The sequence below is a fragment of the Schistocerca gregaria genome, chromosome 9, assembly GCF_023897955.1.
Source record: "Schistocerca gregaria isolate iqSchGreg1 chromosome 9, iqSchGreg1.2, whole genome shotgun sequence".
NCBI lineage: Eukaryota > Metazoa > Arthropoda > Insecta > Orthoptera > Acrididae > Schistocerca > Schistocerca gregaria.
The window spans coordinates 202276450-202337397 of record NC_064928.1 but is presented as its reverse complement, the minus strand read 5'-3'; the positions used below and the strand labels follow the sequence as shown (position 1 = coordinate 202337397).

General features: G+C 43.4%; 1 protein-coding gene across 1 annotated transcript; it reads left to right on the top strand.

Moving 5' to 3' along the window:
* The first annotated feature begins 299 nt into the window (after positions 1–299).
* LOC126292061 (uncharacterized) lies at positions 300–33439 on the top strand. Its single transcript, XM_049985865.1, has 6 exons — positions 300–371; positions 12932–13051; positions 20296–20521; positions 27171–27256; positions 28129–28285; positions 32779–33439. The coding sequence occupies exons 3-6, from the start codon at positions 20494–20496 to the stop codon at positions 32883–32885; spliced, it is 378 nt and encodes a 125-aa protein (XP_049841822.1). The 5' UTR covers positions 300–371; positions 12932–13051; positions 20296–20493; the 3' UTR covers positions 32886–33439.
* The last annotated feature ends 27509 nt before the right edge of the window (positions 33440–60948 follow it).

Genomic DNA, 60948 nt, shown 5'->3' with positions numbered 1-60948 from the left:
TAGGACTTGTGTCTTGGATTTTGAGTGTGGCCTACAACCGATCTAAAGTTAATCATGGAAGATCGATTAAAGTTTTAAGTGTTTTGCATCCTTATTGTAATATTGTGTGTTGATAAATAAAGTTTTTATGTTAAGTGCAACTGACAGCAATTCATTTTGGCCCCTTTCCACAACCTAATCCGCTCTGTCCTGCTAGCCCAGGCGTTTCAATTTCGTTTACGAACTGACGCAATCGAAGCGAAGCCGCAGTTTCCTTCCTTGAGCCGTTTTTAAACGCTCGAGTCTCCCAAATGGAGCAGTCAGTTGGGAAAGAAGAGAGAAACCCTTGAGGCTACGCTGGAATCTACAAGGAGTCCGTCTGCGCTGTAAAGGTGTGTTCCTCGGAGAACTGTTCGACTCGTCTCCGCGAGTCACTGTTTCTAATGTGACTGTCGGTGGTTCAGTACAGAGTCTTCTGTGATGTACTCGACTAATTAGTTTTCTTCGGCGCACAAAGTGTTATCACGATATGCAGTAACGTTTCCATAGCGGCTAGTGGACATGTGCAGATGTGTTGCTCGATAATGGTCTCTGAGACATGTGTAGGAATTACGCGAATTTCAGTGCCTGTGTTATTCTTAATTACTGTGCAAAGTTGCATTCATAACAAGACAAGCACTGCAATATCGTATTTATCCGCCGACACCTGGCAAGCGACTTTCAAGTAAAATGTTTAGACGGCTGTTGTGACCGGGCGGTTCTAGGCGCTTCAGTCCCTAACCGCGCTGCTGCTACGGTCATGGGTGTGTGTGACGTCCTTAGGTTAGTTAGGTTTTAGTAGTCTAAGTCTAGGGGGACTGATGACCTCAGATGTTAAGTCCCATAGTGCTTAGAGCAATTTTTTTAAATGTCTCACCTGTACGGGAATATACATAACAGATGTACAGACTGTAGATGCATGGTTGACGACATCTGGAAGTGGATCAGATAACCAAATGGTAAGGCGACCGTTCGTAATATATCGGGAAATCCGGGTTCGTGTCCCGGCCCGGCACAAATTTTCACTGTCGACATTCCATTCTACAGCTGATGACTCTTCGTATTCGCAATTGCGAATACAGTTAATGTGTTAGAATTATTTTGTACTTGGCCGCTAGACCAATAACTGCATGTCTATTGCAGTCTGTAAGGAGTCGGAGGCAAGATGCAACCGCACTTAAGTGCTATGCAACGTTTCGGCCTTCTGGGCTATTTTGTAAGTCGAAAAGCATTTGTTTTAAAAAAATCATAATTTCTTGTAATTGCTTTATGAAAACTACAGATTTAAATCTAGTAATAGGCCGTCCACAAGCACAAAAAGGAAATGTTGAGTACGGAGCAAGAGTCAATTCGTGGTCAGTTGTATCTAGTTCAACGGTAACTGCACCTGAATGACAGAATGCAGGAAAAGTAGTAATCACATTCGGGAAATGCTGAGAAAATAGAGATTATTGCGCTCTCGTTTAAAGATCACGCAATTGTTAACAGACAAAAGTTAGCAGAAATTCGTGAGTCCGTAAGAAGATCAGTGCGCGAGGTATTTAACAACTTTCACCGTCATACCTTACCGAAAGATCTCACTGAAATCCGAGATAATTCTGGTCACACGTAATTTAACTAGGTCGTAGGTTTGTACCCCGTCACTCGATGAACACATAAGTGACGCAACAGGAGATGGCGAAAGGAAAGCTAAAGCTATAAATTTCGCGTTTAAGAAATCATTCACGCAACACAATAGTACAAACATACAGTCGTCTGACTGTCGCACACAATCCTTCATGGATGGCAAAGAAGTAGATATCCCAGGCGTAGAGGTGCAGCTGAAATATTTGGAAACAGTCGCTAGGTCTAGGTCCCTAGGTCTAGATGGAATCCAAATTCGGCTGTAAAGAGAGTACTCTTGAGAATTGGACCCCTACCTTTTTTTGAGTCATCAGTCTTTTGACTCCCGCTACGAATTCCTCTCCTGTGCCAATCTCAGAGTAGCACTTGCAACCTACTTCCTCAATTATTTGCTGTATGTATTCCAATCTCTGTCTTCCTCTACAGCTTTTACCCTATACTGCTCCCTATAGTATCATGATAGTCATTCCCTGATGTATTGATAGATGTCCTATCATCCTGGCCCTTCTCCTTATCAGTGTTTACCACATATTCCTTTCCGACTCTGCGCAGGACTTCCTCAGTCCTTACCTTATCATTCTGGGCAGTTTTCAACATTAATCTGTAGCACCATATCTCAAATGCTTAGATTCTTTTCTCTTCCGGTTTTCCCACAGTCCGTGTTTCACTACCATACAATTCTGTGCTCCAAACGTACATTCTCAGAATTTTCTTCCTCAAATTAAAGCCTACGTTCGATACAAGTAGACTTGCTCCATCCGTCACTGGCAATTTTGGTGCCTAGGTAGCAGAGTTCCGTAACTTCATCTACTACGTGACCAATGATGATAAGTTTCTCGCTGTTCTTATTTCTGCTATCTCTGATTACTTTCGTTTTTCTTCTATTTACTCTCAAACCATATTCTGCACTCACTAGACTGTTCAGTCCATTCAGCAGATCATGTAATCCTTCTTCATTTCACTGCTGATAGCAATGTCATCAGCGAGTCGTGTCATTAATATCTTCCCACCTCGAATTTTAATTCCACTGCTGAACCCTTCTTTTATTTCCGTCACTGCGTCTTCCATGTATAGTTTGAACAGTAGGTGCGAAAGGTTACATCCCTATCTGACACCGTTTTTAATCTGAGCACTTCGTTCTTGGTCTTCCTCTCTTTTAGTTCCCTCCTGGCATTTGTACATGTTCTATACTGTCTCTCATTATACCTTACCCATATTTTCGTCATAATTTCGAACATCTTGCGGCATTTGACAAATCCTCTGAATGTTTGTTGATTTTTCTTTGGTCTTGCTGCCCTTATCAACCGCAACGTCAGAATTGCTCTCTGCTACCTTTCCCAAAGCCAAGCTGATCATCTAACACGACCTCAATTTTCTTTTCCATTCTTCTGTATACCATTCTGGTCGGCAGGTTGGATGCATGAGCTGTGAAGCTGATTATGCGATAATTGTCGCATTTGTAGCTCCTACAGTCTTGGAATTGTGTGGACGATATTTTTCAGAAAGTGAGATGTCATGTCGCCAGACTTATACATTCTACACACCAACGTGAGTAGCCGTTTTGTTGTCACTTCCCCAATTATTTTAGAAATTCTGATGGAATGTTATCTATCTTTTGTGCCTTATTTGATCTTAAGTCTTCGAGAACTTTTTAAATTATGATTCGAAAACTGGACCCCTCATTTCTTCTGAACCGACTACTGTTTCTTCTTATGTGATATCAGAGAAATCTCCCCCCCCCCCTTCCCCCCTTAGACATCTTCACTGCTCTTTTCACCTATCCGCTCTCTCCTCTGCATTTAATAGTGGAACTCCCGCTGCACTCTTAATGATACCACCCTTGCTTTTAATTTCACTTTCATGTATACTGAATCAGTCCTTCCAATAATCATTTCTTTTCCGATTTCTTCACATTTTCCGTGCAGTCATTTCGTCTTAGTTTTCCTGCACTTCCTGTTTACTTCATTCCTCAGGGACTTGTATTTCTGTATTCCTGAATTTCCCTGAACATTATTGTACTTCCTTCTTTCATCGATCGACTGAAGCATTGTTCTGAAACCGATGGTTTCTTCTCAGGTACCTTCTTTGTATCAATGTTCTTCTTCGCAACTTTCGTGATTGCCCTTTTTAGAGACGTCCAATCCTCTTCAACTGTACTGCTTAGTGAACTATTCCGTAATGCAGCATCTATAGTCTTAGAGAACTTCAAGCATATCTCTTCACTCCTTAGTAACTCCGTGTCCCACAACATTTCGTATTGTTTCTTCCTGACTAATCTCTTATATTTGTAAGTAGGCTGTTTAGGTTTTTTTATTGGTAACGCCGCCGCCACGTAGCGCTCTGTATAAAAATCACTGGCTGTGCCGTGTGCAGTCTGTGGCTGGTTTGCATTGTTGTCTGCCTTTGTAGTGTTGGGCAGCGGCAGCTGGATGCTAACAGCAGGTAGCGTTGGGCAGTTGGAGGTGAGCCGCCAGCAGTGGTGGACGTGGGGAGAGAGATGGCGGAGTTTTGTAATTTGTAAGACTGGATGTCATGAACTATCATATATATTTTGACTATTAAGGTAAATACACTGTTTGTTCTCTATTAAAATCTTTCATTTGCTAACTATACCTATCAGTAGTTAGTGCCTTCCGTAGTTAGAATCTTTTATTTAGCTGGCAGTAGTGGTGCTCGCTGTATTGCAGTAGTTCGAGTAACGAAGATTTTTTGTGAGGTAAGTGATTTGTGAAAGGTATAGGTTAATGTTAGTCAGGGCCATTCTTTTGTAGGGATTATTGAAAGTCAGATTGTGTTGCGCTAAAAATATTGTGTGTCAGCTTAAGCACATTCATATACAATTTTTCAAAGGGGACGTTTCATATTTAACTCCAGCGTGTTCTTCATCACTACTACAGTGTGGTCTGAGTCCATGTCTGCTCCTGGGTACGCCTTACAATCCAGTATCTGATTCAGAATCTTTGACTGACTATGATGTAACCTTACTGAAATCTTCCCATATCACCCAGTCTCTTTTAAGTATACTTCCTCCTGTTGTGACTCTTGAACAGAGTGTTCGACATTACTAGCTGAAACTGATCACAGAACTCAGACTTTCTCTTCTCTCAGTCCCATGCCCTTATTCTGCCGTAACATTTTCTTCTATTGCTTCCCCTACCACAGCATTCCATATCCCATGACTATTACATTTTCATCTCACTTTACATACTGCATTTTCCGTTCAGTATCCTCATATACTTTCTGTGCCTCTTGATCTTCACTTTGCGACGTCGGCATGTTTACCTGAACTATCTACTAGCTTGCATTTATCGGGAATCTCGTTCACAGCGAAACGCCCCAAACGCCTGGGAAAAAAGACACAAGCCGCTCCTGTATGTAGGAGTAGGAAGACTAAAGGAACTGACAAGCGTAATTCTTTACATCGGTTTCCTGCAGAATTCTTGAACATATAGTGTCTCAATGTTTAGAGGCACAAAACGCGTGGGTATTTTCAGCTCGTTACTAAATGCAAATAAGTAGGAGGCCGTGTTGATAGGACCTGAAGGAGTCCAGGTTGCAATAATATGCTGTACGGCACACTGTTAGAGAGAAGGATATTATTCAAGAAACACACAGTACACACAGGACTGCAGCTGCGGCCATGAACTAATACAACATATTCTCAGCGACTAAGCCTGATGGGCCCTCCTCAGAGAATCAATGCAAACATTACAGAACTGTCTAAGGCCCGATTCTGAAAGTGCGTCTGCCTAGGCTGAAATCTAGCTAATAAGTGAACGAGGCACACTCCAGTTCCGTCGAGCTGCACAGCCCGCTAGAGTGCGCTGTGCTCGGCAGACGACGGGCTGCCAACCTTGCGTTGGCGCGGCGTTGTAGTAGTATCTGTGGCAATGATACTACAGAACACATTTTGATTTCGAATATAATAAATCTTGTAGAGAGAGAAGAGCTTCGGTCCACAAATCAGCTCGGATGTAGAAAGCATCGCTCGTGCGAAACTCAGTTGGCCACTTTCTCACATGGTATCGCACAAATAATGGATGGAGGGAAGAGGTAGATTCCTAGAGTTCCGCTGAGCGATTGACACGGTGCCGCATTGCAGCGTTAACCATGATACGGGTTAACGAAATAGCTTCCCAGTTATGCAACTGGCTGCAAGACTTCTTAAGTAATACAACCCAATACATTGTCCTCGACGGTGAGTGTTCATCAGAGACAAGTGTATCGTCAGGGGTGCCCCAGGGAAGTGCGACAGTATTGCTTTTATTCTGTGAATGTATAAATGACCTAGCGGTCAGGCTGAGTGGCAGTCCGCGACTGTTTGCTGATGATGCTATGGAGTACGGGACGGTGCCGTCGTTGGGTGACTCTAGGAGGATACAAGATGACTTGACAAAATACCTAGTTGGTGTGATAAATGGCAGCTTGCTCCGAAGGTAGAAAAATGTAAGTTAATGCGTATGAGTAGGAAAAACAAACTCGTTCGGGGACATTAGCGGCGTGCTGTTTTGCACCGTAACGTTAATTACGTGTCTTGGCGTGAGCCGCAAAGCAATGTGAAATGGAGTGATCAAGTCAGGCTGGTGGCAATGGGGGCAGATGCTTGACTTTGTTTTAGTTGGGGAAATGTAACTCATTCAAAAAGCAGACGGCGTATATAACGATAGTGCGACCCATTCTTGAATACTGTTCGAGTGTTTGGCATCCCTTCCAGCTCTGTTCAAGTCACACCTATCTTAGGTAGGTTGGCTTACTTTCTTTCTACGTGATGTCATTATGAAACGACCAGGGACCATGGGAAATACGGCCCGCTCAACGAATATCGGCAGTGATGGTTACATCATGGGAAACCAATTACACCCCGCCTCTGTTCCACCAGATACAAGACATTGTGGATGCGGACAGGCCTTTGAATGGGGAGTTGCTGCTTTGTTTGGGCTCCACCATTCGTTTATTTTCCTTTTGGTAGCATGAAGACGTCATTTATCGTCAACTGTAACGATACAGGATAGGAACGGTTGGTGTTTTTCACGAGTGAATTGATGACAAGCCATCCGAGATGCATATGTGACCACCTGCTCATTTCTTTTTTTGTTTTATTTTGGCTTAGAGCACACATACGAGTTTTGAATCTTCCCCATTCCATGCAAATGTCGTGCGATGGTGGAATGATCACACTGGTCGGTGTAGCTGAGCGGTTCTGGGCGCTACAGTCTAAAACCTCGCGACCGCTACGTCGCAGGTTCGAATCCTGCCTCGGGCATGGATGTGTGTGATGTCCTTATGTTAGTTAGGTTTAAGTAATTCTAGGTTCTAGGGGACTGATGACCTTAGAAGTTAAGTCAGATAGTGCTCAGTGCCATCTGGACCATTTTTGGAATGATCACAGTTTATCACATGTACCAGCTGTCGAGCAGACTGACTTGGATTATAGTGGGTTAAGGCGTTCATCAAACCCCTAAGGTCTTTCAGAACGTGAAGAGGCACTAATGACTAAACGGTCCTGGTTAAATGAAGAAAACCATTTTCTTGCCGTGCTCTGTCCAGTGGAATTATCCCCATGCACGGTGCAAATGTTTCTGGCTGCCTTCACTGCTGTCTCCCCTCTATTGAACTCAAACAGAAGAATATGTCGAAAATGTTCCGATTTCTCCACTTGGCACTCTCATTCTTGCTTCCACAGCCCCAGTCACTACCTCCAAATGAGAAAATGACAATATGTAGACTCACATAACAGTGAAGTAGAAATAAAAAAATTACAGTCGATAGATAAATCCATAGCAATAGAAATACCAAACTGCATAACAAAATTGTTACGAACTAATGCACCAACCTAATACAGGAAACAAACTTACTTTTCAGACTGCTGTCATTTTGTATTAGCTGCCCTCCGTTTGTTCGAAATATTAAAGAGATGATGGCGACTATAAAATTTCGTTACTGTACTTAACTATACTGCGCCCGAACAGGCCTTGGAAGGCCAAACGGTACCGACCTGTCGCCGTGTCATCCTCACCCACAGTCGTCACTGGATGCGGATATGGAAGGTCATGAGGTCAGCACGCCGCTCTCCCGGACATATGTCAGTTTCCGAGACCGGAGCCGCTATTTCTCAGTCAAGTAGCTCCTCAGTTTGTAAGTAGGCTGTTTAGGTTTTTTTTATTGGTAACTCCGCCTCCACGTAGCGCTCTGTATAAAAATCACTGGCTGTGTCGTGTGCAGTCTGTGGCTGGTTTGCATTGTTGTCTGCCATTGTAGTGTTGGGCAGCGGCAGCTGGATGCTAACAGCCCGTAGCGTTGCGCAGTTGGAGGTGAGCCGCCAGCAGTGGTGGATGTGGGGAGAGAGATGGCGGAGTTTTGAAATTTGTAAGAATTGGTGTCATGAACTGCTATATATATTATGACTAGTGAGGTAAATACATTGTTTGTTCTCTATTAAAATCTTTCATTTGCTAACTGTGCCTATCATTAGTTAGTGACTTCCGTAGTTTGAATCTTTTATTTAGCTGGCAGTAGTGGCGCTCGCTGTATTGCAGTAGCTTGAGTAACGAAGATTTTTGTGAGGTAAGTGATTTGTGAAACGTATAGGTTAATGTTAGTCAGGGCCATTCTCTTGTAGGGATTTTTGGAAGTCAGATTGGGGTGCGCTAAAAATATTGTGTGTCAGTTTAAGCACAGTCGTGTATAAATTTTTCTAAGGGGACGTTTCATATAGACCAGTCTTGTACAATTGTTCTAAGGGGACGTTTCAAGTTTGCCTCACAAGGGCTGAGTGCACCCCGCTTGCCAACAGCGCTCTGCAGAGCAGATGGTCACTCATCCAACTGCTGGCCCAGCCCAACAGCGCTTAACTTCGGTGATCTGGCGGGAACCGGTTTTATCACTGCGCCAAGGCCGTTGGCTTCGTTAGTGTACGGATGCAATTTAAGAAACTTGTTCGTATAGAAAAACTCCATCAGAACAAGGGTATAACGGTATAATCGACCACCGTGTCCTCCTCAGCCGATAGGCTTCACTGGATGCGGGTATGGAGGCGCACGTGGGCTCAACACACCGCTCTCCCGCCAGTTTTCGTGTCCGGACCCGTTAGCCGCTAGTTCTCAGTCAAGTAATTCCTCAAGTGGTCTCACAAGGGCTGAGTTCACTCCGCTTGTCAAAACCTCTAGGCAGGTCCGGTCGGTCACCCATCCAAGTGCTTGCCGAGCTCGGCAACGCTTAACTTCGCTGTCAAAAAATGGCTCTGAGCACTATGCGACTTAACTTCTGATGTCATCAGTCACCTAGAACTTAGAACTACTTAAACCTAACTAACCTAAGGACATCACACACATCCATGCCCGTGGCAGGATTCGAACCTACGGCAGTAGCGATCGCTCGGTTCCAGACTGTAGCGCCTAGAACCGCACGGCCACTCCGACCGGCTAACTTCGGTGTCATCACACCGGCAAGACCGTTGACCTGCTCGTATAGTGACCTTTAAAAATGTGATAACCGTCATTAGCGTAACATAATGTTTAGAAATGACATGGTGAATATTCTGATTCGTTCTGTATTCTAAGTTATTAATTAAATAATTATTTTGCATTACAGTATGGCAGCAAGACGTTACGGGATGAGGAGCACAGATGCACAGTATTTAGCTTCATTAGGATATCTAAATGCGGATCATGAATCACATTAATTTAAAATTAAGGTACAGTTCCGTGTTCTGATCTCAGAAGAGTCAATCGCGGCCGACCGGCCGCTGTGTCGTATTCTACCTGTGGTGTCATCGTATGTAGTGTGGAAGGGCACATGGTCAGCTCTTCCGATAGTTTTCGGATTTCTTGACCTTGGACGCGCTACGAATCGGTGAGGGCACCCGTAGTAGTCCTCCCACCAAGGAAAAATTCCTGCTAAACTAGGAAACTAACCCAAGTAAATGTATGGGATTCATCTGCACTGACAATTCAGCTACAGAGGTGGGCATTAAATGAATATACACACATACGAAACGTGCATACAACCCATTCTAAGAGGCTTGCTGATAATAACAACAAAAATTCAAATGGATATGTAAATTTTTAGCTTCAGAAAAGAATTTTCTAACTAAATTAATGATGGTTAGAGTCTATTCTTCCGAGGGTGAGTCAAATGAAAACCTTAAATATTTTTTAAAATATTATTTATTGTTCAGAAGTGGTACAAAGTTGTATCACTTTTCAACACAATCTCCCCATCGCTCAATGCAAGTCCTCCAGCGCTTACAAAGTGCATAAATTCCTTTAGAAAAAAATTCTTTTGGTAGACCGCCTAATCACTCATGCACTGTGTGCCGTACGTCTTCATCAGAACGGAACTTCTTTCCTCCCATTGAGTCTTTGAGTGGTCCAGACATTTGGAAATCACATGGGGCAAGGTCTGGTGAGTATGGTGGATGAGGAAGACACTCGAAATGGAAGTGAACCTACATTTAGTCCCCAGTAACGATTCTTGCAAGGAAGCCATCACCTTCTCGTTCAAAGCGCCAAAGAAGTTCTTCACAAGCATCAACACGTCGTTCTCTCATTTCAGGAGTCAGCTGCCGTGGCACCCATCTTTCAGACACTTTGTGAAACAGGAGCACATCATGCACAATGTGGTGTGCTGACCCATGAATAATCTGTAAACATGCTGAAATGTCATTCAGTGTCACTCTGTGGTTTTCCTTCACTATGGCTTCAACTGCTGCAATGTTCTGTGGAGTCACAACTCGTTGTGCCTGACCTGGACGAGGAGCACCTTCCACTGAAGTCACACCATTTGCGAACTTCCTACTCAATTCGTAGACTTGCTGCTGTGACAAACATGCATCACCGTACTGAACCTTCACTCGTCGATGAATTTCAATAGGTTTCACACCTGACAACGCAAAAACCGAATAACAGAACGCTGTTCTTCCCTGGTGCAAATCTCAAGTGGGGCGGCCATCTTTATACTGATATTGCGACGGTATGCATGCATCTGCACTATGCTGCCACCTAAAGGCCATTCTGAACGCTCTTTGTAGCATGCTTGCCAACTTACACGATAACGGCGCGAAATTTAGATCTGTTATTACAAATTTAAGGTTTTTATTTGACTCACCCTCTTCCAATGAAAAAAAAATGTATAGCCAATAAAATTCGTCTCGTTACGTGACTGCATTGTAAGTGTGTAAAATTTTCTGAAGTTTCGGCCATTTGCAACAGTGTCCAAAACGTTGAAAAATTTCACACGCTGGCAGTGCGGTCAAACACCCAAAAGAATTGTATTGGCTCTGACAATGCATGTCAGACGTAATAAAACTAGATTCCGATGATGCAGAAAGAAACGGACTGCGTCCTACTTTCAACTCAGAAGAAGGAATGGCAGACAAAATGTATCCAAGAAATATCACTGAATCTGAGGGAAAGGGGTTTCGGTAACAATTCAACGAGCTTATTTTGTTAGATGTAGATCTACAACTCCGTGTTGTTACACACGTTCGCAGAGCATTCCGTGCAATTCTGAACGGGATCCATTAACTCTGAAATACTATGACCGCTATTTCAAAATTACGATTGTCTAGGGATGCGTTTTTTGTCAAACAATGATTCTAACTTTACATAATCAACCACAATACGCTAGGACGTTATTGGAAGTCCTCACACATCTAATTCGAGATGGATTCTTATACATTTCTGGCATTACACCTTTACGCTTTAATATACACTCCCGGAAATGGAAAAAAGAACACATTGACACCGGTGTGTCAGACCTACCATACTTGCTCCGGACACTGCGAGAGGGCTGTACAAGCAATTATCACACGCACGGCACAGCGGACACACCAGGAACAGCGGTGTTGGCCGTCGAATGGCGCTAGCTGCGCAGCATTTGTGCACCGCCGCCGTCAGTGTCAGCCAGTTTGCCGTGGCATACGGAGCTCCATCGCAGTCTTTAACACTGGTAGCATTCCGCGACAGCGTGGACGTGAACCGTATGTGCAGTTCACGGACTTTGAGCGAGGGCGTATAGTGGGCATGCGGGAGGCCGGGTGGACGTACCGCCGAATTGCTCAACACGTGGGGCGTGAGGTCTCCACAGTACATCGATGTTGTCGCCAGTGGTCGGCGGAAGGTGCACGTGCCCGTCGACCTGGGACCGGACCGCAGCGACGCACGGATGCACGCCAAGACCGTAGGATCCTACACAGTGCCGTAGGGGACCGCACCGCCACTTCCCAGCAAATTAGGGACACTGTTGCTCTTGGGGTATCGGCGAGGACCATTCTCAACCGTCTCTACGAAGCTGGGCTACGGTCCCGCACACCGTTAGGCCGTCTTCCGCTCACGCTCCAACATCGTGCAGCCCGCCTCCAGTGGTGTCGCGACAGGCGTGAATGGAGGGACGAATGGAATGTATCCCGTGCCACCCAACGTGCTCTAGAAGGTGTAAGTCAATTACCCTGGCCAGCAAGATCTCCGGATCTGTCCCCCATTGAGCATGTTTGGGACTGGATGAAGCGTCGTCTCACGCAGTCTGCACGTCCAGCACGAACGCTGGTCCAACTGATGCGCCAGGTTGAAATGGCTTGGCAAGCCGTTCCACAGGACTACATCCAGCCTCTCTACGATCGTCTCCATAGGAGAATAGCAGCCTGCATTGCTGCGAAAGGTTCATATACACTGTACTAGTGCCGACATTGTGCATGTTCTGTTGCCTGTGTCTATGTGCCTGTGGTTCTGTCAGTGTGATCATGTGATGTATCTGACCCCAGGAATGTGTCACTAAAGTTTCCCCTTCCTGGGAAAATGAATTCACGGTGTTCTTATTTCAATTTCCAGGAGTGTAAAATAAAGAAAAACTGTAATATTTTATTTGAAATTGTTCGCACTCATCTAGGCTTACCTAAATGGTTATATTGTATGTCGTCCGTTGTGGGTGGTTCAGTTTATGTATCCACTGATACGAATTAAGGAAACCTGGTTCCTAATTTATACCGCTTGCATATTTTTTAAAAAAACTGAATGGAATATGTTCATTTTTCTCAGATTTTCAGTTATTTAAATCAGATACCAAGAACGACATCTTTTAGTTGGGGATAGTACTGTTTGAATAATTTTGTAATTTACTGTGTAGAGTATAATAAGTAAAATCTCAAGTGGGTACAATTTAAGCAGTTCTCCTCCGCTGAGGATATGCAGTGTAATTAGTGTCGCCAGTCACGTCACACTAAACAATTTGGCTATTAACTTCATAATGTGTTCAAGCGTCTGTATGAAATGTGACCATCATACCGTTGTTACAGAGCAATTCACTGCAAGTTCCGAGTCAGAAAACCAGTGTTGCAGACATGGTAGTTCTAAAGTAGTGTTGTTGCGGATGCTCCCTCAGGGCTGGAGCGATCATCATTGCCATCTTCTTTGTGGTGAGTACACGAGAAAAAATATACATGATACGGCAGTAATTAGAGTACTGCATCCTCAGTGCATCAACAACTTTAGCTGTACTTGCTAGTGATCTATCCTTGCCGTTTCCCCTTATACTCTTTTTTTAAGCCATCAATCTTTCTACTTGTTTCACTCTGTACTATCCTTGTAACCCATAAGATGTTACTACACCCAGCATGCTATGTAACTGTTTTGCATAGTCTAACCTTTATAACCTTTGTCTGTATACCTACTATTTTCTTGCATAATGCTAATCCCAGCACCAAGCCAACTATTCTTGGATACCATAACAAGTGTCACGCTATTCTGTCCCTTTTTCTGCTTAGGTCCTTCCACAAACTTATTTCCCCACTTTTTTTTTCAGTGTGTACTTGTTCATTTTGAACCTTATCTGCCCATCGAATTTTTAATATACTTCCAAAGTACTTTATTTCAACCGCTCAACTAATTTGTCAGTTCCATTTCAATATATGGTATTTAGAGGGCTCTTCGATTGAAGAAAGCCTATCCGTGTTGTTTCGACCATCTGTCGAATCTTCCATGCCAGACCGGAAAAGAGAATTGTGTGCTTTATAGTGCTACAGCGATGAAAAATAATATTATGATGATGTCAAACCTTATTTTCATGATATAAAGAAGAACTGACAATATTAAAAATGCAATTATAATTTTATTATTTTACTTTTTGTGCTCAGTGAATCAAAGACTTTATATTGCACGGAAAAAACTAGCATTGTTTGTACTACGAAACTATATATGATTGTTAAGTGAGAACGGATTCTATGTAAGACATTTTGTCTGGGCGGATTTTGTTCTCGTACTGATCGGCAGAGGAAGAAAAGTTTCTTAATCGATGTATGCGGTAGAAAAAGAAAAGTTTCTTAATAGATGTAAGGAGAGAGAGAGAGATAATCCTTGTGGACAACTGTATAAGAAAAGGTAAATACAAGTTATTCAAAACAAATATCTCTAAAGTGTATCGTCTTGTGATTTTTAAAGACTGAAAATTGCGGTGTTTAATCTAAACCTGTCCTGAATAACAGCGAAGAACATTTATGTCATCATATATTTTCTTCGTTTGACTACGGTTGTGATTCGCATGTTACTTTTTGTTGCGCGATGTGTTAGGAATATTTTCATTATACGCGCAGAAGTGCACACAGTTTTAATCGAACCTGCATCTTCCGGAAACGATAACTCTTAATCAGTACAATTACGCGAATACAGTCTAAATTGCAACCGTGATCACAAAAGTGTTTCCTGGACCTGACCTTTATAAATGTGTAGACTTGAAAGCGAACAGCATTGCACCATCGCTGGCTCGCAACAATTGAAAGAAAACTAAACAGGGACTGTACAACTTTAAATTTTAACGCCGTCAGCGTTACGAAATCTGAACGACGTAAGTTATTTAATTAAATATTAACAGGAAGAGAATTATTAAATTTTAAAGATTAAATCATAGCAAAGAATTAAAGCATTTAAGCATCATTACGTCTGTTTGCATTAGTACTTGAGTATCAGATACCATCATATCTATTTAAAAGTCAGTGCGTAAATAAAATTGCCACCTTTTATAATTATTATTACAGCAATTCAGCTTCTTCCACAATACTGGCAGGCCCTATTTGCTGTTAATAAAATCAGTCTTCAACTTTCTGCTCATCACCTGCTTCTTTGCTTAGTTTATCCTTATGTTGTATTCTCCCCTGTTGTGTCAAGTTCTTTTTACGTCCAGACAGAAAGTTTATGTCGCCTGCGAACTGTGTTTGCCTGAGACAGACAGCTTAAAATTGTAATGCATTCTGTTTTGTGAGGCAAGCGCTGTTTAATTTTTTTTATAGATGTTTGGGTTCTACCTCAACTTCATACTGCGATAAAAGGTCCCTGATAATTGGAAGCGTTGTTGCCAGCTTTCAGACGCAAGCTTCAGAAGGCTGACACCAGTACTGCCATAGCTATCTAAAAATGCTGCAGCACTGAGGCACTATCATACAAAATAAAACTTAAATCAGTTTCGTGATTGATCGTGGTAGACACGCAAGTAACTGCGCCAAACCCAATTTAACTATCATGTACACTGACGGAAAAAATGTGAACACCAAGAAGGAGTCTTGCGACATAAACGAAATTTGGTGCGCGTGTTCCTACATCTGAAAGATGATGCGTATTCAAATACCAAGCGAGTCGCACAAGACTGGCCCTGAGAGAGCCACTATGAGGATGCAAATAAGGTTTGCTTTAAATAAAACCTGTAACTGTCCTGGTCGTTAGTTACCTTTGAGACTGGACGTGGTGAGTTGATTTTATCTTGAATGCCCTTAGGGCGACGAAGTGTGGCGTTCGCTGTGTTATTCAGTGGTTTGGTATTTAACCAATTTGTAAATGGAAACGATAATCTTATTTTATTACACTGAGTAATTACTAAATAATTTTTCTCCCGGCTAAAGATTTAATCAAGTCGCTAAGGAACTCCAAGTTAACGTCGTGTTAAAATGTTGTCTGTAAGTTGTGTAAGTGTCACTAAATCACAGTTCATACAACACATTCTATACAACTATGGATTACGATGGAAACAGTTATCTTCAGCAAAATGATAATTAAAACCACCGAATAACAGCCGCGCACAACACTGACGTATGTTACCTGAAACAATATTTTTAGCAACTCGCGCGTATTTAATTTCTGCTCCATACATCAGCTAGAAAAGTTTCTTATAAGGATCGTGCTATGAGCACTGTATTTAAAGAACCAATCTGATGCGAATTATTTTCATTAAAATCAGTTCGGAACCACCGGTGCACATTTATCTTTACACATTTGCATTACGTTCGGCATTTATGTCTGCAGAGTTGCGTAATTTGAATTTGCCGCTGAGATAATTGTTAAGATGGCGGCAAACAATTGATAGAGACTTTATATTGTTAAACCAAATAAGTAAGTATTTGAAATGATTATTAAATTCTAGAAACTATACTTCCATATTGTGCACTATTTAGACCTCATCAAGCAAACATTTGATTTGTTTCTAAGGAAAACACAGACAAAAACGCGATGCAAATCGCTATCATCAATGGCTGCGCTCGTTGCAGCGGAAAGAAATAATTAACAAAAAATGGTTCAAATGGCTCTGAGCACTATGGGACTTAACATCAGTCCCCTAAAACTTAGAACTACTTAAACCTAACTAACCTAAGGACATCACACACATCCATGCCCGAGGCAAGATTCGAACCTGCGACCGTAGCGGTCACGCGGTTCCAGACTGAAGCGCCTAGAACCGCACGGTCACACCGGCCGGCCAATAATTAACAAAGATAATGCTTACTGAGAGAGGAATGAAAATTACAAATACTTATTCACTCATATTTATAATAATAATGAACTCTATTTTCAAGTAATAATTAACAAATAATTACAATTTCATAACAGACCTCAGGTTGGTATGCGTCCGCAATCTACATAAGCCAACCAACAAAAGGTAGAAACAAAGGAAGAAAAACGCAGATCATAAAAGCAATTAACAATTATCATTGTCTTTGTATGATACAACACATTGATATGTCCAATTATATCATAGAATATTATATAACTAATTAATATTTATAAGTTTTCACTGTTTTTTTTCATACGTCAAATAGATAATGCTTATAACTATTAGAGGCATAATTTCCTATCGTCGCACTGTAGCCAAAAATTTATCACGTGGATGTCACAAAAGACACCATTATCATCACTTCACTGAGTTTAACTGAGGGCGTTTAATAGGTCTACGAGAAGTTGGATGTTCCTTCTACGATACTGCATGAAGTCTGGCAGGAATGTAGCCACTGTACATGATTTCTGCCAGCGGTGGTCACGGGAATGTGCGGTCGCAAGAAGACCGAGCTCCATGTGACCACGTGGCACTACCGAGAGGGAAGACAATCGTCTTCGACGTATGGATCTGGCGCATCGTACTGCATCTGCAGAAGCAATTTCAGCAGCAGTTGGCACCACAGTGACACAACGAGCTGTTACAAATCGGTTACTTCAAGGATAGCTCTGAAAGTGTCCATTCCGCAGACCTCAAACCACCGCCGCTTCTGACCTCATTGGTGTCATTTGCATTTGCAATGCCTTATCTCGCGTACATTAACCTGTGATCTTGCAATATTAACCAATGATATATGTTACCTTTCTTGTTGTTAATAAAAATTCTCTATTTAAACTAGACTGAACTGCATGTGACTGCTTTAGTCTTTAATAAAACTTGCATCTGACTGCGTATTTAACTGAACTGAACTTTATCTGACTGCATGAAAATATGGTTGGAAAATTAATACTCAAAATACACATCTTACTGCATGAATGTTTAGTGGTAAAAATAAATGAAAGGCACCAACCTGCATCTGACTGCGTCTGTGGACTTAGCTCGTGCACTCCTTCCCGTTTAGCCGATAATAAAACATATATTCAACCCAGACGTAGTGCAATGGCATAAAATTATCATTCTAGACAACTTGACTCATTTTGGCCCTGTTAGTTACTTGATAAAAATTCTGTCCTGATTTGAATAATTTGCCAACTGTGCAATGGCATATAAATTATTTTACTCTGATGGTTCAAATGGTTCAAATGGCTCTGAGCACTATGGGACTTAACTGCTGTGGTCATCAGTCCCCTAGAACTTAGGACTACTTAAACCTAACTAACCTAAGGACATCACACCCATCCATGCCCGAGGCAGAATTCGAACCTGCGACCGTAGCGGTCACGCGGTTCCAGACTGTAGCGCCTAGAAACGCACGGCCACTCCGGCCGGCTTACTCTGATAAATGAAATTATTAGCTTTACTCATGGGAACTCTACTTTGATGTACCTTTTGGTTCAATGCAAGCACAGGATGCGGAGAACGACATAAGGTCTGAGATGAAACTCTAATTTTATCAAAAAAATATTTATTGCTCAAACTTTTAAGGCACATGTGAAAAAGTAAAAAAAAAACTTCTGTAGCATGGATTTAAGAGAAAGTTTCACAAAACGCTTATTGCATCAACAATGAGATTTCTATCTAGCTTTTAGACATTATTTGACCAAAGAAAATCTATTTTATTAATTATTCTTTTTAGTTTCCCCAGATATGTGCCGAGTTTCGCTCAAAATATAGCTTATTATGTGCGTATCGCCAATTCTTACTTTGATGCTGTCACGACCCGGCTGCCTCCTGCAAGCATCTAGCTCCGACTCGAAACACGTCTGCTGTCTCTGCGCATCTCCTCACCACTACTCAAACTCTTACCGCGTGCACCTAGCTCTGTTAGCTGTCAAAGATCTTACTAATGAAGATGTACTACTCGTCCAACCTTGCGGTTGGGAACAATCGATATTTTTCACTGGCTCTATCCTGATCGAATCTCAACAGATACCTTTCAGGGTCATCAGTCTTCTGACTGGTTTGATGCGGCCCGCCACGAATTCCTCTCCTATGACAACCACTTCATCTCAGAGTAGCACTTGCAACCTACGTCCTGATTTATTTGCTGGATGTATTCCAATTTCTGTCTTCCTCTACAGTGTTTGCCCTCTACACGTCTCTCTAGAACCGCGAGACCACCGCGATTTTCTCTTTCTTGTGATGACTGGGTGTTGTGTGATGTCCTTAGGTTAGTTACGTTTGAGTAGTTCTAAGTTCCAGGGGACTGATAACCATAGATGTTAAGTCCCATAGTGCTCAGAGCCATTTGAACCATTTGAGCCAGGCTGTTACTTTGAGTAAAATATCCTCTACTGTTTGTAAAAAGTGAAACACTCACAAGCAATGGTCTGCAACATTCCCCAATAAGAGGAAGTGTAGAATAGCGGAATCATAGTGAGTGATTTAAATGGTTCAGTGGTGGCGTGTACGAAGGTCCAACAGCGTCCTCTTTTGTGTCGACCGGACAGGTCAGTGTTAGGCAATGCTCAGTCGGTACGGAGCCGTCATACGAAGTGGAAACGTGTAACGAAGTGCCAGTATACCTCGCCGACATCACAGGGTGGAATATCGACATGTGAGTGCGTTCGGATGGTGCAGAATGATTGGTCTCCAGGAGGCCAGTTTGTCGTTCTGTGCCACTGCGGCTCGTACAAGGCACGCTGGTTTCTACGCCACACACCACTTGGTGGCTAGCGGAGTACAATATATGTATATGTAGCACAGTGAGGCGTATGTGGAACCACTGGAGAGAAGCGATCCATACACAATGCCGACAGGTTACTGAAGTACACAAGGTGACAACAGTTTGGTTGGTTGTAACAGTCAGAACAGCTTCGACAAAGTGTTGGCGGGACGATGGAGCCCTACAAAGGGTGTGGACATGTCTGCGTAGACGGTTCAAAGCTATCTGCTGCAGGCTGGACTTAGTGGAACGGATACCGCTGCATCGGCAGCCACTGACCAGAACCCATCAACGCCGTAGACTGTAATGGCCACGCGAACGCCTACACTGGCCTGCTAAGTGGTAAAAACTTAATGTTTTCCAGACAAGTCACCGCTCCAGCTCATCCTACAGTGATGGCCGCATAAGCATTTGGCGCCGCCAGGGTGAGCCCAATTAGACAGACTGTATTGTTGAGCGTCATAGTGGACAAACGTCAAGTGTGATGGTTTGGGGAGCCGTTGAGGGCAATCTGAGCAGCTACCGCCACGTGAGGGAGATGTACAGGCCGAGGTGATGCCCTTCTTGCAGGTCGTTCCAAAGGCTATACTTCAGCAGGACAACACCAGGCCACATGTGCCGATCAACGTGCAAACCTTCTTCGATGGATGACCACAGCTTCCCTGGCTTGCCCATTCGCCTGACATATCATCCATCAGGCATGTCTGGAATGTGGTCGGCCAGTGGCTGTTCGTTCAGGTCTTCCTGCAGCCGCAGTTGATGCTTTCGGTCTTACTTACACACCGCGTGGCAGAGTACTTCCCAGCAACTCACTCAGGTATCCCTTGATTCGACGCCACGACGTCTACCGGCTGTGATTACAGCTCTCCGTACTGAATTTCCACAGTCACAGTGCATGTACTGGTCTGCGGTTGATAATCATTTCTGTAGTGTCCCGGCCTTAGTACGTAGAATAAATTTCATTGTGACCACATCTCTCGATCTTTGCGTTCCACTTCTTCCAAACAGTAGTGTATCATCACAGTCTATCAAACATAACCTGCAACCAATTTAATGCAAATGTGTCGCGTGTTTCATTGCAGGTTTGGAGCCTCGTGGACATAGGAACGTCAGCGAACAGTCTGAACACCTATCACTACATCGATGATGATCTAAGTGCAGCCATCGACAAATTTAATAGGCACGTATACACAGACTTCGAGAAGCCACTCATAAATAGAGGTGATACTCTCAACAATCAATTGGCACTAAAGGGCGATGACGGCAGCTTTATCAGCACAATGGATAAAGCATTATCCCAGACTCGAGGTGAGCGACCCGGGATTTCCATTTTGCGTAATTTAATGTCTGTGGACATTCTTGTTTCCTGCATGAACACAAGTAGCATTGTATATTCCGTAAAAACAATTTCAGTTTCAATCATTTCTCACATTACTTTTTTCATTACTGCATCGCACCTAATCCCAAGTCTGATGAACTGCACGATAACATTTTCCACATCAAAACTGCTAAAAAACGATTTATAATATATTTCTACACGAAAGGTATGGCTACAGACCCTGTTCCATTCCACATTGTAAAGGAATGTTGTGTTCCATACAGTCAAATTAAATGAATGAGAATAAATTTTTCTCTGAGTAACAATAAAAAAACCGTTAGGACATTCAGTGTGCTACATTTTATCCATACACGTAAGTATAGTGGTGTAATGTTTCCACATAACGTGAAACCATTCTTTGGACTTCTGAAGTTATCTGTGATGAAATACAAAAAAATGGATCAAATGGCTCTGAGCACTATGGGACTTAACATCTGAGGTCATCAGTCCCCTAGAGCTTAGAAGTACTTAAATCTAACTAACCTAAGAACATCACACACATCCAAGCGCGAGGCAGGATTCGAAGCTCGGTTCCGGACTGAAGCGCCGAGAACCGCTCGGCCACAGCCGCTGGCGATGAAATACAGGGACAACAACTTGCACAGAAGCCAGACTTCAGTTAGAGTTGAAAGTCATGAACGAAGGCATGTGTTGAGAAGGGAGTGACACAGGTGTGCAGTCTACCCCCAAATTTATACAGTACGTACATAGCGCAAGCATCGGTAGAAATCAGGGATAAGTTTGAAAAAATCATTTAAAATTCACGGACAAAAAAAAACTTTAGCTTTGCTGATGAAATCTGAATTCTGTCAAAGGCTTCGAAGTCTCGTAGGATTAATTGAATGGAATGAAATGCAGAACGTTTTTTGGACAGCACAAATACTGGTGATGGCAGAAGTATAAAGGACGTGAAATGCAGAAACGATAGTCAGATAATGAGTTCTTGCAATATGTAATTGTAAGGAGCTTTGAAATAATTTCTATACGAAGGCCGCACAGTCGAGAATCAGTATAACAGCTGTGGGCTCGTCTCTCTTCCTTTTCTTCTCTCTCTTTTCTTCTGTTTTCTCTCCTCTCGCACCCCTCTCCTTTCTTCTTCGTTTCTCCTCTTCCTTCTTTCTTCGTCGTACCGCGGCTATATCTCAGGGTTTTCAACACAAAAAAGCAGGTAGAAAGGGGGCACGTGTGTGTGGTTGATCACGATGACGTAGTGCTATGTGTGAGTGTCACCCTTATCTCCGCTTTGAGAAGATTGATGACTGAAGCAGAAACATTCCTGTAACAGAAAAAGGTAAGCGCTCTCTTTTTGAAAAAAAAGGTAAATAGTAGTGTAGACTATAATGTCTATCGTTCTACCAAACTGAAGGAACACGACACAGTTTGTAACGTTTCATATTCGAATGAAGTTTATTGATCCCAAGGAGTTGAAATAAAACTAATCCGTTCCAAATGTCATTGACAAGAGTAGTTAGTTTCCTGGTGTGTGTGTAGTGGTCACTAATGACTGAAATGATCGTTCCGGTAATTCTATCACAATCTGTTTATGGGTTGCTAAGCAACGTATCAACTAGCTGACTATCTTGTGATTAATATCAGTCGTATTCAAACAGTAAATCAACTCACACTCGCTGTAAGCATCAAGAACATTTACTATCCATTCCGATAATTATTTGATAATTATTATTAACTGAATGTCAATAAATCACGGTCAGTGTCACTTAATCCTTCACGCGACTATAACGCGCGATGGCCTACCGCGTACCTCAAACTAAGCGCCGATATTTCTAAGTCTGCGCGCGTTTGGTTTGTAACAAAGTTTGGCTGGGGTTCCCTAGAATGTTTTCTAAACCAACTGAGGGTTGTAAATTAGCAATTCTATGTCCATCCATAAAAATTACAGAGGACCCGCACTCGATTACGACTTGTCCGCGCACTCGAGCAACTCAGAGGAATCATCCTTCTCAAAGAGAAAAAAATATCACGCATAACGCAGTATTGAGATCTGCTATCTCAAAACACATATATATCCATCTCATAACGACTCATTACCTATTTATCCTAAAACATATTGTACTTAATTAAATTCTTTACTCCATAAATAACTAATAAAATTTAGAAATGATTTACATGTATACTGTGCCAATCACTCAGCAAAGATTTCACAACAAAAAAATCCGGCCTACTCTCACGTGATATCCGACTGTAATGTACATCCTCACAAGATTATTCGTTAAAGATTTCGAGGGCTACACGGACAATTATCCGTGTAATGCTGCACAATCACGTAAAATATCCGTTCGGTAAAAGTCAGTGTCCTTCTGCGTCAAGAAGTCCGTGACTGTCTGCTACACATTCCCGTCGAACAGGAATCTCCGACTCTTCATGGCTTCTCATAAGCGACCGAGAGCGTGATAATCGCGTGGGGTGCTGGGGCATCCCTCACTTGTCTCTAATGGATATGGCTCGCCATTCAGGTCGACAGGTGTCTTGTGTCGATCAGCGACCAGCACGGGACATGGCGCGCCATTCCGCAATGGCGGTTTCAGACTAATCTACTGCCCCATACACATTCTTCATTGTTTGTGGGGTGTCTACCGGTTCATTCTTCAGCAGCCAAGAAAAGATTTACACTACGTTCATCTTGTTTGGACGCATTTGGTTATAATGCCACCGTAGTTCACTCTTCCGCTTTTACTGCAGGCACTTCCGAAAGACACGAATGCCACACTGATCCCTTGCCCCCCCCCCTTTTTTCCCTTTATTGATTTTCAATTCCCCCCGAAGGGGGCGGGCTGGCAGCAGCTTATTACGCTGCTCTACAGCCTACAGACTTTTTTAAAACGTAAGAAGAAAAGAAACAATAAAAGCAGGCGATAAAACTTAAATTGTAAAACGGCGGAAAATTGTGGAAAGTTAAAACATAAAGCAAAGGGGTTTGCAATGCTAATGAAATACACAGGAATCAGACAGGTAAGATCGTAGACACACAATTAAAAAACATGGCGACAGTCTGGTTTCTGTTCGCAAGAGATAAAAAAATCACACTCAGCGACAGTATGATGTCCGTTCGCAACACTTCCCAAAAGACACACAACACTGAACACTCACTGTAAAACACTGCACGAAAATGTCGGCACAAAGATGACACTCCCTAGCCAAGGGCAGATGGTGGGGGGGGGTGGGGGGAGGGGGGGCTATCCCTTGCCTTCATGTCGGTGCTTATATATATCCTCATCGGAGTCGCAGTAACGTCCTCAAAAGGAAACTTCAGTTGTCCCTTATATACGAGGATCGTTCAATATGTAATGCAACACATTTTTTTGCCCTGAAAGCACGTCGGTTTTATTCATGATTCCAATACGCCAAATTATTCCCCATTTCTTTGGCTACAGTACCCTATTTTTCAACATGGTCTTCAATGCCATGGCCTTACGTCCCGTCTTACCGAGGGGGGGGGGGGGGGGGGGGCTGTGTGCCCACATGGTACCACTCTACTGGTCGACGTCGGCGACAGCGTCTTGCTGCACCAATAAACTCTCTATAATCCACTCACTGCTTCCCGTGGAATGCATCCTCCATTCGGCCAAAAACATGGTGATCGGAAGATGCACCGGCCGCTGTGGCCGAGCGGTCCTAGGCGCTTCAGTTCGGACCCACGCGGCTGCTGCGGTCGCAGGTTCGAATCCTGCCTCGGGCATGGATGTGTGTGATGTCCTTAGGTTAGATAGGTTTAAGTAGTGCTAAGTCTAGGGGACTCATGACCTCACATGTTAAGTACCATAGTGCTTGGAGCCATTTGAACCAGTTTTTTTTTTTTTTTCGGGAGGTGCCACATCCGGGCCGTAGAGTGGATGAGGAAGAACAGTCCAATGAACTTTTGTGAGCTCCTCTCGGGCGCGCAGACTTGTGTGGGGCTGTGCCTTATCTCGGGAGTAGGATCTACATTTTTGTGGCGACGAACGCCCTGTAGTGGTTTCTACGGTTTCCTGAGGGTAGCACACAGTACATTTCAGAGATAATGTTGCACAGTGAGGGAAGGCATGAAACAAAATAACCCCTTTTAACGACTCCTGGCAAAACACATATTATTTATGATAAAAAAAATTGTACTGGATGATTATGATTTTATTTGTGCATGGATAATGATTATGTGAACTTTATGTAATAAAGAGAAACAATTATGTATCATGTTTTATACTTGTATAAAATTATGTATCAATTTTTTTAAGATAATACCTGTGTCGGGGAGTACTGGAACCGCCACAGACGATACTTACTAAATATCAAACAAAGATGTAAATGTAACATCACTATAGATAACGAAATAATTTTCAGTAACCTTCTAAATAACTGCAAAGTAAGAAAGTTATGTTGAACTTTATAGCGAGTTACAGTAACGAAACAATGTTACTTTTATAGAAAGCCAGATCCAGAATAATAAGAACATAATGTATTTTGTTTTATTGAAAATTAATGATCCAAAGAAACTCATAGCACAGCATCCCTAAAAAGTATTTCAGGGCTATTTTCGTAGCGACATATTTTATCTCATCCATTTATCAGTATATTAGTTGTTAGACGACCAATAACAAAGAGTGTGAAACCATTCAGAGTGCCAGAACACCGACGACATTACATTACCAGCTGAGAGTACGGCTTTGAACATTTTCTTTGGAGGAAAGGTGGTGTGGCACCATTCCATGGATTGCAGTTTCGTTTCAGGTTCGAAGTGATGAACCCATGTTTCATTGCCTGTGACGATATTCGACAAACAATTGTCACGATCAGCGTGGTAAAGCGCAAAGCTCTTGCTCACAGATGGTCGTCCGTTGCTCTTTATGATCTTCTGTTAGACGTCAAGGGACAGATCGGGTACGCACCTTTGAATGCTCCAACTGGTGGACGAGTGTCTCGGCACTACCAACAGAGACGTCCTGTTGTGCAGCGTGGTTTTAGATTGTGATCCATCTGTCATCACGAATGAGAGTGTCCGCACGTTCCAACATTCCAGGAGTCACAGCTGTGTACAGCTGAGTGGAAAGCGGGAGATCGGATAGATTTGCACCATCTCATTGCCACGATGACAGCCACTCTCCCAACGACTCACCGTGCTTTTGTTCATTGTCATGTCTCCGCTGACATTCTGCAAGCGCCTCTGAATATCTGCGAAGCTCTGGTTTTCTGCCGAATGAAACCTAATGACAGCTCTCCGATTAGAAAGCACTTCCGTTACAGATGCCTCTTCGAATACTCTGTATAGCAGCGCCACCTATCGAAATTTCATGAAACTGTAGGGGCTGAAGCAGAAATATTCCATGACGTCGCACAACAAATTCTGCATCTTTTCAAGCGGAATTGGCTGAGAAAAAATGTGTTGCCTTACTTATTCCGCAGTGGATACACCGGTTCCAGTGCGACCACCGAAATTAAGCGCTGTCGGGCGTGGTCGGGACTTGGATGGGTGACCATCCAGGTCGCCATGCGCTGTTGCCATTTTTCGGGGTGCACTCAGCCTCGTTATGCCAATTGAGGAGCTACTCGACCGAATAGTAGCGGCTTTGGTCAAGAATACCATCTTACAACCGGGAGAGCGGTGTGCTGATCCCACATCCCTCCTATCCGCATCCTCCACTGAGGATGAGACGGCGGTCGGATGGTCCCGGTAGGCCACTCGCGGCCTGAAGACGGAGTGTTTACTTATTCAACGCTCCCCATAGTAACATCGAATTAAAAAATGTGTTAGGGAGACTCTCTTGGGAGTATTTGTCTGGACTGTATGGAACTGAAATGTGATGATGCAGATTAGATGAGATTTAAGTAATGATGAAGTATTGAGTCTAATCAGAGTGAAAGCGAGCTTTGTGGCGCCACCTGACTAGCAGAATGCACAGGTTGATAAGACACATCCTGAGACATCAGGAGTTAGTTAACGTGGAAATGGAAGCCAGTGGTGGGGTAAAAATAGTAGAGGGAGACCAAGTCTCGACTATAGCAAGTAAGGTCAAATTCATGTAGTTGGAGTAGCTATACATGGGGTAACAGACATGCACGAGAGGTAAAACTGAGCATGCAAAACTGCATCACTCCAGTCGTTGGGCTATAAAACATGTTTTATGTTAGATAAAGCGATATAAATAATTGTCATGTAGTTCATTTTTCATGTTTCTTTACTAAACTTTCCAAAATAATCCTTGGTAGTTTTCCTCTCCACTCTTCCTGCCTATCCACCCACTTCCTTTCTCCTGCCAGATGTAAGAACAATTCTACAGGTTAATTACAAATAATAACTGACACAATTGAGAAATAATTTATAATCATGGAACTAAGGCAGCAAGCACGAGCAAGTTACATGCAGACATCGTAATGAGCCCTGGTGTGTAAGACAGCTTACGTAATGCATTCAATTGAATTACCAACGTGACTGCTTACTACACATTATACACCGAAAATCTTCACTGTTTTAGTAGAATGCGTGTACGCTGAATGCATTGATTTTCATAGCTGTTTATTCATTTCCTTTTGTAATAATATTTTATGTATGAGGAAAACAACTAATATTTAATTCCATTTCTGCTTCAGTTACTAAGGCGGAGTTGATTTTAGGCGTCGTCTTCTCTATTATCCAGTTTATCTGTGGCATACTTCTCATCTACGGAGCAATTCAGGTAAACTATCTTACTACAGAAATACAATACGTTTATCAGAAACTGAACAAACTTGTTTTTGACACTTTTTGTTCGATTCTTGCTGTTTTAAAGTATCAAATGGTTGAAAAACTAATAATTATTATTATTCTGTCAGAGAATTGAAGGTTTTATTTAAAATTGAAAAAGTTATCTTTTTGTTTTAAATATTTGTATTACCAGTTTTGTTTGAGTGATTAGACACTGTTTTATTTGGCTTATTATCAGCTAATTGTAACTCTTCTAAATAACATTCGATGGAAAATCCAGGATGGAATGTAACAATACCGTGAAAAGGAAAGTTGCTACTCACCATATAGCGGAGATGCCGAGTCGCAGATAGGCACAACACAAAGGCTCTTACAAATATAGCTTTCGGCCGGTAAGGCCTTCGTCCAAATTAGACGACAAACGCAGACATACACACTCACACATTCATGACTGTAGTTCCCTGAGACTTCAGTCATCAGTGTGCGAGTTGCGTTTGTGTGAGCGTGTATGTGTGAGTTAGTTCGAAGGCGAGTATTGTTTGTACAGCCCTACACATTCCCCGCAGGGATCATATCCTGCAACGAACAGTTCACTCAAATAGACACAAGGTGATACTACACTTTGAAATGAAAAACAAAGGCCGCATTTCTCTATATTATTGTTGTTACTGCTCACTCTACAGTTACCTAGTTTTGGTAAGAAATACAATTTATTAGTTCTATTGAAATGCTTCTTATTTAGCAGTGAACGTTAGTGGTCTTTGTTTTCAGGAGGACGAATATCTAATGTTCCCATAATATCATCTGTGAAAGTAAAGACGCAAATGTGTACCAGTAATGTCAGCTTTCTCTATTGCATTTCAGGAAAAGGCTGGCATACTTCTTCCATGGGTGGTTGTAGAAACCCTGCTACTCATAGCAGTGACTGTAATGGGCATTGTCTCATGTATTAAAGCTTTTGCGGTTATCGAATCAACTATCGCCGGCATTATTGCAGTGGTTTGGGTCGTCCTCTACTTTTGTAAGTATACAATTACAATACAGTCCGATGCCAAAGTCGCTCTTCCCTCATTACAGTTATATAATTTTCGTTGTCACATATGGTACTAGAAACAAGCCGATAGGCTGTTATCATAATGCTCATGAAACTATTTGCTAGTTACAATAGTTTGAAGAGTCTTTTGTTACACATTGAACTGTCATTCAGTGTTATTAAACAGGTACCTCACAGAAAGCTTGCATTCGCTTTATCCTCTGGTAGTGGTTCTTTTTTTAGTCCCATTCCTCACATTAGTATTTCTTCATGACTCACTCTCTCTATTAATTTTTCATAAATTTCGCACGCTTCTGCCCTTTCCTTCATCGCACGTACTCTGGCACAGTGTGTTATCTCTGTCTACAATCAAATACCACTACTTCATTTTTGACACAGTGATACGTAGATCCCTTGAAAAGCTTCAGATTTTCTATAGAATAGAATAGAATACAATACAATCTTTATTTGCCTTTCAGTATGTTTTCCATACAATTGTCATCGTCAGTGTGTTCAATACATTTTTTTAAAAAATTACAATAATTATTAGTGTACATAATTGTACCTGCGCAGGGCATCAGATACGCATGTTAAAGTAATGTTGATAATACAACAATTATTCATTCACAATAGTAGTAATAATAATAATAATACATCATAACAGTTAAATATACAATAGCATCAAGATATATCTATGGCACATCTTATGTATCCATATAAAAAGTCTTTGCTGGTACATTACTGTCGCAAACATACAGGCATAATTCATATGGCAGTTTTTTGTTTCATGTAGCATATCTGTTTTGTGTCCCTGTTTAGAAACTCATCAAGTGAGTAATATGGCGTACATCTGAGGCACACTTCCATTGTCTGCTTAAAGTTATTCATCGGTAGTTCCCTCACAGCTTTTGGGAGTTTGTTATAAAATTTCAAGCTAAGGTGTTTATGGCTCTTTAGTGTTAATATCAGCCTTGTGTATGGTAGGTCTATGTTACTATTATTTCGAGTATTATGAACATGCACTTCAGATATTAAGTTAAAGTTTTTTACATTATCTTTAGCATATATTAAACAATTATAAATGTATATACTAGGTAGTGTCATTATCTTTAGTTCTTTAAAATGATTTTTGCAACTTTGTGTTGGTGCTAGTCCTAAAATGCACCTGACTGCTTTCTTCTGCCACTTGAAGATGGTACTTGAATCCACTGAGTCATGTTCCCATGACAATGCGCTACGCCATCTGGTCACAGCTGTTCGCTATTGGTTTTGAACATCATTTAGGACAATTCGAATGAATGGTTTGGCCCCCAGCTTCCATCGAACATTTATAGCACATGATCGGTAGTCATGTTCGTGCACAAAATCCAGCACAGGCAACACCTTCGCATTTGTGGATGGCTATGGTGGCAGCATGGCTCAGTGCTTCTGCAGGGGACATCCAATGGCTTGTGTCCATGCCACGGCAAGATGCTGTTCCAGGCGGGGCAAAAGAAGGTCCGATTCGATATTATGAGGTATCCCATACCGCCTCATTGTAATGGCTATAAGCGAAGGTGATTTACCAAGATACATATAAATACTTTCAGAAGTGTTCGAGGAATACGGTATGAATGTCCCAGAAACTGAAAGAAATCCAATGGCTCTAAATGTGAAAGATCTTTTAATAGGAAAAATTTCAATAAAAATGAAATAACAGAGGAGGTAGAAGACTTTGTATATTTTAGTTAGTCATTCTCCGCAAGTTACAAAGTGAACAGACATTGAAACGAATCTAACCGTAGATGTAGCACAAAATTTCGAAACACCAGAGATTTAAAAATAAATAGTAATCATGTCTTGTTCGTCATAGCTTCTACAAATGAAAAAAATTTTAATTCTGGATTTGTAAACACCTGCAAAAACAGAATTAACAAAGAGTTCCGTAAGTAAACTTCCATACATACTGCACATATTAACTGGACTATGTGTATAATAACGCTGGCTCACCTGTCAATGGAAGCTAAATGGTACTTACTGAGTACAACTTGGAAAAAAAAAAATGTTCAAATGGCTCTGAGCACTATGGGACTTAACTTCTAAGGTCACCAGTCCCCTAGAACTTAGAACTACGTAAGCCTAACTAACCTAAGGACATCACACACATCCATGCCCGAGGCAGGATTCGAACCTGCGACCGTAGCAGTCGCGCGGTTCCGGACTGAGCGCCTGGAACTGCGAGACCACCGCCGCCGGCCTTGGAAAGCAGTTTCCTATTCAAAAGCACCAGCTTTCACTCTATTTTAATTGATTAAATATTCAGGGTGGTCCATTGATCGTGACCGGGCCAAATATCTCACGAAATAAGCGCAAAAAAAACCCTACAAAGAACGAAACTTGTCTAGCTTGAAGACGGAAACCAGATGGAGCTATGGTTGGCCCGCTAGATGGCGCTGCCATAGGTCAAACGGATATCACTACGTTTATTTTTTTTAAATGGGAGTCCCCATTTTTTTATTACACATTCGTGTATTACGGAAAGAAATATGAATGTTTCAGTTCGACCCCTTTTTTCGCTATGTGATAGATGGCACTCTAATAGTCACAAACATATGGCTCACAATTTTACACGAACAGTTGGTAAAAGGTAGGTTTTTTAAATTAAAATGCAGCACATAGGTACGTTTTAACATTTTATTTCGGTTGTTCCAATGTGATAAATGTACCTTTGTGAACTTATCATTTCTGAGAACACATGCTGTTACAGCGTGATTACCTGTAAATACCTCATTCATGCAATAAATACTCAAAATGATGTCCGTCAACCTCAATGCATTTGGCAATACGTGTAACGACATTCCTCTCAACAGCGAGAAGTTCCCCTTCCGTAATGTCCGCACATGCATTGACAATGCGCTGACGCATGTTGTGAGGCGTTGTCAGTGGATCACGAAAGCAAATATCCTTCAGATTTCCTGACAGAAAGAAATCCAGGGACGTCAGTTCCTGTGAACGTGCGAGCCGTGGTATGGTGGTTCGACGACCAATCCGCCTGTCATGAAATATGCTATTCAGTACCGCTTCAACCAGACGCGAGCTATGTGCCGGACATCCAATGTGTTGGAAGTACATCGCCATTCCGTCATGCAGTGAAACATCTTGTAGTAACATTGGTAGAACATTACGAAGGAAATCAGCATACATTGCACCATTCAGATTGCCATCGATAAAATGGGGGCCAATTATCCTTCCTCTCATAATGCCGCACCATACATTAACCCGCCAAGGTCGCTGATGTTCCACTTGTCGCAGTAATCGTAGATTTTCCGTTGCACAATAGTCCATATTATGCCGGTTTACGTAACCGCTGTTGATGAATCTTCGTCGCTAAACAGAACGCGTGTGCAAAAAATTTGTCATCGTCCCGCAATTTCTCTTGTGCCCAGTGGCAGAACTGTGCACGACGTTCAAAGTCGTCGCCATGCAATTCCTGGTGCATAGAAATACGGTACTGGTGCAATCGATGTTGATGTAGCATTCTCAACACCGACGTTTCTGAGATGCCCGATACTCGCGCAGTTTGTCTGTTACTGATGTGCGGATTATTCGCGACGGCAGCTAAAACACCTACTTGGGCATCATCATTTGTTGCTGGTCGTGGTTGACGTTTCACATGTGGCTGAACCCTTTCTGTTTCCTTAAATAACGTAACTATCCGGCGAACGGTTCGGACACTTGGATGATGTCCAGGATATCGAGCAGCATACATAGCAGACGCCCGTTGGGCATTTCGATCACAATAGCCATACATCAACACGATATGGACCTTTTCCGCAATTGGTAAACGGTTCATTTTAACATGGGTAATGTATCACGAAGCAAATGCCGTCCGCACTGGTGGAATGTTACGTGATACCACGTACTTATACGTTTGTGACTATTAGAGCGCCATCTATCACAAAGCGAAAAAAGTGGTTCAACTAAAACATTCATGTTTATTTACGTACTACAGGAATGTGTAATAAAAAATGGGGATTCGTATTTTTTTTAAAACCGCAGTTGATATCCGTTTGACCTATGGCAGCGCTATCTAGAAGGCCAACCATAGCGGCATCTTGTTTCCCCCTTCAAGCTAGACAAGTTTCGCTCTTTGCAGGTTTTCGTTTGACGCTTATTTCGTGACATATTTGGCCCGCTCACTATCAATGGGCCACCCTGTATATAGTATACACATGTAATAAATAAAATTAAGTAATTTTCTTTTTACAACAGCATACAGGTTAAATTTCTTCCATTTCTTTGCCCCTTGTTTATCTACTCCTGAAGGTACTGCTTCTTGATGGGATCTGTGAAACCCATTCATTGTATGAATGAATGAATCATTTGCTGTTCTGTTCTTCATATCTAGCCCATGCAATTTATTTCTAAGTGATAACTCATTGTATTTGATTAGCTTGACATCTACGTACATCCTTTGTGTATCTCTCGCTTTTCTCTTCCAGTGCTCAGCATGTACTCCCTCGTGGTCGTCTACAGCTACTACCGGGATCTCCGTGATAACCCACGCCCCGTCAGGCTGTTGGAAGACAGCGAGGGTGCAGAAATGTGAAGAGAGGTGAATGCAGTTGAGTGTTTGCGTCACCATTACCTTCAGACTCAGATTTCTTCTTGCGCATATACAGCTATGAATGTTGAAGGAATCAAAGTAATCAGCTGTCACTTTTGGTGTTGACAGTGCATATACAAACCATGTACAACATCTATCAGGAACAGTGTCTACATTTTAGGAGCGATATACTAATGATTCCACTTGCTGTTTCACTTTTCAGAAACAGAGAATGTCATAAATAATTTAAGAGACCATTCATGTGTACAAGAATTCGTTTCACACTATTCTCAAGAGAATTTTGTACATGTCACCCTCAATTGCTGCATCTAACAAAGCACAGTTCGCTATCTGATACACAATTTGCTCGAACAAAATATACATATTTATTTACATTGTGTGTATTTCCATATGTGTAAGTGAATGATGATCTTCTGCGTGTTACATATAGTTTGTAGACAAAATGTAAGTTGTTTAGAGTATTTGCTGTTGCTGACTTAAAGATGAATGTTTCATTGTATTTTTACTGAAATTAATAAATGACTAATTTCATTCTATAGTTAACTGCACTTCGTGGTTCCCTGACTCCCGCCGTATAATTTAACATGTGTCAGCCAATAAAAATCACAGTTCCATTAATCGGCAGCGAACGTGCGAAGATTCTCAAGACCAGCTCTCCATGACGGGAAATTCTAAAAAATCTTAGGAAGTCTATCAGCGTTGTTCCCTCAGAAGGAGTACTGGTGAGGTTTCTGAGGTGCAGATGTGGCAATATTTCTGGGTTAGCTAGACCGCTCGTTCATGTATTTTAATGGGGTCCAGGTCTCAGCCTAACCACTCATAAGATCATGGACGCTACTGTCCGCAAAGCTTGCCTGAGCGGCTTATGGCCCGCCGTACACTGATCGACACGGTCATCGGATAATCTCTCAGCCACCGCTCGCCACAGAGGTGTCATCTCGGAAACACTGGTACTAGAAAAAAACGCTTGATTAAGATGTAACTCTGATGGGAGTGGGAAGGTTGCTCCTCCATAGTTACAGAAGATTCCGCATACCGATGTTAAGACAATACAAAATGCCACCAGAAATAAGCTTAATACTAAAATCCAGATGATCACCCATCTACTGTACTAGCAACTATGTCCTAACAACTCATGAGCTGTAGCCGTACAATTGCGAGTAATGTACAGTAAGCAAAATAAAGAAATGAAACTCTGCTGTGTTAATCAAGTGTCCAGGGCAGGATTATACATGAGGTAAGGCCTGGAACAGGCCGCCACATCACACTACTTACTCATATACTTAGTGTTAGACAGTTCAAACGCTTGGGAGTTCTCCACTTGGAATCTATGTTTCCAAAATATGTTCAAAAATGGTTCAAATAGCTCTGAGCACTATGGGACTGAACATCTAAGGTCATCAGTCCCTTTGACATAGAACTACTTAAACCTAACTAACCTAAGGACTTCACACACATCCATGCCCAAGGCAGGATTCGAACCTGCGACCGTAGCAGCAGCGCGTTTCCGGACTGAAGCACCTAGAACGTCTCGGCCACCGCGGCCGGCAAAAATATTTAATAAATGTTCATGCATATTTCTCACTGGTATCATCTACAAAAAATATGTTATGTTAGAGTATTTATAAAACAGTAATTGTGCACATATCCACAATAATGTACCGGAGCTTAATGAATACTGAAATCAACAATCACAGCATTACTGTGTTACTCTGAGGCGGTAGTCGATTCCTTCTGAAGGACTTAGATATATTTCTTGAGTCCAGTTGTCAAACATCCGAGTTAACTAATTTCTTCTATGTAATACAAAAGAAAACCTTTGTAATCATACTGTATGAAATAAAACAGCTAATACATATGCTTAGGATCGATTAACGCGGAGTGCCTTAGCCACAGTGGCATATACACAGAAGACCCAAAGAAACTGGTACACCTGCCTAATATAGTGTAGGAACCCCCCCCCCCCCCCCAAGAGCACACAGAAATACCACAACATGACGTGGCATGGACTCGACTGATATCCGAACTAGTGCTGCAAGACTGTCCATAAATCAGTAAGAGTACGAGGGGGTGGAGATCTCTTCTGAACAGCACGTTACAAGGCATACCACATTTGCTCAATAAAGTTTATGTCAGGGGAGTTTGCTGGCCAGCGGAAGTGTTTAAACAGGGAAGAGTGTTCCTGGAGCCTCTCTATAGAATTCTGAACATTTAGGACGTCGCATTGTTCTGCTGGAATTGCCCAAGTCCATCGAAATGCACATTGGACGTGAATGTAGGTGAACAGTCAGGATGCCTAGGTACGTGTCACCTGTCAGAGTAGACCTATCATGGGTCCCATATCACTCCAACTGCACGCGCCCCACACCATTACATAGTTTTGCAGCAACTTTTTCCGGCCGCATTGATGTCGCCGATTTGATGTTTTATCGGTGAGACGTGGGTTTCACTGATGTTAAGCAAAACGTGGAAGGGAGGACCCACCAATGTAACTTTCTTTTCACACAACCTGTTTAATTAACAATATATAATAATAAATTTGTTTTCTTTACAAATTAACAAATTTGTGAAATGATCTACATCTACATCTACATTTATACTCCGCAAGCCACCCAACGGTGTGTGGCGGAGGGCACTTTACGTGCCACTGTCATTACCTCTCTTTCCTGTTCCAGTCTCGTATGGTTCGCGGGAAGGACGACTGCCGGAAAGCCTCCGTGCGCGCTCGAACCTCTCTAATTTTACACTCGTGATCTCCTCGGGAGGTATAAGTAGGGGGAAGCAATATATTCGATACCTCATCCAGAAACGCACTCTCTCGAAACCTGGCGAGCAAGCTACACCGCGATGCAGAGCGCCTCTCTTGCAGAGTTTGCCACTTGAGTTTGTTAAACATCTCCGTAACGCTATCTCGGTTACCAAATAACCCTGTGACGAAACGCGCCGCTCTTCTTTGGATCTTCTCTATCTCCTCCGTCAACCCGATCTGGCTTTTACAAGAGATATCAAAACAAGAACAACATGACTATAATTACAATGGCCCGGTCCTGCAGCCCACCCGTTATCGAGTGAAACAGCGGTGTTTACTACCGCGCTTGACACAGTTTCTCTCATTAAATGCCCTTGTGCAACAAATGAAAACATAAAATGTAATACTGATGACGAGGGTGTTCAATTACTCAAACGAATGCAGTAATTTTTTTTTTTATTTGAAACTGTATGTCGAAAGGTTCGGCTTTAAGATGCTCACATATGCTTAAAGGTTAAACAAGACAGCCAACAATTATGAGAATGATAAGGCTTGCTTCAAAGCGAGCAACATTCCCACTTCAATCAGCAACAAGGTGCGACTTGATGCCAACCCGTCCCTTTTGACAATCTTATTCTGCCTTAAGTCCTGGTGACAGTTGACTGTTAATATATCAGAAGTTAAATTGCTTCACATTTATGAAGGCCGCTCTGAAGGAACGTTTTAAAATATTACGTATGAGCATTTATTGCAAGAGGACTCTCTTGGCTGAACCACAACCAGTTGAACCAGTTGAAATACACCAATAATGACCCGGTCTTTCAACGACAGACAGTATAACAGGTAGTTCACATTATCTCAAGGAATTGAACCGGTTAACATCTAAATCTAACCACAAAACCCCTGTTTCATTAACGGCAACCTGTGGCTTGGTACAATTGTTCCGGCTGTATTTACGACCAGGAGCTGATTCATTAAAACATTAATGGGGTATGAACTGGAAAGGGGAGCCATATAATATCAGAAAAAATTTCCAAATGACAACCAGTGTCTAGTACAATACTGCGTTCTATATTTACGACCAAAGATCCGACCGAGTAAACCTCTGTGGGTCAGGTACAAACAAGAAAATAATAGAGAAAGGCATTATAGTAACAGGGCAAATTTTTTAACAACCAGTGTCTTCGTACAATACTACAGCCAATATTTACGACCAAAGAACCGACTGAGTAAAACACTGAGGGCCGGGTAAACATCAGAAAATAATTAGGAGGCCGGGTAGACAATTACACACATCACCACGAGGATTACAGAACATTACTTCCCTTTATCAACAAGCACTTCCATGGATCGACGGTGGGCCGCGACGGTTCTGAGTCCTGCCGATGAAAGCCAGGTAGAAGAGGGCAGCCAGCCCCACATATATATATATATATATATATATATATATATATATAGGAAAATGCCCACTTCATCTTTATCTCAGAGATGCTGTGTCCCATCGCTCGTGGGCCTACTATAACACGACGTTCAAACTCGCTTCAATGTTGATAACCCGCCATTGAAGCAGCAGTAACAGATCTAACAACTGCGCCAGACACTAGTTGTCTTACACAGGCGTTGCCGACCGCAGTGTCGTATTCTACCTGTTTAAATATCTCTGCACCTGAATACGCATGCCTGTACCAGTTTCCACGGCACTTCAGTTTAGATGTCTCGTTAACAATACCATCTATAATATAGATTACAATTCTGTGTTTGGCATGACTGTAAAGCAAGTGTGGAAAAAGAAAAGAAAATACGTGGATGCTGACGTTCACTGCTGTCCCGAGACCCATTTTCACTGTGTTGTTTCATCGTGAGAAAGATACTTCCAGTGAATACTCATCCGTTTTATGTAGTAACCAAGGAACACACGCTGGAGGGGTTGAGTAAGAACATGTCAGCACCCTAAAAATGCAAGCACACTTATGAAATAGCAGAAATCTCTGGGGCGCACTATGAACAGCTTTGGGTCCGGCGGTATTAGAGATTGCTGAGGTATGCAGAGGCGGTTTTACAGCGGTCGTTCTTACCACAGGACGGAGTGATGTGGTCGGCATGTCTTGAGTAATGATAACGGTTGTTTTTTTTATTGTTATTCATTTTGTCACCCTTTTTAACAGTAAGAATACATTTTGATATGCATTCGTAAATTTTTCAATCGCAGTCCTCAAAGTTTGTAGGGCCAGACAGTCCTCTTCATTCAGATTTTGTAGTTCATCTTGTTCAGACATTGTTCCATGCCAAGTGGCTCTTTCACATCAATAATCGTGTTTGTATGGTGGAACCACTAGAGCGTTGCATAAAAACGAGATTATTGATGTGAAAGAGGTACTTGGCCTGGAATAATGTCTAAACAATATGAAGTACAAAATCTGGATGATATATATATATATATATATATATATATATATATATATATATATATATATATATATATATATATATACTCCTGGAAATTGAAATAAGAACACCGTGAATTCATTGTCCCAGGAAGGGGAAACTTTATTGACACATTCCTGGGGTCAGATACATCACATGATCACACTGACAGAACCACAGGCACATAGACACAGGCAACAGAGAATGCACAATTTCGGCACTAGTACAGTGTATATCCACCTTTCGCAGCAATGCAGGCTGCTATTCTCCCATGGAGACGATCGTACAGATGCTGGATGTAGTCCTGTGGAACGGCTTGCCATGCCATTTCCACCTGGCGCCTCAGTTGGACCAGCGTTCGTGCTGGACGTGCAGACCGCGTGAGACGACGCTTCATCCAGTCCCAAACATGCTCAATGGGGGACAGATCCGAAGATCTTGCTGGCCAGGGTAGTTGACTTACACCTTCTAGAGCACGTTGGGTGGCACGGGATACATGCGGACGTGCATTGTCCTGTTGGAACAGCAAGTTCCCTTGCCGGACTAGGAATGGTAGAACGATGGGTTCGATGACGGTTTGGATGTACCGTGCACTATTCAGTGTCCCCTCGACGATCACCAGTGGTGTACGGCCAGTGTAGGAGATCGCTCCCCACACCATGATGCCGGGTGTTGGCCCTGTATGCCTCGGTCGTATGCAGTCCTGATTGTGGCGCTCACCTGCACGGCGGCAAACGCGCATACGACCATCATTGGCACCAAGGCAGAAGCGACTCTCATTGCTGAAGACGACACGTCTCCATTCGTCCCTCCATTCACGCCTGTCGCGACATCACTGGAGGCGGGCTGCACGATGTTGGGGCGTGAGCGGAAGACGGCCTAACGGTGTGCGGGACCGTAGCCCAGCTTCGTAGAGACGAGGGCCGATACCCCAGGAGCAACAGTGTCCCTAATTTGCTGGGAAGTGGCGGTGCGGTCCCCTCCGGCACTGCGTAGGATCCTACGGTCTTGGCGTGCATCCGTGCGTTGCTGCGGTCCGGTCCCAGATCGACGGGCACGTGCACCTTCCGCCGACCACTGGCGACAACATCGATGTACTGTGGAGACCTCACGCCCCACGTATTGAGCAATTCGGCGGTACGTCCACCTGGCCTCCCGCATGCCCACTATACGCCCTCGCGCAATGTCCGTCAACTGCACATACGGTTCACGTCCACGCTGTCGCGGCATGCTACCAGTGTTAAAGACTGCGATGGAGCTCCGTATGCCACGGCAAACTGGCTGACACTGACGGCGGCGGTGCACAAATGCTGCGCAGCTAGCGCCATTCGACGGCCAATACCGCGGTTCCTGGTGTGTCCGCTGTGCCGTGCGTGTGATCATTGCTTGTACAGCCCTCTCGCAGTGTCCGGAGCAAGTATGGTGGGTCTGACACACCGGTGTTAATGTGTTCCTTTTTCCATTTCCAGGAGTGTATATCGCGTGACCAGGCTCTCCCGTCGGGTAGACCGTTCGCCAGGTGCAAGTCTTCCGATTTGACGCCACTTCGACGAGTTGCGCGTCAATGGGGATGAAATTATGATGATTAGGACAACACCTACTCCCTGAGCGGAGAAAATCTCCAACCCAGCCGGGAATCGAACCCGGGCCCTTGGGATTGACATTCCCTCGCGCCGACCACTCATGTTCGGGGGCGGACAGCATTGCTATTAAATCCGTGTATTGAATACCGGCTTCATTTCATTGCGAACCGTGAACCGAAGCACAGTATTTCACAGATCGTGGTTTCACCAACACTGAAATCAATGACTGGTTTCAAATACGAATATTGCACTTCCGAGATTGTGTGTTATTTCTAGTTTGACATATACCGGTAAAGAAACACGTTTTCGCTTTTCGGACGTTTTTCAGCACCAACAGTCGTCAATGACTGAACACCGCAAAAATTTCAGTACAGTGCTTGCAGTGTTCGAGCAGCACATTGTTTATTATACTCTTGTTGTAACGGCGTATTATCATTCACCCGCAGCCACTCCTGGGATAAAGATAAATTTTCAGTAACAAAAAAAGTGGGACAAATAGGCCACGAATGATCCGCCAAAAAGCAGATAATCCGCCTGTGGATAATCGAGAGTTTACTATAATAAGAAAGTGCACTTTTCAGAAAACTTTGAGAAAGTTCACGAATACATAGTATGGGATTTTGCCTATCATGTCACAAGTATTACTCCATGAGAATATTTGGCATGTGCTCCTAACGATTTCCATAGAAATACTAAAGAAACGGGGGAAATGTTGCCTCATTTCTGGATGACAGCCAAGGACTTCATAATTGGACGACGTTTCGTGAACAAGATGAAAGATTTTTAGAAAAACATTATCGCTTTCGCATTCTCTTTAGATTATTTACAGTGGTAGAGAGCAAAGTAAATAAGTTCTGTAGCTTGTAACGTCCCTGTTTGATTAAAGAGTAATAGCTCAATATCCAACCTACGGCTGTGCCATGAGCTGCTGAGTCTTGGGGAATGTGCCAGTGTATGTAGCTACTGTGACAAAGTTTAAGAAAATGCCTATGAAGATGTTTGGAAATTGGCTGAATATGAAAGTAGGGGCTGCACCTAGGTGTGTGTAGGTATTTGCATCGCAGGCTTTTCCTTAAATTGTATGAAATTAAAAGAAAATTAAACAAGTTCAAATGTGTGTTCAAATGTGTGTGAAATCTTATGGGACTTAATTGCTAAGGTCATCAGTCACTAAGCTTACACACTACTTAAACTAAATTATCCTAAGGACAAACACACATACATCCATGCCCGAGGGAGGACTAGAACCGCCGCCGGGAGCAGCCACACAGTCCATGACTACAGCGGCTGAGACCGCTCGGCTGATCCCGCGCGGCAAAGTTAAACACGTCTGGGATTGAACACAGAGCACACCGACTAAGTAGATATTTGGCAATTGGGTAGTTTTGTGACGTTAAATAACCTTGGACTCTTTTAGAACACTTGACTTGTTCATCAGCTTGGAGTGTGTCGTGGTTGTTTATAACCTGGAACAACTGCCTAAAAGTGCATGTAGGTTCAGGTAATTAGGGTGCAGACTTCAACTGCTACACTCCAGGCACTGTGGTACTTGCAAGTCTTGCTAGATATCAAAATACCAATCTAACATGAAAACATTCTGTTCGTTGAACAGGAGCTGTGGTTCACTTTTGCCATGAACACAGAATTTCACTTCTTCTAGTATGTTTAAGAGGTAGTTTTTAAGTGCCTTTTATTAAGCCTCTGAACAACACTGATCATCCAAAATATTGTGACCACCGCCCACCACGACGCTGGATGCCACCTGGTGACGTGACGCGGTGAAAAATTATGCAAGCAGAGCAGACACGGACGGAGGATCATAGCCGGCTTCGGTGGCCGAGCGGTTCTAGGCGCTTCAGTCCGGAACCACACTGCTGCTACGGCCGCAGGTTCGATTCCTGCCTCGGGCATGGATGTGTGTGATGTCCTTAAGTTAGTTAGGTTTAAATAGTTCCAAGTTCTAGGGGACTGGTGACCTTAGAAGTTAAGTCCCATAGTGCTCACAGCCTTTTGAACAGAGGATCACACTGGCGAAGATATGGGTTGCAAATGCGGAAATTCATTGAAATAATTGACAAAGGGCAGATTATTATTACGCAGAGTCTGTGAAGGTCTGTCTCTAAAACAGCAAAGCTCGTAGCATGTCTACTTGCCACTATCTTGAGCATCAGCCCTCCCGGTTGGTCGTGAAGTCTAAAGCCGTCGGCACACGGTCCGTGCATCCGAACGTTGAGCGTTGAGCGCGCCGAGTTTCTGGCGTCATAGCGTGGAATAGTCTTTCCGAAAGTGCAGACCAATATCTGGCATGTCAGATATACTGAGCGTGCGTCTGAGCGTTGACCAATGAGATGGCACAACGCCACCTACGTCACACGCACGCCGTCTCCCTTCAGTACAGAGTTGTGAGGCGCCATATTGGCATTCATTTCAAGCCCATACGTATATATGCCGTTTCTGAGCACTAGAAAATGGAGACTCATTGGAAAACCCGTTGGTAACTGTGTGATCCATTCCAATAAGATAATGAGAAACATCATATTCGTGGCAAAAGAATTATTGTAACTTGCGTATGATGAGAGTATGCTGTTTGAAGGCAGCGACAGACTGAAGATTCACCCAAAACGCATTGTTCTTGGTACAATTTGTTATTAATAGATTTCAATTAGTAACATATCTACGATTGTTTTCAGCAAGTGGTAAGATACTGTGATTGGACATAAGTTCCGTGTTGTTGGTTTAGTGAAATGAGTAGCGTCACCGATCCGTATTGTGGTTGCTTGTTAGTGTGGTGGATCGCGTGTCGACACTTTTGAAATTTTTTCCTAACATTCGCGTTTTTTTTTAGGTTCTGATACTTTGTTATTATTATTATCTTTCGAATAACCCATTTGGAGGGTACGATGAATCAACTTTGGCTACTCTTCATTGGATTAGATTTCCTCAGTTTCCAAATTTCCTTCATCCTTTTAGAGTGTTGTTCCCTTTCTTCTTGAGTCCACTTTCGGCTAGTTATTTTCTTTCTCTCCTGAAATTCTGCCTTTTGAACTGCCTTTCTGAAATGTGATCTGTTTTCTATTGTGTCTATTGTAACTCCAGCATTTTCAGTGTCCTTTTCAGTCTCTATGAACCATGCTGGCTTGGATTTGTAGATATTGAGTAATGTGAATATCCGCTTGGTTAGTCTGTTGTTATCCATTCTGAATATATGTCCAAAAAACTGCAGTCTCCTCTTCCTCATTACATCAGTTAGTTTCTCCGTTTTCAGATATAGCTCTCTGTTTGGTCTTAACCTGTATTCAGCATTATCGTTTCTTTTAGCTCCCAGTATTTTCCTTAAAATTCTTCTTTCGACCTTCTCTAGTTTCTCAAGATCTCCATATCTTGTTAGTTTAAGAGTTTCTGCCGCATAGAGAGCTTCAGGTCTGGCCACTGTTTGGTAGTGCCTTAATTTCGTGTTCCAGGACAAGGATTTTTTATTATAAACATTTTTGATGATATGAAACACTCTTTCCATTTTGTGCACTCTAGTTTCTATAGCTATCTTTTCTTTGGCATTGTATGTAATCCACTCTCCTAGGTATTTAAAGGAATCTGTTTTGTGTATTGTGTTGTTGTCAACTACAATATTTTGAGGACCATCACAGATGTTTGTCATAAACTTTGTTTTTTCATAGGATATTTGTAGTCCTACTTTGGCTGCTTGTTTTTGTAGTTCTCTTATTTGTTCTTGGGCATTGCCTAGGGAATCTGTAATCAATGCCATGTCATCTGCGAAGGCTAAACAGTCGATCGTGATCTTGTTTGGATTTCTCCCTAGTTGAATCCCTTTAGTATTGATGGCCTTCCTCCATTCTCGAACTACCTTCTCCAAGACACAATTGAAAAGCAGAGGTGACAGACCATGTACCTGTCGAACACCTGACTTTATTTCAAACGATTTTGAGAGCTCTCCCCTAAATTTTACTTTCGATTTTGTATTTGTCAAAGTACCTTTAATTATTGCAGTTGTTTTAGCATCGAGTTCCAATTCTTTTAAGATATCAAGCAGTTATTAGTTTAATATAAGTATATACTATAATGTTCGATGTTATGTAAATATAAGTTCACCTTTTTTGAGGGGCGACTTTGTTCTATTGGCTTAATCTATAGGACAGCTTGCACTACTTGTATAAGGATATATTGCTCTTTTTCTTTTACGCTTCGTAATTCACTTGTTGCAAAGATTCTGCTACTGGGTAGGAACAGTGATCAAGTAAGATTGATCTTGGGATTTTACTAAAATGTGGGAATGATGAAATAATGTTTATCTTATGCAGAGAAGTATTCCAAATTTGTACCGCACTGTTTGTAATAGAAGCCTGTGTTTATTGATTGGACATGGTACTTTCCTTTTCGTGGACGATGGAGGAAATATGCGTTTTGATAGAGCTAACGTGGGAATTTTACGCGCGCCCGTTTAGTAAACAGTGTGATTTACGAACTAGAAACATTCCGCAACTGCCGCTGCAGTGCGTTGTGATAGCGTATACCACGTTGGGGCCCACGTACCGTGTGCACAAGTCGCATCATTCTGAGCGTTCCGCAGCACGTTGCACTTATTAACGTTCAACGTTGACGTTCCACAGCACGGTCCGTGTGCCGACGGCTTAAGGCAGTGTCATCTTGCGCGTCGAGCGAGGAGGTTGTCGGTAACTTCCGCCTGTGCCGCAGCGCTGCTTGTGTCGAAGCTATTCAATCTTGTTGGTGTATCGGCCGGAGTCACATCGTAGACGCGTAGCGGAGTTTGTTGTCGTTTTCCTCTTGGCGGCGGTGTTTTCTGCCCGCGCCATGGTGTCTGTCGAGTCTCCTAAATCTGTTCCTCGTCGAGCTACTGTTCGTTTCAGTTTTGACAAGACTACGCGTCGTGTTCAACCTGGCTCCTTATAAATTCACGATTGGTTGGCTGATGTTATCCGTGTTTACACCTCATCAGGTAGATACTGCTTACTTTGATTCTGATTTGTGTGCATTCTTTGTGAAGTTTGAGGATCCCATTCAAGTAGAATGATTTCTCTCCCGGGTTGGTTCTAAAGTTTTGTTTACACATCGCGATAGTTCCGTTAGTCAAGTCCTCCTTGAAAATTCTGCACTCGAGTTTATTCCGGTTAGAATTTATACCCTTCCTCCTGATTTGGACGAATCATTTCTTAAAACAGCGTTGCTTCCGTTTGGAGTAATACGGCATATCCGAAGGGAACTCTGGTCAGCACAAAACCGCTTCCAGTGTTATGATGGTATCCGGACTGTGGACATGTGCGTTAAAAAGAATATTCCTTCCCACTTACCTGTTTGTGGTTACCGAATCCATGTTACGTATATAGTGCAAAAAGGCACTGTAAGGAAAGTGGTCATCTCAGATCTGATTGCCCGCGCCGTGCTGCTGTTCTGACGTCGTCTTATCCTTCAACGTTAGCAGACATAGTAACTTCGCCGTCAGCTGTCAGTCAGTCTCCAGCTTTAAGCGCTGTAGGGGCAACATTACCCCCTACTCCTCGCGACTTTCCACCGTTACCGACGCGTCCCAGTGTGTCCTCTGTCCAGGAGGGGACGACGGGTCCTGCAGCGCACGTCAAACGCCGGCGGACTGAGGACGGTGCAGATTTCGAGGACGCCCCACTCCAGTCTCGTTCTTCTCACACGGCGTTGACAGAGGGTGCATATTCTGGGGGTAATGAGTTGTCTACTGATGTTAATTGTGATTCCAGTATTACCAGAGACGATATAGCTGCTTCTGTTGACGTTGAAGTGTGCGTTCAATCTGCGTCTCCCACTTCACCCGTCGACGTGACGGTTCCCGTGGGTTCCGTTGTTCCCGCAGAGACGTCGCCTGCTGGCTTTACAGTGTTCTAGTGCAGTACCACCCCTCCTCCATGCTGCGACGGTCGAGCAACAGCATTCTACGGGATCTCTTCCTGATCTTCTGGAGATGCCACCCGACTCCGGCACTACATTACCTGTCTCTTCTGTACCTGATGTTGCTGCTGGTCGTTCTGAGTTGTGTTCCCCGATTTCCGATAAGTGCGGTGACGATGGCTCCTCTGTCAAACAGGAGCTTGACGTGCCCCCAACCCGAACATCAAGAGTTTTGACGGAGTGGTGTGAAACAGCGTTTTCAACCTGCCCGTGCCGCGGAGCGTCGTAAAAAGAAAAGCGAGGATTCCTCTGCGTCAGGTAGAGAGGACTATCATTGTACCTTCGTTTCCCCGCCTCCGGACGTTGGGGATAGACAGACGTGATAGTGCTTTTTCCTTAGTGTTGTTTTATTGACCTTACATGTTCAAAAATGGTTCAAAGGGATCTGAGCACTATGGGACTTAGCTGCTGTGGTCATCAGTTATTAACCTTACATGTTCAAAAATGGTTCAAATGGCTCTGAGCACTATGAGACTTAGCTGCAGTGGTCATCAGTCCCCTCAAACTTAGAACTACTTAAACCTAACTAACCTAAGGACATCACACACATCCATGCCCGAGGCAGGATTCGAACCTGCGACCGTAGCGGTCGCGCGGTTCCGGACTGTAGCGCCTAGAACCGCTCGGCCACTCTGGCCAGCGACCTTACATGTGTCACCGGATGCAGGCGTGTACATTTCTAACCCTCAATGTTAATAGGATACTTTCCCAATTGCGGCTTGGTTCGCGCTGTCAGTTTATTTACGATTCCCAAGATGATATCGTGTGTTTACAAGAGGTATTATGTGGTGTTTCTTGTCGTCCTGGACATTCTATGTTTTTTAATGTCGCGCCTGAAAATTCTACTTGTATGGCTTTGCTTAATCGAGATGGAATCCCGCTGAAGGACTTGGAAACGCTAGATGGTGGTCGCGGTATAGGCTGTAGTTCTTATGATCTCACCTTAATTTTTGTTTACGCTACGTCTGGATCAGGTCGTTTATCCGATAGCGCGCGTTTTCATAAGGAAGAAGTTGTTTATTTACTCCGACGGAACACGCGCAAGGTTTTGTTAGGGGGTGATTTTAACTTATACGCCTGTAGATGAGGCCCCCAGTTCTACATTTTGTCGTGAACTTGATGATATGGTGACGTCCTTGCATCTCCAAGATGCTTGGACTGGCAGATATCCTACATTAGAGCGGTTTACGTTTTTTACAGCTACTTCAAGTTGCCGATTGCACCGCTTTTATTTTTCTGCCACCATACGTAGCCAGCTTCTATCGATTGATGTAATTCCTGCCAGTTTCACTGATCACTGTGTTGTTTCAATTACTTTTAACGACGCCCCGCAGCGGGTCCATCTTTCGCGCCCTTTATGGAAGCTAAACACTCTGCATATCGCGGACCCCTCTCTGGAAGGCATCATTGTAGACGTATGGCAGCGGGCAACTCAGTCCCAGACGCGTTATTCCTCACTTCTCGAATGGTGGGTTACCTTTGCTATACCCCGGATTCGAAATACACACAAGCATTTTAGCGCCGAAAAGCGGCTGAAATAAGGCGCACTAGGGAATTTTATTATGCAGTTCTTCGCGATCTTTACGATAATGTTCGTGATGCCCCCTTGACGGTCGTCGACGTCCACCGTGTGAAGGCAAAACTTCTCCAACTCAAACGCAGGCAAATGGATGGGGTCCGACTGCGCTCCCAGACTCGTTCAATCGTACAGGCTTATTTTCTTGCACAAATCTTTGCACTTCCTGCGATGATGTCCAGCAAGTTCATAAGTTTAACTGGCAGGTTTATCTGGCGCCACTCTGTATTTCGCGTGCGTTATGGGTTCATGAAGCGGCCCCGTTTGAAGGGAGGTTTGGGCCTCCCTGACATTCGGGTTAAGGCATCTGCCTCATTCATCCGTCACACCGAGTTAACGTGTCAACGCGCCCCCCAGTCACTTACAGCTCGCCTTTATGACTGTCTCGGACCGGCGAGTTTAACACCTCCAGTAGATATTGATAGCATTAGTTATAAATTACGGCACGTCAAGGAATTTTTTCTTGAGGTCAGTTATTTAGGGGTAAATATCCTTTTCCAAGCGAAACTCTCCCTAAAAATGCTGTTAAGCCGCTGGCCAGTTCCTTATCGTCTTTCTTCTGTGGAAGCCCTGTCGCGAGACACGAACTGGAAGATTTGGTCTAACATCAGCCTCCCGATTTTCCCGTTGGAAGTGGCGTCCTCGTGGTACCAAGTTGTTCATGATGTTGTACCTACCAACGTGCGACTGTTTCATATTGGCCTCAGTGTAACGGATCGCTGCAATCGTTGCCATGAAACTGATACATTATCTCAGCGGTTTATTTCCTGCGGTCATGACCACTGCAGATAGTTTCGCCGACAACTGGCTTATCTCCTCAGGACGTTGGAGGCGGCTTATCTCGTGCGTCCCGATTCAACCTTCTTTCCTCGATCGAAGAGCAATACCGTCATGTGGCTTGTTGGCCATTATGTCCACTACGTGATGGTGAGTGGATATGACGCAGATCCGTGTGCCTTTTCCCAGTATATGGCCACCGCACACTGGACGTGGCTCCGGAAGCCCCGTTATCGTGAAATTTTTTCTAAAATGTTGTATCTTGTTTTTCATCGCCAAGGCTTTGGATGAGTTACCATGCACCCTTTTTCTTTGGTTTTTTTTTTTTACTTTTGATGACATTTCTATGGAATTAGATGATCCACGATGTAGAAGTAACGGAAGAAATAATGTGTGGGCGCGTTAACATATCTGCAAGTCCAAGCATCCTGGAGATGCAAGGACGTCACCATACCATCAAGTTCACGACAAAATGTAGAATTGGGGGTCTCATCTACACGGCGTAAGACGCAGTTAAAATCAGCCCCTAACAAAACCTTCCTATACGTCTTTCTAATTTCACCCTTTTCCTTTTGTCGAAGTGACTTTTTTGTTTTATTTAAATTGATTGCCTTCAATAAGTGTTCTAGAAAATGCAAGATATTTTCGTTTTTTTTGAAGGAATACATTGCCATTTGAGTGTGTATTTTGGTGTGTTTCCTGTGTCAAAAAAAAGCGGAATCGCAAGCTTCATAGATTCATAAATTATTGCATTTCATGATTGGGTGGTTCATAAGAAAAATAAATACATATAAATAAAAAAATCTCCCTGGTGCCAATGTTATATCTCTTTTTTCACTTTATTGACATTTTCGTCTGTGTCGTGGTATATAAAAAAAATTGAATAGGAACGCAAAGTAACGAACTCGTGTGTAATGTGTTGCAGGTTCGCATCACACTACATTCAAGATTTTAAACTTTTTATTTTATTTTTTATTCGTCTTTACAGTTTTCACTAGGTTCTGAGACTTTCATATTAATCTGATAAAAGTACTCTGAAAAACAAAACAAAAAAAAGCTCAGATGGTACAGCCCTTTTCGCACGAGAGGCAAAGGTCTCTAGTTCGAGTCTCGGAAAAAAAACGCACGGCTTTCCTGGCGGGAAGGAGAGTGTGGTTCCCGGCACGAATCCGTCCGACGGACTTCTGTCGAGGTCCGGTGAACCGGCCAGTTTGTGGATGGTTTTTAGGCCATTTTCCATCTGCCTCGGCGAATTCTGGCTGGTTCCCCTTATTCCATCTCAGTTACACTATATCGGCGATTGCTGCGCAAACAAGTTCTCCACGTACGCGTACACCACCATTATTCTACCAAGCAAACATAGGGGTTTCACTCGTCTGGTGTGAGACGTTCCCTGGGGGGTTTCCACCGGGGGTCGAACCGCACAATAACCCTGGGTTCGGTGTGGGGCGGCGGAGGGGTGAAGTGGACTGCGGTAGTCGTCGTGGGGTTGTGGACCTCTGCGACTGCGGCGGGGGCGGAGCCTCTCCGTCGTTTCTAGGTCTCCGGTTAACATACAGTACAGTAGATACAATCCAGAGCATCTACGGAGACAGGTAGAAGAACAATGAAAATACCACTAGGCACTGAATGGTTGGACGTCCACGAATCTTCGCAGAACGTGGTTTCGGAGGCTTGTCTGCTCTGTAAAGTAGGATAGGTAGTGATCTGTGGGATTTCTGCCGAAATAACACAAATGCTGGAAGCATCGTTCATTGTACATTGTTGAATATGGAGCTCTGCAGGAGACCACTCTTGTGTGTTCAAATGTTGACCCAATGACATCTTCAATTAAGATTGCAGTGGTTACGGGATCATCGGAATTGGACTGTCGATCAACGAAAACGTGTCGGCTCTTCAGGTGAACTACATTTTTGCTACACTAGGTGGATGGTCGTGTCCACAAACGCCATCATCGAGGTGAATGTAGCTCGAAACGTGCAGCGCGCCACGGACGCAGGCTGGTGTGAGCAACGTTATGCTATGGGAGACAATCTCCTGAGCTTGCATGGGACTTCTGGTAGTAACTGAAGACAGCTAGGAACCACCTGGATCCATTCATGCTTGATGTCTCCCCCTAGTGCTCAAAAATGGTTCAAATGGCTCTGAGCACTATGGGACTTAACATCTGTGGTCATCAGTCCCCTAGAACTTAGAATTACTTAAACCTAACTAACCTAAGGACATCACACACATCCATGCCCGAGGCAGGATTCGAACCTGCGACCGTAGCGGTCGCGCGGTTCAGGGCTGTAGCTCCTAGAACCGCTAGTCCACCGCGGCCGCCACCCCCCCCCCCCCTCCCCTCCCGGTGCGACGTTGCCTTTCAGCAGTATAACTGTCCGTGTCTCGGAGCCAGGACCGTGCTAGAGTGGTTTGAGGAGCATTATAGTGAACTCACGTCGGTGTCTCGGCGACGAATTTCGCCTGATGTAAGACCTGTGGCTCCCATCGCTATCGGGCGCCATCACCGGTCCAAAATGGTTCAAAATGCTCTGAGCACTGTGCGACTTAACATCGGTCATCAGTCTCCTAGAACTTAGAACTACTTAAACCTATCTAACCTAAGGACGTCACACACATCCATGCCCGAGGCAGGATTCGAACCTCAGACCGTAGCAGCCACGTGGTTCTGAACTGAAGCTCCCAGAACCGCTCGGCCACCACGGCCGGCCCGCCATCACCGCAAACGCGAATAAACTCCCCGTTATTTACGCGAATTACATGATCTGTGCATAGACATCTAATGCCAAATGCCTCCACAAACCTATCAACGAACTGTCAGATTCTTGATACGTAGAAAGATGGACAAACAAGCCACTAAGTAGGTGATCATAATGTTTTGGCTCATCAGCGCATCGTGTACAAGTACATGACTTATTTTATGTTTATTGATGATCACATGATTATAGAGGGCACTGCTGCACTGCTCCCGAGGTGACCCGGTGTTCCTGTTAAGCCTCATCTTTTTTTTTACCTCTTTTTTCCCTGTTTCATCACGAATCCTCTCATTTCCGAGCGTGGGCTTCGTGACAATTCGGTCAGCAACTGACGTGTTTGGGGCAAAGCCGCAGTTTCCTTCCTGCTCCTTAAGTGGAGTCGTTTCTATTTCCCTGCCTCTCACTAATGGAGCAGTCAGTGTGAGAGGAAGAACGAATCGAAGTTAATGCTGGCTTGTACAAGGAGCCCCTTGGAATTCTCGAAGAGCAGTGTTCCAGCTAGCATCCACAGCTCAGTTTTCTAGTTTACTTCGTGAGTAGGTGGCGACAATAGAATCCAAGTTCCTCTCTGCAAAGTTAACTACCAACCGCCGACATGGACGGTAGCGACTGTGAGTACCCGAATGGTAGTGAGTTGAACGCTGACAACAGTCAAGAAGCAATGTCAGGAGAACTTGCTATGATAGTGGATGCCTTAAATGCTGTGAACATAGACGCCGATAACCCAGCACAAGATGAAGGCGTCGAGATGATTAGCCTCGAAAAGAACTCGTGGGCGGCGAACGATTGTGACAACGAACGGCAAAGCAGCAGGTCAGATACACTGCCGCTCGCGGATGCAGGGTGGTAGGGCAGACGCGGTTCTGACGATACAGCCGAGCATCACACGGACGCAACAACAGCACAGGCAGGATCGGTAAGTGGCCGAGCTGAAAGTGTACAACAGATGAGCCGGCCAGTGTGGCCGAGCGGTTCTAGACGCTTCAGTCTGGAACCGCGCGACCGCTATGGTCCCACGTTCGAATCCTGCCCCGGGCATGGATGTGTGTGATGTCCTTAGTTCTAAGGTCTAGGGGACTGATGACCTCACATGTTATGTCCCATAGTGCTCAGAGCCATTTTTTTTTTTTTTTACAACACATGAACACGTACGCCGAATCTGATTTTCGCCCGTTTCAAATCATTATTAAAACTAAGGATTAGTATGTGAGTCATCTACATCCTATGTCTTTAGGTAAACTACAACATCGTGACTGCGACGGTTTCACTACATTTATGACAAACATAATACCATCAGAATGCAATCGCGTAAAAGTAGCAACTTACTCTGGGGAAACTGCAGACACTTTCGTTCTAAGTCAAGTTTTTCAGAACAGTAACACGGAGGCTTTTATTCTCTCTTTCGTGACGACAAGGAATGGTATCATCCTAGATGTGGGCGTTACTTTGTCTGAAGAAGAAATTTGGGAAGTTATCCGGTGAAGCGAAATAAAAGTGAAACATTACACTAAATCTACTAGAGTAGAAGGGAATATTTCGAAAATACCTATTCAGTATGTTCCAAAAAAGACTAGACTGCATTTCTGTTTAGGGAGTAAGATTACAGGTGATGACCTTCGAACGTCCGTTTTCCAGTGTCTCAAGTGTTTGAGATTTAGATACGGAATAAATCAGTATCTTAGAGTAGCGTCCCTGTCATTTTTTTCCCCTTGACTAATTAACTAATTAAGATGACCTATAAGGAATGCTCCTGCCGTGACAGGTTACTGCACGGAACATGCTAACAGTGCAAATTATTGCTCACGATTTTTTGTAAGTGGGTGTCTACTTTGACCAACTCGTAACGAGAATATTTAGAGAAAAAAAAGAAATTCTTCCAATCCCTCTGTGGCATGAATCAGCAAACCAGTGTTTAGTAGTATTAGCTGAAAACCGTCTTGGTTGCAATTTTAGTTTTTTTTATTTATCAACTACGCGTTTCGCCTAAATTAGGCATCTTCAAGCTGATCTTAATATGGTATTTCGTAGGACGATCGTATAGACAGTGTAGCTAAGAGGCATCGTCGAGTACACCAGACCAACATCGTCTTCGTTAACCTCAGTAAATACTTTCTAGGCAAACATGAGTGACTCCAAGAGCTGCATAACACGTTCAAGTTCACAGCAGCAAATAATAGAATAAGATGGGGCTTAAGTAGTAACTACCGGTACTTATGCAGGACTTGGAGTCACGCATGTCCATCTAGAAAGTATTTACTGAGGTTAACGAAGTTGATGTTCGCCTGATGTGCTCGACGATGACTCTTAGCTACACTGTCTAAAGGATCGTCCTAAGAAATACCATATTAAGATCAGCCTGAAGGTGAGTAAATAAGGTGAAACGCGTAGTTGATAAATAAAAACAAACTAAAATAGCAACAAAGACTGTCTTCAACTAATACAAAAAAAGCTTCATACAACTTACATTGAAGCAGTGTCGTTATTTGACTGTAAAGTTTATGCAATGAATGCATTTACATCTGAAGGAAACTTACATCGATAGCTGCAGACATCGTCGAATACAGACACTGCACAAATGCATTTCATACCAAAGCCAAGGCAACCTGCCGAGGAAACTAAATAATAAGTACAAGAAATAAACTACTGGCCATTAAAATTGCTACACCACGACGATGACATGCTACAGACGCGAAATTTAACCGACAGGAAGAAGACGCTGTGGTATGCAAATGATTGCCTTTCAGAGAATTTACACAAGGTTGGCGCCGGTGGCGACACCCACATCTTGCTGACATCAGGAAAGTTTTCAACCGATTTCTCATACACAAACATCAGTTGACCGGCGTTGCCTGGTGAAACGTTGTTGCAATGCCTCGTGTAAGGATGGGAAATGCGTACCATCACGTTTCTGACTTGATAAAGGTCGGATTGTAGCCTATCGCGATAGCGGTTTATCATATCGCGACATTGCTGGTCGCGTTGGTCGAGATACAATTACTGTTAGCAGAATATGGAATCGGTGGGTTCAGGAGGGTAATACGGAACGCCGTGCTGGATCCCAACGGCCTCGTGTCACTAGCAGTCGAGATGACAGGCATCTTATCCGCATGGCTGTAACGGATCGTGCAGCCACGTCTCGATCCCTGCGTCAACAGACTGGGACGTTTGAAAGACAACAACCATCTGCACGAACAGTTCGACGACGTTTGCTTCAGCATGGACTATCAGCTCGGAGACCATGGCTGCGGTTATCATTGACGCTGCATCACAGACAGGAGCGCATGCGATGGTGTACTCGACGAAGAAACCTGGGTGCACAAATGGCAAAGCGTCATTTTTTGGATGAATCCAGTTTCTGTTTACAGCATCATAATGGTCGTTTTCGTGTTTGGCGACATCTCGGTGAATGCACATTGGAAGTGTGTATTCGTCATCGCCGTACTGGCGTGTCACCCGGTGTACGGTATGGGGTGCCATTGGTTACAATTCTCGGTCACCTCTTGTTCGCATTGACAGCACTTTGAACAGTGGACGTTACAGTTTAGATGTGTTACGACCGGTGGCTTTACCCTTCATTCGATCCCTGCGAAACCCTACATTTCAGCAGGATAATGCACGACCGCGTGTTGCAGGTCCTGTACGGGCCTTTCTGGATACAGAAAATGTTCGACTGCTGCCCTGGCCTCCACATACTCCAAATCTCTCACCAATTGAAAACGTCTGGTCAATGGTGGCCGAGCAACTGGCTCGTCATAATACGCCAGTCACTACTCTTGATGAACTGCGGAATCGTGTTGAAGCTTCATGGGCAGCTGTACCTGTACACGCCATCCAAGCTCTGTTTGACTCAGTGTCCATGTGTATCAAGGCCGTTATTACGGCCAGAGGTGGTTGTTCTGGGTACTGATTTCTCAGGATCTATGCACCCAAATCGCATGAAAATGTAATCACATGCCAGTTCTAGTATAATATATTTGTCCAATGAATTCCCGTTTATCATTTGCATTTCATTTCTTCCTGGTGTAGCAATTTTAATGACCAGTAGCGTATGTTCACAGTTGCGAATAAGAAGAAGCAATAGCTGTGTAAGGGAATGACGACAGTAAAAATTTGTGCTCGACTAGGACTCGAACCTGGATTTCTCGCTTTACACGAGCGGTCGCGTTAACCTCTTTTTATCCCATTTTGTTCGTGATTGTTCGTTCTATTTGTTCGGGTCGGATGTCCCATGACGTTTGTTCAAGTTCATCGTCGTTCCATTAACTCAGTGTTTTACTACAGAGAGCGGATAACCCCCTGACCGAACACGCTGAGCTACCGTGCCGGCAACCTCTTCGGCTATGTGTGCACAACTGACCTCCCGACCCAGACTTCCGTACGTCATCGGTCCCGCGTCACAACATGTACTCTTGCACACATTACGTAATTCGTGTACAGGTGAGCGCATTTTAATTAGAAGTCACTGCCCGGTATAGGTGGATATTGCAGGGCCTTTGCTGTTAAGAAGAACTATCCAACATTCCTTCGGACATGGATGCAAATCAGACAGCGACTTTCAATTAAAATGTCCTCCCCTGTACGGAAATCACACACCAGGTGTACCGGTATGAAATGAGCGTTTTATTTATTTTTTTGTGAAAATGAAACACCAATTTTGAATTGGAAAGTAAAAAAAAAATTATTCAAAGTACTGACCATTGCTTTCTATACATTTTGACCACCTTTCCGGCAATTTGTGGACACCACGCCAAAAGAAATGTTCGTCTTTTGAAGCAAACGAATCAGTCACCCAATTTTCGACTTCTTCGTAGGAATCGAAGTGTTGCTCAGCCAATGCGTGTCCCATTGATGAAAACAAATGGTAGCCGGAAGGGGCCAAGTCTGGTGAATATGGCGGGTGGGGTAGCAGTTCCCCGCCAAGTGTTTTGATTGTATCCCGAACCAATTTTGCTTTGTTTGCAGGTGCACTGTCGTGTAAAAAAAAATTACTTTGCCATGTATTCTGGCCCATTCTGGTCTTTTTTCGATCAATACATCAAATGGATCATTTGTTGTCTCTAGCGATTAGTATTCACAGTTTCACCGGGTTTTAAAGGCTCATGATACACCACACCTTTCTGATCCCACCAAACACAGAGCATTGTCTTCTTGCCGAATCGATCTAGTTTTGCAGTCGATGTTGATGGTTGTCCCGGATTAACCCATGACTTTTCCCGTTTCGGATTCTTAAAATAAGTCTATTTTTCATCTCCAGTAACAATTCGATGCAAAATTGATTTTCTTTCATGTCTTCGAAGCAAAATTTGACAAATGGTTTTTCGGTTTTGCATCTGTCTTTCATTCCGGTCATGTGGCGCCCATTTTCCACACTTTTGGATCTTTCCAATAGCTTTCAAACGATCAGAAACTGTTTGCTGTGCAACATTTAGCATTGCTGCCATTTGCTTCTGACTCAAAGTATCATCTTCATCCAATATTGCTTGCGGTTCGGCGTCTTCGAACTTTTTTGGTGGTCTGCCACTTTCTTCATTTCTTATATCAAGATCATTATTTCTGAACCGTTGAAATCATCTTTTGCATGTTGCTTCTGATGAAGCGTGATCACCATATGCCTCGACAAGCATTCTATGCGACTCTGCAGCACTTTTTTTTTCAAATGAAAACAAAAAAATTATGCTTTCCGCAAATCATCACTTTCTGGCACAAAATGGTTCAAATGGATCTGAGCACTATGGGACTTAACTTCTGAGGTCATCAGTCCTCTAGGACTCAGAACTACTTAAACCTAACTAACCTAAGGACATCACACACATCCATGCCCGAGGCAAGATTCGAACCTGCGACCGTAGCGGTCGCGCGGTTCCAGATTGTAGCGCCTAGAAGCGCTCGGTCACAACGGCCGGCTTTCTGGTACAAAATTCGACATTGTTAACACGATGAAAACATATGATGTTGTTTGTTCCATGACTTGATGTCATACCAACCAAAGAAAAAAAAATTAAGGCTCGTTCACATCAAATGTTCCCTATCGACACATTTGTATCCTATCGCTCATTTCATACCGGTACACCTGGTAGTCTGTGTGCGAGTACAGATTGTAGGTCTGGTCATAATTCGTGCACGGATAGCCGAAGTTGTTAAGGCTACGATTAGCGTAAAGCGAGAAATACGGATTCGAGACCCGGTCGAGCACAAACATTTGTTGTTATTCCCTTCGACATCTGAAGGTTGTCCGTTTTAACAACTACGAATGCATTTCATGTCTTTCATAACGGCTGTTGTAGTGGAAGCAGTGCCTGTTCCTCCTGACATCCTTGAAGCACGATTGCTTCGTTCTTCTTAACAACATAGGCATTGCAATACTGTACAAATAATAAGTTTCTCCCTGTGAGGGAATCACATCATTGTGCGAGCAATGTGGGAAGCAAACACTAGGACATATGGAAGTTTCCGTTTGCCTGTGAAGCATGTTTGGGTAGACGAAGCCGTTAAGACAACCTCTCGTGTAAAGCGAGAAATCTGGGTTTAATTCCTGATCGGGTACAAACTGTGATTTGGCTCCAGTAAGTTGTATATCTGTGGTGGTACTATACTCACAATTTGCGAATACATTTTCTAATTATTCCCTACTTCAATACGAGCCAGTTTGCTTACTTCGCGTAGTGTAAAGCTGACACGACGACCCCATTGGTTTCTTTTTTCGCCCCTCGCAGATTCTAACATACTTATAATCGACTGTGAATGATGAAATGGTAGGTGGAAAAGTCTCAACGCCACTTCAAGTCTCGATATAAAAGGATGCCACTTTATTTTCTTTTAAAAAAGAGCAGTAATACACTACTGGCCATTAAAACTACTACACCACGAAGATGACGTGCTACAGACGCGAAATTTAACCGACAGGAAGAAGATGCTGTGACATGCAAATGATTAGCTTTTCAGAGCAGTCACACAAGGTTGGCGCCGGTGACGACAACTACAACGTGCTCATAGAAGGAAAGGTTCCAACCGATTTCTCATACACAAACAGCAGTTGACCGGCGTTGCCTGGTGAAACGTTGTTGTGATGCTTCGTGTTAGGACCAGAAATGCGTATCATAACGTTTCCAACTTTGATAAAGGTCGGATTGTAGCCTATCGCGATTGCGGTTTATCGTATCGCGACATTGCTGCTCCCGTTGGTCGAGATCCAATGACTGTTAGCAGATTATGGAATCGGTGGCTTCAGGAGGGTAATACGGAACGCCGTGCAGGATACCAACGGCCTCGTATCACTAGCAGTCGAGATGACAGGTATCTTTTCGGCATGACTGTATTGAATCGTGCAGCCACGTCTCGATCCCAGAGTCAACTGATGGGGGCGTTTGCAAGACATCAACCATCTGCACGAACAGTTCGACGACGTCTGCAGCAGCATGAACTATCAGCTCGGAGACCATGATTGCAGTTACCCTTGACGCCGCATCACACACAGGAGTGCCTGCGATGGTGAACTCAACGACGAACCTGGTTGCACGAATGGCAAAACGTCATTTTTTCGGATGAATCCAGGTTATGTTTACAGCATCATGATGGTCGCATCCGCGTTTGGCGACATCGCGGTGAACGCACATTGGAAGCATGTATTAGTCACCGCCACACTGGCGTATCACCCGGCGTGGTATGGGGTGCCATTGGTTACACGTCTCGGTCACCTCTTGTTCACACTGACGGCATTTTGAACAGTGGACGTTCCATTTCAGATGTGTTACCACCCGTGGCTCTACCCTTCATGCCGGCCGCTGTGGCCGAGCTGTTCTAGGCACTTCAGTCCGGAACCGGGCGACTACTACGGTCGCAGGTTCGAATCCTGCCTCGGGCATGGATGTGTGTGATATCTTTAGATTAGTTGGGTATAAGTAGTTCTAAGTTCTAGGGGAGTGATGACCTTAGATAATAAGTCCCGTAGTGCTCAGAGCCATTTGAACCATTTTTGATCTACCCTTCATTCGATCCCTGCGAAATCCTACATTTCAGCAGGATTCCTGTACAGGCCTTTCTGGATACAGAAAATGTTCATCTCCTGCCCTGGCCAGCACATTCTCTAGATCTCTCACTAACTGAAAATGTCTGGTCAGTGGGGGCCAAGCAACTGGCTCGTCACAATACGCCAGTCACTATTCTTGATAAACTGTGGTATCGTGTTGAAGCTGCATGGGCAGCTGTTCCTGTACACGTCTTCCAAGCTCTGTTTGACTCAATGCCCAGGCGGATCAAAGCCGTTATTACGGTCAGAGGTGGTTGTTCTGGGTAGTGGTTTCTCAGGATCTATGCACCCAAATTGCGTGAAAATGTAATCACATGTCAGTTGAAACGTGCCCTTAGAAAAAGTATTGAATTATTGTGCTGATAAATCTCTTACATGATTTGATTTTCAAACAGCTGAGAAAAACTGAATGTACTGAGACATTTCGTTCTTTACCTATTCTGATCAACACTAAACTAACACACAAAATTTTTTAGCGCAACGAAGTCAGACTTTTAATAATCCCTACAAAAGAATGGCCCTCACTAACATTAACCTATACCTTTCACAAATCACTTAGCTCCCAAAAATATTGGTTACTCGAACTACTGCAATACAGCGAGCACCACTACTGCCAGCTAAATAAAAGATTCGAACTACTGAAGGCACTAACTACTGATAGCCATAGTTAGCAAATTAAAGATTTTAATAGAGAACAAACAATGTATTTATGTTAATAGTGTTCAAAAGTGATACTATATATCAGTCCATGATATCCAATATTACAAATTTACTGTTTCTGATGGAGACACGTCCTGATCGTCCGCTCTCAAAACTCCGCTATCTCTCTCCCCACATCCACCACTGCTGGTGGCTCACCTCCAACTGCGCAACTCTACACGCTGTTAACAGCCAACAGCCCAACACTATAATGGCAGACAACAATGCAAACCAGCCACAGACTGCACACAGCACAGTCAGTGATTTTCGTACAGAGCGCTACGTGGCGTTACCAATAAGAAAACCTAAACAGCCTACTTACACAGTTCTACTATAATATATTTGTCCAATGTATACCCGTTTATCATCTTCATTTCTTCTTGGTGTAGCAATTTTAATGACCAGTAGTGTAACTAACTGCATTCAACCGCAGTTGTCTCGTACATACAGATTAGTAATGTGTTTCAGATGACAGTGCTCTCATTGCCAGGTCGTGAATCTAAGATCATGAGGTTATAACACTAAAATGTTTCCCAACAGAATTTCTGCTTTCATAAAATAAAATAAAATAAAATAGAATAAAAACACGAAACTTCCTGGCAGATTAAAACTGTATGTCAGACTGAGATTCGAACTCGGGACCTGCAAGGTTTGCAGGAAAACCTCTGTGTAGTTTGGAAGGAGAAGGACGAGGTACTGGCGGAAATAAAGCTGTGAGGACTGGGCGTGACATGTGCTAGCGTGTCTCAGTCGGTAGAGCACTTGCTCGCGAAAGGCATGGTCTCGATTTCGAGTCTCGGTCCGACACACAGTTTTAATCTGCCAGGAAGTTTCATATCAGCGCACATTCCACTGCAGAGCTAAAATTTGAATCTAGAATAAAACACATTTAACTTGTGTCCTCGACTTCTGTCAGTAGCCTGATCTGCTGTGGCCTCCAAGAGCTTCAAACAGCACTTGAATTAAAATTCAGAGTGTCCAGTCTCCACTTATCGGGCAACACTTTCAAGTTCACAATAATCTCCACATGACTAATGATCACACCATATTGGAGCAACGTGAAAATTTTTTGGATATTTGTGGTAGTTCCTATGGCACCTAACTGCTGTGGTCACCAGTCCTAGGCTTAAACACTACTTAATCGAACCTAAAGTAACGTATGCTAAGGACAACACGCACACCAATGCCCGAGGGAGAACTCGAACCTCCGACAGGGGTAGCCGCGCGAACCATGTCAAGGCGCCGAGAACACGCGTCTATCCCGCGCGGCTGGTATCACGCGAGATCGCACATACACATTTTCCGAGGCCAAATAATCCTTCCACTTAGCTCGAAGACACACACTACTAAGTACGCTGTGTTGACCTGTATATTAGCCGAAGACTGTGTATGTACACCGCCCAGCAACATTAATGTGGCCGCTGGTAAAAATCCCGAATAGCCAACTTCTGCGGCACGGCCCATTGTGAGATGTGCTGGAAGGGGATCCGTCAGTTTCTG

Bases quoted from the DNA above. Each gene is read 5' to 3' on its own strand.
- LOC126292061 (XM_049985865.1), top strand. From the start codon at position 20,494: ATGGATAAAGCATTATCCCAGACTCGAG. The intron at 27,257-28,128 runs GTAAACTATCTT...ATTGCATTTCAG, and splicing joins TCATCTACGGAGCAATTCAG to GAAAAGGCTGGCATACTTCT. The intron at 28,286-32,778 runs GTAAGTATACAA...TTTCTCTTCCAG, and splicing joins TTGGGTCGTCCTCTACTTTT to TGCTCAGCATGTACTCCCTC.